The sequence below is a fragment of the Pleuronectes platessa genome, chromosome 4 (genome assembly GCF_947347685.1).
Source record: "Pleuronectes platessa chromosome 4, fPlePla1.1, whole genome shotgun sequence".
NCBI lineage: Eukaryota > Metazoa > Chordata > Actinopteri > Pleuronectiformes > Pleuronectidae > Pleuronectes > Pleuronectes platessa.
Genome location: NC_070629.1, coordinates 30,358,728 through 30,421,227, shown reverse-complemented (window position 1 = coordinate 30,421,227; position 62,500 = coordinate 30,358,728). Strand labels below are relative to the sequence as shown.

General features: G+C 44.9%; 4 protein-coding genes across 4 annotated transcripts; 2 read left to right on the top strand and 2 right to left on the bottom strand.

The window, feature by feature from the left end:
• Nucleotides 1-2,589: 2,589 nt before the first annotated feature.
• Nucleotides 2,590-5,112, top strand: LOC128438048 (actin, non-muscle 6.2). The gene is made up of 8 exons (XM_053420408.1): nucleotides 2,590-2,727; nucleotides 2,809-2,937; nucleotides 3,040-3,150; nucleotides 3,249-3,333; nucleotides 3,532-3,693; nucleotides 3,804-3,995; nucleotides 4,092-4,273; nucleotides 4,591-5,112. The coding sequence occupies exons 1-8, from the start codon at nucleotides 2,605-2,607 to the stop codon at nucleotides 4,732-4,734; spliced, it is 1,128 nt and encodes a 375-aa protein (XP_053276383.1). The 5' UTR covers nucleotides 2,590-2,604; the 3' UTR covers nucleotides 4,735-5,112.
• Nucleotides 5,113-9,350: 4,238 nt separating this feature from the next.
• Nucleotides 9,351-13,028, bottom strand: LOC128438046 (actin, cytoplasmic). The gene is made up of 9 exons (XM_053420407.1): nucleotides 12,878-13,028; nucleotides 11,736-11,860; nucleotides 11,526-11,654; nucleotides 11,313-11,423; nucleotides 11,130-11,214; nucleotides 10,770-10,931; nucleotides 10,468-10,659; nucleotides 10,190-10,371; nucleotides 9,351-9,872 (listed from the first exon to the last, which is right to left on the bottom strand). The coding sequence occupies exons 2-9, from the start codon at nucleotides 11,856-11,858 to the stop codon at nucleotides 9,729-9,731; spliced, it is 1,128 nt and encodes a 375-aa protein (XP_053276382.1). The 5' UTR covers nucleotides 11,859-11,860; nucleotides 12,878-13,028; the 3' UTR covers nucleotides 9,351-9,728.
• Nucleotides 13,029-17,172: 4,144 nt separating this feature from the next.
• LOC128438045 (actin, non-muscle 6.2) lies at nucleotides 17,173-20,980 on the bottom strand. Its single transcript, XM_053420406.1, has 9 exons — nucleotides 20,828-20,980; nucleotides 19,504-19,628; nucleotides 19,294-19,422; nucleotides 19,081-19,191; nucleotides 18,898-18,982; nucleotides 18,538-18,699; nucleotides 18,236-18,427; nucleotides 17,958-18,139; nucleotides 17,173-17,652 (listed from the first exon to the last, which is right to left on the bottom strand). The coding sequence occupies exons 2-9, from the start codon at nucleotides 19,624-19,626 to the stop codon at nucleotides 17,509-17,511; spliced, it is 1,128 nt and encodes a 375-aa protein (XP_053276381.1). The 5' UTR covers nucleotides 19,627-19,628; nucleotides 20,828-20,980; the 3' UTR covers nucleotides 17,173-17,508.
• Nucleotides 20,981-59,032: 38,052 nt separating this feature from the next.
• On the top strand, nucleotides 59,033-60,452 carry ier3 (immediate early response 3). The gene has a single exon (XM_053420032.1). It carries the CDS (start codon nucleotides 59,486-59,488, stop codon nucleotides 60,041-60,043), a length of 558 nt encoding a protein of 185 aa, XP_053276007.1. The 5' UTR covers nucleotides 59,033-59,485; the 3' UTR covers nucleotides 60,044-60,452.
• Nucleotides 60,453-62,500: the final 2,048 nt, after the last annotated feature.

Here is a 62,500-nt window from a genome sequence, read left to right as displayed (position 1 = left end):
CCCAGGGGTTTTCAGCAGGTCCACGCTCACCTCGACCAATGAGGAGAGGGCTGAGTGAACGTTACCTTTTAAGGGAAACAACAGTGACCCTGCGAGCAAATAAAAGGCCTCGGCTTGACTTGGGATGTTTCTCAACCAAACACAGCTGGAGCAGAGGAACATCTGCAAGACTTCACCTGCACCCTGACACTCACCTGCACAGGTAAGAAGCTGCTGCTGCCTGGCTCACCTGCACACTGACACTGAACCAGCACTCAGACACGGAACCAGCACACAGACACCAGCACGAGAGGTCCACAGTGAAGAATAAGGTGCAGTTTCTGTGACCTTCAGCTCAACACGTGTCAGTGAGGAGCATGAACCTCAGGAAAGTGCTCATCACTCTGTGGAGCTCAAGATTCAAAGAGCTCTATCGTCATTAATGGATCAATGTAAAAGTCAATTCAAGGGCGAGAGGAGAGGGACAGATAGGGGGGAGGGGGGAGAGAGGAGAGGGAGACCAAGAACACTTGTGCAGCTTCAGTGCATGATGGGAGTTCTCCAACAGACTTGACCTATAGCTGCCTAACTAAGTGATGGTTCAGGACCTTAAATGTTGAGATGGTGTCGGACTCGAAGGGTTCCACAGGAGAGGAGCCTGGCAGCTGAAGGTTCTACCTCCTGTTCTGCCCTTACAGACTCTAGAACCACCAGAGAACCTGTGTTTTGGGAGAGCAGTGATCTCTTTGGACAGGACAGTGTTATGAGCTCTTTGATATATGAAGGGTTTTATTGTTCAGATCTTTACATGTGAGGAGCAGGATCTGGATTTTCAGAGTTTTACAGGGAGCCAGTGCAGAGAAGCTTAGAGCAGTGAGATGATCTCTTCTAGTTCCCGTCAGCATCTTGGACCAACTGGAGGCTTTTCACAGACTCATGGGTCATCTTGATAATAAAGAACCACAGTAATCCAGTCTCAGGGGAACAAATGCATGGACTAGTTCCTCAGCATCCTTCTCTCACAGGCTTCTCTCGTCAAGAAAGACTCAGATTAATTGAGTTTGATTATTTCTTTGATTTAATTTTAATTTTGAGCTTCCTGTCTCAGCTCCTGAAGGTTTTTGTTCCTCACTGAGCTGAAACTTTGACTCTCACACGAGAGAATTAAAGTCCAGCCGCTCTGTCATCAATAAAGTTTAATGGAGTTTATATATTTTAAATTTAATCTAGATATGAATGTGTCTCCTGTCACTCAACTTAAACAATATATTGTTATGATCTGCGTCTAAAGCTGTGTTACTGACTTATATCAGGAAGATTCGGGCCAGACTTCATTTCTTTACTTTACGACCCCCCCCCCCCCCCCCCCCCCATCCACACAAAGCACAATAATATTGACAAGAAGTGATGAAACTTTGTCTTTTATTTGATATATATATTTGACACAAGAAACCAAAGATAAAATATTAAAATAATAAAATGCTAGAGGATGAGAAAGTAAAACCAGAGGTAAAAAAGTTGGATAAATAAATAAAAGAATATAACTGACAAAAAGTGTAGTGAATAATAATTGCATATATAAATTAAATTAAATTAAAACTCAATCAATAAGGTCAGCCTTGAGTTATATAAACATTACTTGACTTCAAGCTGTTGTTCTGACTGAACTGGTTTTTGAAAATGTCCTGAAGCGACAGGACGTGTCCTCAAGTTTTCAGGTTGGACGACTCGAGCTGCCGCGCCCGGCGCTCCAGCGTGTGTCTCGTGGGCCACAGGACTCGAACTCAACTCAACAACGATGTGAAAACTATGATCGCTTTATTTTTCAGTTTAAAATGAGTCCGAGCTGAGGCACGAACGCTGGACTCGTCATTTTTACTTTGTTTCATATATTTAACACTTCGTTTTTCTCAATCACAATTTTTTCAATGAACAGGTAACTAATTAAAACACTTGAAAGAAACCAGCAGTAAATGCCTACAATAGAAAATATGGATAATAATAATAATGAGATCAGGCTTTCAAGGTGTTCAAGGTGAATGCAGACATCCGGTCGTAAGAAAGAACATTAATGAACATGCGTCTTGAAGAGATTTCAAAGAGGAGAAGGTTCAGACGGGTCTTCTCAGGGACGATGCTCCACAGAGTCGGGACCTTCACCCTCGGTCCTCAGCCCGTCCTGTTCACCACAGGACGGGCTGAGGACCTGAGGTCATGACACGTTTTATCAAACAAGTGAACATGTGGTTTTTGTGATACTTTCACAAGTCGACACCTGTGAGTACAGTTGTGTCTTTTAGAACGGAAATGATGTACCTGTTTTTTTGCATAAAGGGCGGGAAAGTGAGATGCGATCACGAGACACAAGTGGGGCCACATTTTAATGTCGGGTGTGAACGCACTCAGAGCTGTCCACTTGTGATTGGATCACAAACACCACTCGTTAATAACCAAGTGTGAACTGAGCCAAAAGATCAGAAATGAGATTAAAGTTGAAAATCCGGTTCCGACAGTGAAGCTGAAGAAATCAAGTTTCACAGTAGAGGACGTTTTCTCAGGTTGGAGCTTATTTACTCAGGTTGAATAAGCCGAGGGACTCAATGCCTAAATCTGAATGTTTCAGAAATGGAAGACGAGGTAGCTGCCCTCGTTGTTGACAACGGCTCCGGCATGTGCAAGGCCGGCTTCGCCGGGGACGACGCCCCCCGCGCTGTGTTCCCGTCCATCGTGGGCCGCCCCAGACACCAGGTAACGAAGGACACCTGACGCCACCTCGTGTCTTAGACCATCAAACCGTCACTGCAGGTTTAAAGCTTTGTGTGTGTGCAGGGCGTGATGGTGGGAATGGGACAGAAGGACAGCTACGTGGGAGACGAGGCTCAGAGCAAGAGAGGCATCCTGACCCTGAAGTATCCCATCGAGCACGGCATCGTCACCAACTGGGACGACATGGAGAAGGTGACGTTTGTGTTGATGTGAGGTTGATGGAGAAGTGCAGAGGAGAGCTGGTGAGCTGGATGGTTTGTGGTGCGTCCTCTGACCGTCTGTCCTGTCCTGCAGATCTGGCATCACACCTTCTACAACGAGCTCCGTGTTGCTCCTGAGGAGCATCCAGTCCTGCTGACCGAGGCTCCCCTCAACCCCAAGGCCAACAGGGAGAAGATGACTCAGGTGTGTTGTGAGCGAGCGGTCCAGCGAAAAGGAGGAACCTGAGCCACAGAGTTTGAGAGGTCGTTTTGTTCTAACTCTTCAATATGTCTTTGTTGCAGATCATGTTCGAGACCTTCAACTGTCCGGCCATGTATGTGGCCATCCAGGCCGTCCTGTCACTGTACGCCTCCGGTCGTACCACAGGTGAGAACACGACCACCGACTCTCTCAAAGCTCTAAGATCTTAGCACGAGTCACAAAATGACTTCAGATAGATTTAGTCCCTGCTCTGCCTCTAGTGGCCGATAGTGAAAGTGCAGCAGAGCATATTAAATGTAGAACCCTGCAGGTCACTGAGTTCAGGACGTTCTCTTTCTGACTGGCTGTGTTCTGCTCTGCCAGGTATCGTGATGGACTCTGGTGACGGTGTCAGCCACACTGTTCCCATCTACGAGGGCTACGCTCTGCCTCACGCCATCCTCCGTCTGGACCTGGCTGGCCGAGATCTGACTGACTACCTGATGAAGATCCTCACCGAGCGAGGCTACAGCTTCACCACCACCGGTAGGACACTTGTCACTTCTGATGTCTGCAGCTTGTAAATGTCTTGAAACCTTTTTCTGTGTCCAGAACATTTGTCTTTCTAACTCAAATGTTTCCTGATTGAACTCCAGCCGAGCGTGAGATTGTGCGTGACATCAAGGAGAAGCTCAGCTACGTGGCTCTGGACTTTGAGCAGGAGATGCAGACAGCGGCCAGCTCCTCCACCCTGGAGAAGAGCTACGAGCTTCCTGACGGACAGGTCATCACCATCGGGAACGAGAGGTTCCGCTGCCCGGAGGCGCTCTTCCAGCCGTCGTTCCTCGGTTTGTGAAAACACTTTTCTGACCTCATCATATCCTCCTGGTGTTAGTGGTGCGTGCTACAAGTTCAACTGAGTCCTAACCCGTGTCTGTGTTCAGGAATGGAGTCGTCCGGCATCCACGAGACGACTTACAACAGCATCATGAAGTGCGACGTGGACATCCGTAAGGACCTGTACGCCAACACTGTGCTGTCCGGCGGCACCACCATGTTCCCCGGCATCGCTGACCGCATGCAGAAGGAGATCACTGCCCTGGCCCCTCCCACCATGAAAATCAAGGTACGCAGTTTGGCCGTTCACGCAGAAACTTTTGTTTCAACCAATCACAGGAAACATGAATTCTAACTCGAGTAAACATTAAAAAAGCTTTTATCCCACATGATCGGTATCTTCAACTTTTCATCACTTGCCTCACACATGAAAACTTTAACGGATGTTTTAACGGGTCGTCAACATTTAAAAACATTTGTTTAGCTCATATTCACAAATCACAATTTCCTCACAGATATTAACGATCTGTAGAAGATGCGACCTCTTGTCCTTAACTCTCTGCTGGAGGGACGACCCACTGACCTTTGTTCCCTCCTCACCTTCAGATCATCGCTCCTCCAGAGAGGAAGTACTCGGTCTGGATCGGTGGCTCCATCCTGGCCTCCCTCTCCACGTTCCAGCAGATGTGGATCAGCAAGCAGGAGTACGACGAGTCCGGCCCCAGCATCGTCCACCGCAAGTGCTTCTAGAAGAAGAAAGAGAAGACGGAGGAGAGCATGAAGCTGCACGTCGTCGTTCATCCACCAGGAAACATCTCTGGAGAATCTTTGAATGAACTAAAGATGTGAGACGCCACATGCAAGAGAACTCCAGTGACTGTTTTAATGATTGAGTTCAGCAGATCCTCACAGGAACTCTCGTCTGTGCCGCTCCAACTCGGCTCTGAGCTTTCACTCTGTCTGCTGATAAACTCCTGATGTTCTCAAACACACCGTCTGTCCACCTCTTACACTGTAACCATCCAAACTGCACATCAATACTCTGCTGGTCTCTTGTCTCTGTCGGAGTCGAGCTGTCCTCGTGCTCTCAGCAGAGTTCACGCTCAACAATAAAATGCCAAGATTTGACCTCAGCTTCTCCAATGTCGTCATTTGCTGCTTTTACATTTGAAGTTTGAATCCCACGTGAAATAAATCTTCTCACTGTTCAAACACTTTCAGACGAGAAGGTCTCCGACAGTTTCCTTCATGGAACACGTTTAAATCCAGACTTTTGTTTGGATCTGCAGTGAAACACCAGATGTGTGATTTAAATCTTTATAAAGATCCTTGTATGGATGATAAAATCATTGGTGCAGATAAACCAGGTCGGATGAACTGTTTTCTAACTTCACTCTGCATCATAACGTCAAGTACACAAAACACTGCTAAACGTCTGCCCCCCTAATGTGTTTTATCATTAAAATCAAGATCCATGAATTATTGGAAAAAAAATTCTTTCACATTTGTACCAAAATTCAATGAGTTCTCCTTTCTCCCCAAGTTTCATGGTGTCTTACCTGAAGCATCTGTCTGATGCTGCTGATTAAAACAAACATGTATGAAAACAACGGGAATCAATCACATTTATTTTGAATTGTCTCATAAATGTTAACAAGGAGCAACTTCCTCTGTTCTTAACTCAACTAGAGTCAAACTACAGAGACACTTAGTGATCAGTGAATGAAGCTCAGTCACATGTGAGGATCCTCTTCCAGGACACAAGGACAATGGGCTGGACTCAGAACCATCTCCGACTCCAAAGCAAAGCGCAGCAGCTCTGATGTAGGGTCTGCATCTGTCTTTCTAGTCTTGTTGACTCAAAGCTCTTTACCGTTTTACATTCAACCATTCACACACACATTCACACACACATTCACACATACATTCATACAGAGCATCTATTAGCAGCACTTTGTTGTTCTATGGGGAGCATTCAGGGTTCAGCATCTTGCCCAAGGACACTTGGGCATGCAGATGGGGAAGACTGGGGATCGAACTGCCGACCCTCATGTTGGAGGACGACCGCTCTACACCTCAGCCACCTCCATATCCAGGGCAGACGTGTGGAGATATCTCAACCGGATCAACTAATGCAAGGCACCTGGTCCTGATGGGATCCCTGGCCGAGCTCTCCAGGTATGTGCAGATCAGCAGATGTGTTCACAGACTTCTTCAACCTGTCACTGCTCCAGTCTGATGTCCCCACATGTCTCAAGAAGACCATCATTGTCCCTGTTCCATAGAAAACTAAAACCCTCTGCCTGAACGACTACCGCCCAGTAGCACTCACTTCCATCATCATGAAGTGCTTTGAGCGGCTGGTCCAACCAGTCATCACCTCCTCCCTCCCTTCCTCACCTCCTCCCTCCCTTCATCACCTCCTCCCTCCCTGACTCTCTGGACCCTCTTCAGTTTGCCTACAGGTCAAATAGGTCGACTGCAGATGCCATCTCCCTCCCCCCCCACACTGTCCTCTCCCACCTGGACCAGAGGGACACATATGTGAGGATGCTGTTCATCGACTACAGTTCAGCTTCAGCACCATCGTGCCCCTGAAGCTCGTCACCAGGCTCAGAGACCTTGGGCTCAACATCGCCCTCCGTGAGTGGATCATGAACCTCCTGACGGGCAGACCACAGGCGGTGCGGATCGGCAGCACCACATCCTCCACCCTGACTCTCAACACCGGTGCCCCCCAGGGCTGAGTGCTCAGTCCTCTCCTGTCCTCCCTGTTCACACATGACTGCGTGGCCACAGCTCCAACACCATCGTTAAGTTTGCTGATGACACCACTGTCATGGGCCTGATCACCGGCCACGAGGAGGTCTACAGAGAGGAGGTCAGACCCTGACATCTTGGTGCCAGGACAACAACCTCCATCTCAACGTCAGCAGAACGAAGGAGCTGATCGTGGACTACAGGAAGAGACGAGGAGAAGAACACGCCCCCCTCTCCATCAACGGGACCACGGCAGCTGCCCCGCCCTGAACCGTAAGGCTCTACAGAGGGTGGTGCAGTCTGCCCAGCACATCACCAGTACCAAGCTACCAGCCATGGAGGACCTCTACACCCAGCGCGGGAAGAAGAAAAGCAACCGGATCATCAAAGACCCTCATCACCCAAACCATGAACGGTTCTGCCTGCTGCCCTCTGGCCGATGGTACCGCAGCACCGGGCCAACAGCACCAGCTCAGAGACAGTTTCATCCCCCAGGCCATAAGACCGTTATACTCATTTTTCTTCAGGTTTATATATATATATATTTTTGACTTTTTTAATTTTAATTTTATGTATTTATTATTTTGATATTCTATTTGATATTGACTATATTCTATATATTATTTTTTGCTTGTAATATTCTGAGCATGGCTAGAAGAGAGCCTGTGACCCAAGCATTTCATTGCCAGCGACTGCTAAATATGATTATTCTGCATATGACAATAAACTCTGGATCTGAGCACATCAACAAGATTCACTACATTGAGGAGAAGAAGTGTTTATACATAAAGTCTGATGGAGATGAAGGAGCAGATGAACTGAGGAGTTCCTGATGGTAGAAGAGTGATGAGACATGGTCAATGATCAGCTGACACCATCATGATCCACAATTAAAGGATCTTAAAGGGGACATATTATGAAAATTCCACTTTTGTAGTGCTTCTACAAGTAAATTTGGGTATCTGGCATGTCTAGCGTCCCAAAACCTCTGGAAAAAAACAACTCCTGCGATTTGTTGTGGTTCCTCTATGTCAGAAACGATACACTAGAGTGCGTCCAATGGGATTACGACCGGAAAATATGTCATAGTCTCGCTACATGGCCTTGGACCACCCCCCAGCATCATCTCACCGGCTCCGTCTACCCGGCTAGCGTTGCGCTCCACCCTCTCTCCGGGGAGACGGCGCCGACGGGGCCGGGCCGGTGGAGCGGACTCTCCGGAGCTTCGGAGGTTACCTGAGCCTCTGGAGCCCCGCCCTCCACCAGAGTAGCGGGAGGCTCTGTAGGAGGAGCCCCGCCAACAGCAGCCTCGGGCTGGGCTGCTCACGGAAGCTCCCCGCCAGTGGCAGCGGGGGTCGCTGCTGCCACCACGGCCGGAGCTGCCGCTTCCGCAGCCGGGGCCGCCACTGCCGCTAGCGGGTTAACGCTGCAAGCTAGCATAAACTCGCTGCTGCTACCCGTCACACATCTAAGTGGCCGCATAAACATGCCGATCGTTGAGGAAGACCCCGGGACACCTCGAGCTCCCACTGCTCCCACTGCTCCCACTCAAAACAGGTCAATCTGAGGAGGGCTGTTTTAGACAGGATAAAAGCTGTTTTAAAAGATCCTTGTGGTATTTTGACCAAAATATGTTACAGATATTTCATTAAGACCCCAAGGAGCCATATCAACTGTGGTGAAATGGGCATACGATAAGTCCTTAATAATAATAAAAGTTAAATTGAATGGGAGAAAGGCTGAACAAAGTTGACTGACGGTTCAGGGATGTGTCGTTTATTTCATGTTTGTATTTGGAACAAATCTCAAAATGTCCATCTCCTCGGCTTCACTCTCGACCAGCCGGGGGGGGGGGGGGGGCAGTGTGTTTTCAGTCTGTGGATCAGCTGAAACATGTCTTCTTCTAGGTCCTCACACTTCATACTTTACAGAGTGTTCATACAGGTTCTCTTGTGGTTCTAGAGTGTCAGAATAGAACAGGAGGTAGAACCTTCAGCTCCCACTCTGGCTTCTAGAGTCAGACACCATCTCTACATTTAAGGTTAAACTTAAAACTCCCATCATGCACTGAGCACTTTTATTATCATTATATGAATTGTTGCTGCTCATTAATAACTGTCTTTCCGCCAGTTAAAGACTCTGTTGTCAGAGCTGCTCATTGTGGGAACTGTTGGTTTCTTTATAATTTTCAAAATCACAACCTTTATATGTGAAGAACCTTGAGATACTGTATATTAGGATTTGTTCTATACAGAAGATTGAATTGATGCTCAAAAGCTATTTCAGAATTATTCCTTAATTAGTGGGTTCTACAATATTCTGGCACTTATTGTTTGTGTGAAGAGCTTCTTATGACCAGTGTATGATGCCAAGTGAAAAAAGAACAGTTCATCCGATCAATACAAGGATCTTTATAAAGATTTAAATCACACATCTGGTGTTTCACTGCAGATCCAAACAAAAGTCTGGATTTAAACGTGTTCCATGAAGGAAACTGTCGGAGACCTTCTCGTCTGAAAGTGTTTGAACAGTGAGAAGATTTATTTCACGTGGGATTCAAACTTCAAATGTAAAAGCAGCAAATGACGACATTGGAGAAGCTGAGGTCAAATCTTGGCATTTTATTGTTGAGCGTGAACTCTGCTGAGAGCACGAGGACAGCTCGACTCCGACAGAGACAAGAGACCAGCAGAGTATTGATGTGCAGTTTGGATGGTTACAGTGTAAGAGGTGGACAGACGGTGTGTTTGAGAACATCAGGAGTTTATCAGCAGACAGAGTGAAAGCTCAGAGCCGAGTTGGAGCGGCACAGACGAGAGTTCCTGTGAGGATCTGCTGAACTCAATCATTAAAACAGTCACTGGAGTTCTCTTGCATGTGGCGTCTCACATCTTTAGTTCATTCAAAGATTCTCCAGAGATGTTTCCTGGTGGATGAACGACGACGTGCAGCTTCATGCTCTCCTCCGTCTTCTCTTTCTTCTTCTAGAAGCACTTGCGGTGGACGATGCTGGGGCCGGACTCGTCGTACTCCTGCTTGCTGATCCACATCTGCTGGAACGTGGAGAGGGAGGCCAGGATGGAGCCACCGATCCAGACCGAGTACTTCCTCTCTGGAGGAGCGATGATCTGAAGGTGAGGAGGGAACAAAGGTCAGTGGGTCGTCCCTCCAGCAGAGAGTTAAGGACAAGAGGTCGCATCTTCTACAGATCGTTAATATCTGTGAGGAAATTGTGATTTGTGAATATGAGCTAAACAAATGTTTTTAAATGTTGACGACCCGTTAAAACATCCGTTAAAGTTTTCATGTGTGAGGCAAGTGATGAAAAGTTGAAGATACCGATCATGTGGGATAAAAGCTTTTTTAATGTTTACTCGAGTTAGAATTCATGTTTCCTGTGATTGGTTGAAACAAAAGTTTCTGCGTGAACGGCCAAACTGCGTACCTTGATTTTCATGGTGGGAGGGGCCAGGGCAGTGATCTCCTTCTGCATGCGGTCAGCGATGCCGGGGAACATGGTGGTGCCGCCGGACAGCACAGTGTTGGCGTACAGGTCCTTACGGATGTCCACGTCGCACTTCATGATGCTGTTGTAAGTCGTCTCGTGGATGCCGGACGACTCCATTCCTGAACACAGACACGGGTTAGGACTCAGTTGAACTTGTAGCACGCACCACTAACACCAGGAGGATATGATGAGGTCAGAAAAGTGTTTTCACAAACCGAGGAACGACGGCTGGAAGAGCGCCTCCGGGCAGCGGAACCTCTCGTTCCCGATGGTGATGACCTGTCCGTCAGGAAGCTCGTAGCTCTTCTCCAGGGTGGAGGAGCTGGCCGCTGTCTGCATCTCCTGCTCAAAGTCCAGAGCCACGTAGCTGAGCTTCTCCTTGATGTCACGCACAATCTCACGCTCGGCTGGAGTTCAATCAGGAAACATTTGAGTTAGAAAGACAAATGTTCTGGACACAGAAAAAGGTTTCAAGACATTTACAAGCTGCAGACATCAGAAGTGACAAGTGTCCTACCGGTGGTGGTGAAGCTGTAGCCTCGCTCGGTGAGGATCTTCATCAGGTAGTCAGTCAGATCTCGGCCAGCCAGGTCCAGACGGAGGATGGCGTGAGGCAGAGCGTAGCCCTCGTAGATGGGAACAGTGTGGCTGACACCGTCACCAGAGTCCATCACGATACCTGGCAGAGCAGAACACAGCCAGTCAGAAAGAGAACGTCCTGAACTCAGTGACCTGCAGGGTTCTACATTTAATATGCTCTGCTGCACTTTCACTATCGGCCACTAGAGGCAGAGCAGGGACTAAATCTATCTGAAGTCATTTTGTGACTCGTGCTAAGATCTTAGAGCTTTGAGAGAGTCGGTGGTCGTGTTCTCACCTGTGGTACGACCAGAGGCGTACAGTGACAGGACGGCCTGGATGGCCACATACATGGCCGGACAGTTGAAGGTCTCGAACATGATCTGCAACAAAGACATATTGAAGAGTTAGAACAAAACGACCTCTCAAACTCTGTGGCTCAGGTTCCTCCTTTTCGCTGGACCGCTCGCTCACAACACACCTGAGTCATCTTCTCCCTGTTGGCCTTGGGGTTGAGGGGAGCCTCGGTCAGCAGGACTGGATGCTCCTCAGGAGCAACACGGAGCTCGTTGTAGAAGGTGTGATGCCAGATCTGCAGGACAGGACAGACGGTCAGAGGACGCACCACAAACCATCCAGCTCACCAGCTCTCCTCTGCACTTCTCCATCAACCTCACATCAACACAAACGTCACCTTCTCCATGTCGTCCCAGTTGGTGACGATGCCGTGCTCGATGGGATACTTCAGGGTCAGGATGCCTCTCTTGCTCTGAGCCTCGTCTCCCACGTAGCTGTCCTTCTGTCCCATTCCCACCATCACGCCCTGCACACACACAAAGCTTTAAACCTGCAGTGACGGTTTGATGGTCTAAGACACGAGGTGGCGTCAGGTGTCCTTCGTTACCTGGTGTCTGGGGCGGCCCACGATGGACGGGAACACAGCGCGGGGGGCGTCGTCCCCGGCGAAGCCGGCCTTGCACATGCCGGAGCCGTTGTCAACAACGAGGGCAGCTACGTCGTCTTCCATTTCTGAAAAGTCCAGAATAAAATGTTTACTTATTTCTCCAATAACTAATATATACTGAAGACTTTGTTCCTCTTCAACTCTTCAGTTTTCAACTGGTCAGGAAGTGTTGAAAGGTTTGAAAGCTGTCGTATAAATAACATTTAATATCAAATATTATCTGATCGTGTACTGCTGGTTTTGATAATGAATAGTTTCTGAAATGTTAAATAAAACTCTTTTAAAGTGAAGAAGAAAGTGGTGCTAGTTCCACAGGTCTTCACTCCTGCAGCTCAGACACAGGGAGCGTCGGGCGTGGCCGCTCGTCTGTTGCTTCACTTTCAAAAACCAGTTCCGTCAGAACAGAACTCGACGTGATGAAACATGTTCGTTGACCTGGAATTTCATCAGAGCCGTTTTCAAATTGGAATTTGTGTCTTTTTCTTGCTCATTGTGAAGAACTTAAAAAAAACACTTAAGTTGATATATAATGTCAGGCTGTTCTATTAAGTTGAGTGACAAGAGACACATTGATAAACTCTAAATTAAAATATATGAACTAAATAGGTTTTAAAAACTGGATTTTCCATTACAGAGCTTCTGCTTTTTAAGTTTCAGCTCAATGAGGAAGTAAGAACTTCAGGAAACAGGAAGCTCGACCCGTTTGCAACATTAACTCTTCACATGAACAAACCTCTGACGCACTGGCTTTAACAGGGCGTAATGCCTGTCCTTTTCACATTAAGAGCTCCGCAGCTGACAAATAGGGTTAGACAAACCAGGAAGTAACTGTGGAAGCATAAACACTCGAATAAGACGGTTTAAAAACACTAGACCAATAAGCTGTGGAACCTGCACCCAGATCTTTACAATGAGGGAGCAGCGGTTTCCTGATGCGACACATGTGGTGAGACGAGGCGTCACAGAAAGCTTCCGTGTAAAACTCACACGTCTATCACAACGTTCCACAGCTTGTCTACCTACATACACGTCACCGGAGTGATTCCTCAGTGCAGATGAGCAAGGCAGCAGCAGCTTCTTACCTGTGCAGGTGAGTGTTTGTGTGGAGGTGAAGTCTCGCGCTGTTCCTCTGCTCCAGCTGTGCTCGTCAATGCGCAGTCACGAGAGGAACCAACACGTTTTAACTGCTCGCGGGTTCACGGCTGTTGACCATATAAGGTAACGATCACTCAACCCTCTCCTCATTGGTCCAGGTGAGCCTGCAGCCTCGTGTGGAGCCGCCAGTCTGCGTCCTGATTGGCTGCTGAAGACATCCGTCTAAAAACTTTCTCTTCACAAATTACAGATTTCAGCTGAGGAGGAGCAGGCCTGTGATTGGTTCGTCACACCGGAAGCTTGAGTAAAGATACACATGTTTCCTTTAAAGTACAAAAACAGCTCGAGACAACGAGGAAGTGTGTGTGTGTGAGTGAGAGAGAGAGAGAGAGAGAGAGAGAGAGAGAGAGGAAGTTACTGAGGAACTGAATTCACTGCACAGTAGATTTGGTTTTTAACTGATGTGTCCACACAGTTACACGTCCCATGGTGTGTTTGTTCAAGTATAAGTATAAAGATATAGAATTAGAAAACAATTCAATATTAAAATACTATAAGCACCAGAAGTACAGATACTTGTGTTAAAAACGACTCCAGAAATAGTAAAAGTATTGATTCAATATCTACTGCAGTAAAAGTCTCCTGGTCACATGTTCTCCTCTGTGCTGAGTCTCTCGTCTGCTCAGATTGATTCGTCTCTTTTTAATCTGTTGTGTTGGATTTGCACTGATACACAACAAGAACTCTGCTTTTCTCTGTGGTCTGTTTAGGTTGAAGTCTGTGTCGATGGTGGGAAGGTGACGCTTGATGACGCAAAATGAAAAAAAATATAATTCTCCTCAAACGCATTAAAGTAAAGAGCCTGTTTAAAAAATGTCAGGAGGAGGATGCTCAGATATTTTTGTGAAAATACTTGATGCAGATACCTGAAAAATCTACTTAAGTACTTTAATTCAGTATTTTTACCTTGCCACTTCCCACCTGTTTTTAAACGGTTCAGAGAACTCTTCACACTCTAAACACTATGAAACTGTCTATATGAGCTTCACAAACAAAATGTGGTTTGATTGATTGACACTCCAACATGGTGGGTGGCAGCAAGGCAGATTAATGCTAAAATAAATCAGATTAATGAAGAAGTCAATAATGCAAATAGTTTTTTTTGCTTGTTCAAGATAAAGCTGACAAACCAGGAGGTGACGTCAGGACACTGCTGCAGGATGAAGCTCTACCACACATCGCAAAATACAATCTGGTTTGTACAAACCAGTGGTGCTGAAGCTTTACTGAGGTTAAAGTTCAAATCAAGTCAATTTTATTTGCATGAAACCAAATCATAAAATATACATTATCTCAAGGCTCTTTATATATTAAAGGGCCCATAATGGGTGGATGTGGCTGAGAGGTAGAGCGGTCGTCCATCTTGTAGATATGTTAACAAAAAAAGAAACTGGTAAACATAATAAATTAGGTCTCTGGTATAACTCCAACAACTCAGAGCGAGTGACTCTGTAGAAGTGAAACATCGAGTTCCTCTGGTCTCAGCTGCTTCAGGATCAGCTGAGACCAGTGAAACACAGAGTTTCTCTGGTCTAAGCTGCTTCAGGATCAGAGCAGAAGCTGCAGCTGGTTTGTACCGAGCTGGAGTTTCTGTGTCCTCCTCCACTCGACTCTCACTGGAACCAATACTCACTCATCACCTGAATCCTCCCAATAAAACAGGAACTGTGAACGAGAACCAGTTCATCTTCATCTGCATGAACTGAGCTGGGAACTGGTTCTTTGTAAGTGTGAGCTGGCTCCACACTTCTGCAGATGGGCTCAGACTCAGGTTCACATTCACATTTAAATGGGTAAAGGTTTGGTTGTTTGTTCGATTTTAAAAAAGAAAAGAAAAGGTTTTATTCAATCCTCCTATATTCGCTAAAAAAAAGAAAAAGAGCAAAGGTTAAGAATCACCCAATGCTCTTAATCATCCCGTGTTTGCTCAGAGGCAAAGTAAAGTGACAGACACATTTAATTATGGTGTGGTATGTTTTAGTTTGATTTTATTTTATCTTTAAATCTTAGTAACTGTCATTTGGACTTTAAAACAAAAGTTAAATGTACATATCCACATTCTGTCATTTATCTTTCTTTTCCCACAATAATAAACAGAGAAAATGGGGATTTTTCAAGCATTTTCTGATTAAAAATTGTAATCGTTCGACAGCCCTAATGTGAAGACTTTCAGTCGGGTTTAGAACCAATCACAGCACGGAGACAGCCTTGATTAAAGTCACTAACGACCTTCTGATAGCTTCAGATGTTTGTGTCTGTCCTCGTCCTGTTAGATCTCAGTGCAGCATTCAACACAATTGACCATCACATTTTATCAAAGAGACTAAAACAGTTAATTAACATTAAAGGAACCGCCCTTAACTGGTTTAAATCGTACTTTTCAAATTGATTCCAATTCGTGCAAATTAATGATGAGTCATCTGTGCGCACCAAAGTTAACCATGGTGTTCCACAGGGCTCTGTGCTCGGCCCAATTTTATTCTCATTATATATGCTTCCACTAGGAAACATTATCAGGACACACTCGGTAAATTTGCACTGCTATGCGGATGACACCCAGTTATACTTATCAATAAACCTGAACAATTTAATCAATTAACTAAACTTCATGTCTCAAGGACATAAAAACCTGGATGACCCGCAATTTTCTCTTCTCAGATGAAACCGAGGTTATAACACTTGGCCCTTAACACCTTGGAGATACGTTATCTAATGATGAAGCTGCTCTAGACGACATTGCCCTTGCTTCCAATGAAACTTCAGGAACTTGGGAGGGATCTTCGATCCTGATTTGTTCGTTAATTCTCACTTAAAACTAATTTCTAGGACGGCCGTTTTCCACTTGTTTAATATGTCAAAAATCAGCTTGTCCTAAATGCTGTAGCACGTGTCCTGAAGACAACCAGGGACAGAGACCACATGTCTCCTGTGTTAGCTTCACTACACTGACTTCCTGTTACATCTAGAATAGAATTTAAAATCCTCCTCCTCACCTACATTAATAATATGACAGCATCAAACCTTAAAGAGCTCATCGTACCTTATCACCACTAGAGCCCTAAGCTCCCAGAATCCAGGCTGTTGTCCCTAAAGTCTCTAGAGGAGGAGGAGGAGCCAGAGCTTCAGCATCCAGCTCCTCTCTGTGGAATCATCTCAGCTTCAGTTGTGGAGGCAGACTCCCTCTGTACGTTGAGGATTCAAACCTTCCTTTACAATAAAGCTTCTAGTCAGAGCCGGTCCAGGTTCATCTTAGACCTGATCTCAGTACTGCTGATATAGGTCTAGAAGGCACACAGAGCTTCTCTTTCCAGCTTTTCCATCCTTATCTCAAAGATATTAATATCTAATCAGTACATGTTTCTGACTGGACTTCTTCCCCCGAGTCCCTTTGCCTCATCGTCCACAGATCCACATCCTGGATTATGATGGTGGATCCTGATCGTGGACTATGATCACAACAAGACTACTTGATATATAATATTTCTCCTCAGGTACTCTACCATTACTGACAATAATCCGTCAGGTCATTGACCTTCAGTTCTGCTTCAAAGTGTTTATTCTAATCAAAGCTGTAAAGACTGATCTTTCTGATGTCCTCTGTTGGACTAGAGTCCGTCCTGGGAGACGGGTCCTCACATGTGTCTGAGGTTTCTACCTTCTTCACCTCCGGCTAACTCTGCACCCTTTCTCAATCTGCTAGTTACCAAGTATTTGCTTCTTTATCGACCAGGTAAGGTCCAGAAGATAAACACTGTAGCAAGACTTCGGTTCTCTGGATCTTAAGTTACAGACGACGCTACCTGCTCCCATAGCCACTAAGCATCACTTGCTTTAACTCTAAAATTATATCCAGTCAACATTAAAACTTGACCAAGCTAACACAACATCCTGACCTAAAGGAGGACGTCCGGCAGCTTCGGATGAGCTGAGGAATACAGACCATCTGGAGCAGCTTCATCAAGGAGAGACCAGACTACCTGAGGCAGACATCCTGAGACGGTTACAGTTCTCTGGGACCCTTCACTTGTCCCCAGCTTTCATCCAGGCCCCTTGGGCTGAAGCAACAGCCTCCACACTGTGGAAGGATGCTGAGGACCTCTTCCTCACCCGGAGCTGGAGAGAATCCTCCCTCATCACATCACTCACCTAACAGGTTCACCTTGTGTTGTATTTCTTGTTGTGTGGGTGTTTGCATGTTAGATTTCAGACAGCACACTCAGTCTTTCATTTTTTTTCCTTCTTTTTAATGGTTTTGCCTTTGTTCGTTGTAATACATTTTAAGTTGAATAATCAAAAAGTTCTACCACCACACAGATCAGGTCATTTGTTTCTCAAAGCACCAGAATGTGTCCGGCCTGCTCGAGCTCATGAGACACTACAGACACGAGCAGCAGCAGAAGAACAGTTACATTATCTCAATCATTAAAACAGTCACTGGAGTTCTCTTGCATGTGGCGTCTCACATCTTTAGTTCATTCAAAGATTCTCCAGAGATGTTTCCTGGTGGATGAACGACGACGTGCAGCTTCATGCTCTCCTCCGTCTTCTCTTTCTTCTTCTAGAAGCACTTGCGGTGGACGATGCTGGGGCCGGACTCGTCGTACTCCTGCTTGCTGATCCACATCTGCTGGAACGTGGAGAGGGAGGCCAGGATGGAGCCACCGATCCAGACCGAGTACTTCCTCTCTGGAGGAGCGATGATCTGAAGGTGAGGAGGGAACAAAGGTCAGTGGGTCGTCCCTCCAGCAGAGAGTTAAGGACAAGAGGTCGCATCTTCTACAGATCGTTAATATCTGTGAGGAAATTGTGATTTGTGAATATGAGCTAAACAAATGTTTGTAAATGTTGACGACCCGTTAAAGTTTTCATGTGTGAGGCAAGTGATGAAAAGTTGAAGATACCGATCATGTGGGATAAAAGCTTTTTTAATGTTTACTCGAGTTAGAATTCATGTTTCCTCTGATTGGTTGAAACAAAAGTTTCTGCGTGAACGGCCAAACTGCGTACCTTGATTTTCATGGTGGGAGGGGCCAGGGCAGTGATCTCCTTCTGCATGCGGTCAGCGATGCCGGGGAACATGGTGGTGCCGCCGGACAGCACAGTGTTGGCGTACAGGTCCTTACGGATGTCCACGTCGCACTTCATGATGCTGTTGTAAGTCGTCTCGTGGATGCCGGACGACTCCATTCCTGAACACAGACACGGGTTAGGACTCAGTTGAACTTGTAGCACGCACCACTAACACCAGGAGGATATGATGAGGTCAGAAAAGTGTTTTCACAAACCGAGGAACGACGGCTGGAAGAGCGCCTCCGGGCAGCGGAACCTCTCGTTCCCGATGGTGATGACCTGTCCGTCAGGAAGCTCGTAGCTCTTCTCCAGGGTGGAGGAGCTGGCCGCTGTCTGCATCTCCTGCTCAAAGTCCAGAGCCACGTAGCTGAGCTTCTCCTTGATGTCACGCACAATCTCACGCTCGGCTGGAGTTCAATCAGGAAACATTTGAGTTAGAAAGACAAATGTTCTGGACACAGAAAAAGGTTTCAAGACATTTACAAGCTGCAGACATCAGAAGTGACAAGTGTCCTACCGGTGGTGGTGAAGCTGTAGCCTCGCTCGGTGAGGATCTTCATCAGGTAGTCAGTCAGATCTCGGCCAGCCAGGTCCAGACGGAGGATGGCGTGAGGCAGAGCGTAGCCCTCGTAGATGGGAACAGTGTGGCTGACACCGTCACCAGAGTCCATCACGATACCTGGCAGAGCAGAACACAGCCAGTCAGAAAGAGAACGTCCTGAACTCAGTGACCTGCAGGGTTCTACATTTAATATGCTCTGCTGCACTTTCACTATCGGCCACTAGAGGCAGAGCAGGGACTAAATCTATCTGAAGTCATTTTGTGACTCGTGCTAAGATCTTAGAGCTTTGAGAGAGTCGGTGGTCGTGTTCTCACCTGTGGTACGACCGGAGGCGTACAGTGACAGGACGGCCTGGATGGCCACATACATGGCCGGACAGTTGAAGGTCTCGAACATGATCTGCAACAAAGACATATTGAAGAGTTAGAACAAAACGACCTCTCAAACTCTGTGGCTCAGGTTCCTCCTTTTCGCTGGACCGCTCGCTCACAACACACCTGAGTCATCTTCTCCCTGTTGGCCTTGGGGTTGAGGGGAGCCTCGGTCAGCAGGACTGGATGCTCCTCAGGAGCAACACGGAGCTCGTTGTAGAAGGTGTGATGCCAGATCTGCAGGACAGGACAGACGGTCAGAGGACGCACCACAAACCATCCAGCTCACCAGCTCTCCTCTGCACTTCTCCATCAACCTCACATCAACACAAACGTCACCTTCTCCATGTCGTCCCAGTTGGTGACGATGCCGTGCTCGATGGGATACTTCAGGGTCAGGATGCCTCTCTTGCTCTGAGCCTCGTCTCCCACGTAGCTGTCCTTCTGTCCCATTCCCACCATCACGCCCTGCACACACACAAAGCTTTAAACCTGCAGTGACGGTTTGATGGTCTAAGACACGAGGTGGCGTCAGGTGTCCTTCGTTACCTGGTGTCTGGGGCGGCCCACGATGGACGGGAACACAGCGCGGGGGGCGTCGTCCCCGGCGAAGCCGGCCTTGCACATGCCGGAGCCGTTGTCAACAACGAGGGCAGCGATTTCCTCTTCCATTTCTGAAAAGTCAATAAAAGCGGTTGGTCATTTCTCCAATAAACACAAATTATCAACCCGAGTATAATAACCTTCAACCTGTCTTCCACTGTAAAACTGCATTTCCTTCAGGTTCATGCTCACTGTGGTTATTACTGCTGCTTTGTCATTAGAAATTGATTTTACTTATGATTTAAGATTCGTTCTGGACTTGAAGCTCACACTCGTGTCCTCAGGTTTTCTGTTCAGGCCTTGACTGAGAGGATTCTTCCCTTTCAAAATTTGTCTCCAATTCCTCATTTTCAACTCGTCAAGAAGTGTTTCATTGTTTGCAAGCGGTAAATATGAAACTATATAAATAAAGTTATTTAAAATTGATGCTGAATTATTTTAAGCAGATGTTTTCTTATGAAAACTTGAAATGTAAGACACAAGGTTGGACTAAATAAGAAGATGAGCCTGAGTGAAGAGCAGCTGGTGCCTCAGCTCGGACTCTTTGAGAGAGAAGAAGAAAGTGGTGCTCGTTCCACAGGTCTTCACTCCTGCAGCTCAGACACAGGGAGCGTCGGGCGTGGCCACTCGTCTGTTGCTTCACTTTCAAAAACCAGTTCCGTCAGAACAGAACTCGACGTGATGAAACATGTTCATTGACCTGGAATTTCATCAGAGCCGTTTTCAAATTGGAATTTGTGTCTTTTTCTTGCTCATTGTGAAGAACTTAAAAAAACACTTAAGTTGATATATAATGTCAGGCTGTTCTATTAAGTTGAGTGACAGGAGACACATTGATAAACTCTAAATTAAAATATATGAACTAAATAGGTTTTAAAAAATGGATTTTCCATTACAGAGCTTCTGCTTTTTGAGTCTCTCATGTGAGAAACACGGTTTCAGCTCAATGAGGAAGTAAGAACTTCAGGAAACAGGAAGCTCGAGCAGTTGCCACATTAACTCTTCACATGAACAAACCTCTGACGCACTGAGAATGAACACGTCTCCCTCTCCTTTCACATTCACAGTTCACCAGCTGGAGACTCACTTTATTACTGAATAGGTTTAGATAAACAAGGAAATAACTGTGGAAGGATACACGTTCCAATAAGACACTAGAAAAAAAGTGTGTTAAATGAGAGTAGATCTTTAAAATGTGGCTGCTGGTTTAGTATCAGTGTGCTGGTTTAATGTCTGTGTGCAGATGAGCAAGGCAGCAGCAGCTTCTTACCTGTGCAGGTGAGTGTTTGTGTGCAGGTGAAGTCTCGCGCTGTTCCTCTGCTCCAGCTGTGCTCGTCAATGCGCAGTCACGAGAGGAACCAACACGTTTTAACTGCTCGCGGGTTCACGGCTGTTGACCATATAAGGTAACGTTCACTCAACCCTCTCCTCATTGGTCCAGGTGAGCCTGCAGCCTCGTGTGGAGCCGCCAGTCTGCGTCCTGATTGGCTGCTGAAGACATCCGTCGAAAAGAGCTCTTCACAAATTACGGATTTCAGCTGAGGAGGAGCAGGCCTGTGATTGGTCCGTCAAACCGGAAGCTTGAGTAAAGATACATAAGTTTCCTTTAAAGTAAAAAAAACAGCTCGAGACAACTAGGAAGTGTTTGTGTGTGTGTGTGTGTGTGTGTGTGTGTGTGTGTGTGTGTGTGTGTGTGTGTGTGTGTGTGTGTGTGTGTGAGTGTGTGTGAGTGTGTGTGTGTGTGTGCGTGAGTGTGAGTGTGTGTGTGTGAGAGAGAGGGAGAGAGAGAGAGGAAGTTACTGAGGAACTGAATTCACTGCACAGTAGATTTGGTTTTTAACTGATGTGTCCACACAGTTACACGTCCCATGGTGTGTTTGTTCAAGTATAAGTATGAAGATATAGAATTAGAAAACAATTCAATATTAAAATACTATAAGCACCAGAAGTACAGATACTTGTGTTAAAAACAACTCAATTACATTACATCACATTACATTACATTTGGCAACTTACAATTAGTACACACAACATTTATGAGGGGCCATTTAGGGGTTCAGTATCTTGCCAAGGACACTTCGGCATGCAGACGGGGAAGAGACTCCAGAAATAGTAAAAGTATTGATTCAATATCTACTGCAGTAAAACTCTCCTTGTCACTTCCTCCATCTTGTTTCTCCAGATCACATGTTCTCCTCTTCTCTGTGTGAGTCTCTCGTCTTGTCAGATGGACCATTTGTGTGTTTATTATTTTACTTTATGTTCAGTTCTTGTGTGTGTGTGTGTGTGTGTGTGTGTGTGTGTGTGTGTGTGTGTGTGTGTGTTGTATTTTAGAACAATCACTCAGTCTTTCTCATTTAGTTGAATGATTTGGAATTTGCCTTTGTAGCCTCTAATACATTTGAAGTTGAATAATCAAGGTTCTACCAGCACACAGTTCAGGTCAGTTGTTTCTCAAAGCACCGTGTCCGGCCTGCTCGAGCTCACGAGACACTACAGACGTGATCGAACACGAGCAGCAGCAGAAGAAGTGATACGCGTCCAAACACGCTCACCCACTCCTCACTCATCCTAATATGGTTATAGCTGCATTCAAGAAGTCAACCTGGCCTCTGACAACATGTGAAACTCCGGGCCTCGAACGGGGGGAAGCTCACAAACCGATGGTGGCGTCACGGTGGGTTGATGCTTGGAGGAAAGTTGACTCCCCCAATTCATCAAATCCAGTCATAGCAGCTTTGACTTCTTTCTCAAATGCAAAATATGTGTTGACCCTAATTCTCTTGGTCATTGTCTTTTATATTCCATCAAACTGCCTGATGAAAACCCTTATGTCAGTAACAAGTTCATATATCTTGGTGATTTGATCACAGGTCAAAGACAGATGATATTTCCGGGTGATGCAGTGTGATGTGTGTGCAGTGAACACACCTCTATACTGCCCACTTCTGGTCAAACTATAAAATAGCAAGCTGAAGGAATCTTGAGGCTTCCTGGATGATCTCGTGTGAGTGACATGAGGGGTCGACGCTTAAAGACTGAAAAATGTAAAAATCATCTTAGTTTGACACTACATTACCTTCTGCAGACATTAATAAATAGATATATGTTTATTAAAGCATATATCTATTTGTGCCTGTTGTCTGCAAAAGCTGTGAGTGAATCCAGACAAGGGCAGTGGATGAAATGGGAAAGCATAGAGAAAAGACAGATCTGCTGGAAGGACCTGTGGGAATGAAGCGAGCAGGATTAGCTTCCTGTTCTTCACCCAAACACCTCCAGCATGTGGCTGAAGATCCATCCGGCCCACTGCGCTCCAGCTACCCTCGTCCTCACTGGTTGTAAAACCTCCCCTAAGGCAGGTGGAGACACAACCAGGTACTCACATGCCTTCAGCAACAATAGAAACCAAGGGAGCTCATACCAGTGCCTTGACATCCAAAACATCAAACGTGGTCCAAAGGACAACTTCTGTCCATGAGGAGGAACAGGGACAGAGAGGAACTCCTCCACTGACCAGGAGTGGTCAGATGGAGCTGTGCAGCGACTGGGAGATGTTGGTGGAAGTGGGCCAGTGGCTCCCAGTCTTCCTCGCGTCTTCCTGGTGGGATTGACCCGAGGGGACAACCTTGATGAATCAGAGGAAAAGGCACACATGGCAAATGAGGCCGAGCACCGTGGCTGGAAAGCGATGGTTTGTGCTGTGGAGGTCGGCTGCAGGAGTTCCATTCTAACATCCACAGGTTTGATGCTCAAAGAAAAGAACAGAAAAGAAATTGTTTCCTCTTTGATCTTGATCCCAACTCTGAATAATAAATATAATTTAATTTCAGTGATACATATTAAGAATCTTTTTCTTTTCTTTCTGGAGTTTCTGTCCCTCTGGATGTAAACCGCAGATCGGTGATCACAGAACATTTCACCTGCAACATGACACTTCACCACTAGATGTCGATAAATTCTACACACTGAACTTTTGACAGATGACACAAAAATCATCTGCTCCATGAAACCTGACTCTGTGTTCACATCTGGAGGCCTCACCCCGAACCTGAGGGGAAAGAAGATCTGTTTGATTTATTAATAATAATATAATGAATGATAATTGGAGCCAAACAGTGGTTTCTGTGACACTGGAACATGATCATCAGTCAATGCAAGTATGAAGCAAACATATGGATCATTTTAGTGGAGCTTGAGGAACTGGGGGTACTGGCAGATATGGTAGAACTGGAGGAACTACCGCTAGAAAGAAACAGGAAACATTGATAATTATTGTTATTATATTAAATGTAATTATTATGTAAAAAGCCTGATCATTCAAACATCCCATGATTGTCGGAGTCATTATTGTTGATTGAGGGTTAAGAACAGAGGATGTTGCTCCTTGTTAAGATCTATGGGACAAACTGTGATTTGTGAATATGGATCATACACAGAAAACTTGATTGATCGATAGATTATCAGGAGAAAGGTTTCCCCCGTCCACCCACACTGGCTCCTCCCATTGGCTTGTGCTGTTTTGAAGTCTTGAGTTTTGTCATTTTGATCACCACTGGGACCATAATTGTGATTTGTCACCATCTCACTGAAACAACTCTATTTTCTATTTCGTTGTGGTTACTTATTGAATACAAAATACACAGATGAAGGTCTGTGCAACATGTTGAGAAGTGGAAATTTGGACCTTAACCAGTCACAGTCTACTCACAGATATTAACATGTCGTCACGCTACCAACAGTCAGGTTCAAGAACCTAAAAGAGAAAAGGTCAAACACAGTCAGACCAAGAGACACTGGACACTGTGTCCATGTGTTTCCAGCTGCCTCCCTTAAACCACTGCTGCACTCTCAAGCTCCTCCTACTGTCTCACTGCGGTACTGCGGCTGTGCTCAGCCAGAATAAATAAAGTGTCTAATAAAAAAAACTGCTGTTTTCCTAGTGGGAAACTGACCTGTTCATCACATGTTCCTCACATGTTCCTGACGTGTTCCTGATGTGTTCCTCACATGTTCTGCAGAGTTTGTTTATGAGAACAAATGTCTGAGTCAGTGTCTGTGGACATGTTCTGGATCTTCTCCTGCAGCCTCCTGGTAGAATGTGTGTAACATGTCAGAGTGAGTCCATGTGAGGAACCAGCAGGACAATGTGTGGAAGCTTCCCAGTGAGCGAGTGGACGTGTTGATGAGGTTTCTAACACGTGACGGACGTGAAGCTGGAAGAACTCAAACATCTCAGGATGAAGAAGAGGAGATGGACACGTGGAAGACGAAGACGTCCACTTGGAAACACGAGGAGATTCCAGATCGGTTGGTGATAGAGCAAAGACACACAGAGAGAGAGAGAGAGAGAGAGAGAGAGAGAGAGAGAGAGAGAGAGAGAGAGAGAGAGAGAGAGAAAGGGAGAGAGAGAGGAAGAGAGAGGGAGTGTTTGCTTTGTCATGGTTCCAGTTCCGTTCTGTTCCGTTTGTCTGTGTCACTATAAAAGAACTAAACATTTCTAAAGCAGCAGGTTGTGCAACATGATGATTTTATCCTAAACCAACAGAGCCTGAATGAAAAGTGGATCAATCATTAAACAATTTAATAAAAATTAGAGTTTAAATAAATACATTTCTATTACATCTTTAATCAGTATCTTAAACTACTAATATTTGATATGTTAGCCTTTAACCAACAGAGCTTATTTGGAGAACTGGTGTAGCTGGTTGAGTTTGAATGCCCCCCCCCATCCCAGTGGTGTGGGTGAACTGTCCCTTTAATCAGCTTCACCTGGTTCAGGTGTGTTCTCTCACGGCCCAGCAGCTGATTTGACTGAAGCCGTTTCCTGGTTCTACTCAGTGATTCAAACCCTGAGCTGCAGAGAGAGAAGCAGAACCTCAGAGGGCAGAGGTCAGAGGGTCCTGGACTGAACCCACTGAACCAGAACCTGCTGCAGACTGGGCCCATCGACCAGGACTCGTTCTGAACGGTAAGAACAGGGAGCAACAAACTCCTTTTCTTTACGTTCTAAGTAGAACACGGAGATCACAGCTGCTTCTGAGTGTCTGGAATCAAACCGATGGTTTTTATCACCGACACAACTCGACCCTGAGGAGCCGTGTTTTCATTGAGGAGGTTTCCACAGCAGCTTGTTTCTGAACACGCAGCCACGGGAGGAAACCAGTGAGAACCACTGGTAGAGTAGAGATTAGGTTTGAGCCGAATTAAGAGACGCTTATTCAAACTGCTTTTCAAACCAGGTTTAATCTTTCTATTTATTCAAGGACAGTATAAAGTGTAAATATCCAGTTTGGTGAGAGCTTTCTTTACATGTACAACCCCCCCCCTCCCCCACACACAAGCACACACTGATGCATTATTTTCAGGGATGTGTTATTTTATTTCCCGAGGTGAATAGAGAGTAAGTTTAAAGTCGATGAGGATGAAGGAGGCTTGAGTTAGTTTCAGATAAATTAACTTATTAGTTTTGGTTAGTGTCTGATTGACAGGAGTGATGATAAAAACACATGGGTGGAGTTCAGCTGATAAATTTGACAATAAGAGTGAAACACGATGCTGAGGCTTCACTGCTTCACTTCCTGGGAGGTTATCTGGTGCTTCTCTTCTTCTCTTCGATCTCCTGTCATAGATCTGATCTTCTTCTTTTCTCCTCTGTGTCATGATGGACTTCTTTAAATCAGTCAAACTGTTACCACTGATATGAATGAAAGGAGTTGTCCCCACACAAAAGTGACGTCTCTGAGCTTGAGCCTCCAGTTATTATTATTACAGCTCGGTATCGGCACCAGGATGAGCGGCCATCTTGATTTGCATTTTATTTCCATTTGGTGAATAAAACCTCAATGCAAATTGGCCCCAGCTCCAGTTGAGTAGCTTCACTGTTACACACACCACACACACACACACACACACACACACGTATAACTGAAGGTATTCATACTGCTGGAAGTGTGATCCTCAGAACTTTCCCAAGATCTCAATCACTGCTCTGAACCCTTTGATACACAAGCTATTCAAACTTCTCATGCACAACATGGCTCAAATACCCCCCCCCCCCCCCCAACTCCAGAGTAACACTCTAGATAGAGAAAATCAAATGCATATCAGTCAGTCTATTAAGTATAAACTGTTATATTTGGAGTTTTATCTTGTTGATTGTTACGGTTAGCTAGCCAGAAAGAGAAGCTAACTAGCTAACAGCTAATCCATTTCATCTCTCATATGAAGTTATACAAGAGATGCAGTTGCCTCTACTCGCCAGTAGGTGGCACAAGATGCCAAAGTACAAATACTTTAACAGCTTTCTCACTAGTAATGGATTGTAAAATAAGACCTGCATCAGATGTGTGGAGTGAATGGCAGGTGTCCTCTACTGATTACATAGTGTGTGTTGATGATGTCTTTTTCTCCTGTCCAGTTTCACGAGGTCTTCTGAGGCATCTTCATCACTTCATCTTCATCACTGATGCTTCCTGTTTGCTGCTGAACATTCAGCATCACTTCCCCTTCCTCTAAACTCCGCCCCCACTCCCCACCTGACATGAATCCGTTCACAGAGTCAAACCTGAAGTCTCTTCTTTGTGATGTCACTGCTTCACACTCAGACCACGCCCCCTGCAGAGATTCCCACAGTCCATCCGTCTCCAGTCCACCGGCCCCTCAGGTCGTCCCGACCAATCACAGCTCTCCTCCCTGTGAAGCCTCATCAGACCAACATGGAGGTCAGGACGTGGTCCGATCTCCAGACTCAGGCCTCGAGGTGACACCGGAGACGCCCCCTCCATTCTCTGCTCCCTCACCTAACCCTTACCACACCCCCGTCCCCGGCCTCCACTCCTGCCAGGTCTCCATCATCATCCCGTCCCCGGACCCCCCCCCTCCTGTCCCGCCTCAGAGCCCCGAGGACTCCCCCGACCTGGAGTGCGCCATCTGCCTCTGTGACTTCAACAACGTGTTCCGCTGTCCCAAGATGCTTCACTGCAGGCACACCTTCTGCCTGGAGTGCCTGGCACGCATCAACATCAATTCATCTGAGCCCGGCACCATCCAGTGCCCCCTGTGCCGCAGACTCACGCCCCTGCCCGACCTCGGCCTGCCCAGACTGCCCACGGACTCAGTCGTCCTGTCGTACCTGCCGAGCGCCATGCAGAGGGTCTACAGCATCCGCTTCCTCCGCAATAAAGGGAAGCTGAAGGTCAAAAGGTCAGGCTGTTAGAATCGTCAGGATTCTAAACAAAAGAAAAAGACCTTTAGTTTCTACGTCTGACACAAATTAGAAATGTAAATCTTTCAATGCTGTCTTTGTCCCTAAGGTCGTCAGAAAGACACCAGCGGTGGGGTCAAAGGTCGTCAAGGGATGCAAACCACTCTCTGAATGTGGGCCGTCCCAGCCCGTCACTCCAGGGCCAGAGCGGGGGGGGTGCGGTGGGCGGAGGTTGGTTCAGGCTGAGGGGCCAGCCGGCGTGTCACGTCTTCCTCCTGATGTGCGTGTTGATGATGACGGCGCTGCTGACCGGCATCTTCATCTTCCTCCTCATCCTCTGGAGGTCGAACGTGTGAGTGACATCACTTCCTTTTTATATTTTGAAGTTCCACGTCTGAATCCGGTTACTGAGCAACAGGCGAGGATGAGACGCAGCGACCTTTAACCTTTAACCTTTAACCTTTAACTTTATACTGGAGATAAAAGTTTCACAGAAACGCGTCTTCGAGATGAAATGACACGTTGCAGCCGAGGAGGAAGTTCACTCGACAGGTGAAGCTCAGAAACCGTCTGTTCACGCTCACTGTTTCTCAGCCTCTCAGGTTCAGGCGACAGGATGAGGTCATGACGAGCTGATGATGACGATGATGATTTCATGTCTAAAAATCAGAAATATTGAACTTTTGAGTCAGGGCCTGAAACATGAGGCCGGTCAGCAGGTGGCGCCCTCCTCCTCTTCTTCATATTATGAATCCAGGTTCTCAGTCTGAGTTTTCTGCTTCTAAACAAAGGAAGTGATGAATTTTAAAAACTTACTTTGGCTGTTTATTCTCACAGAGACTTTTTCTTTCATTCGAATGAATCCTCATGAAACCTCTCGTAGAGAATTTTGTTTTTAACAGATGGTTGAATGAATAAAATAAAATCCTGACTATTGACATGGACACGCCTCGGGGGGGGGGGGTGGTTGTTGTCTGGTTGAAAATTGAGCTTAAACAAATAGTTTTACATGAAAAACGTTTCATCTCATCCACAGCTGAAAACAACGGAACCGTCAACAAGCAACTTTCCCTGAAGCTCTTTACAAATTAAAATCTCATGTCATCGCTGAAAACATATTTTAAAAGATTATTGTCAAAAACAAAATTTCCATGTGATGGTTTAAGAGAAAAATATATTTATTTCAAACCTATTGTCCTGTTTTTTATGTTCACTGTGTTTTAGGCTTTGACCTTTAAACAACCTGTTTTACTGTGTAATGTAAAATAAATGATTTTTATATTTTTACAACTGTTTTAGCAAAACCTGCAATGTCAGCATGTTTGCTCTGTTACACCTAAATAAACTATTTTTGAAATAAACAAATGAAAGTGAGTTAACCATGTTTCTAACTACTACGGCAAAGTGACATTTTGTTCTTTATATTTAAAATTGAGACAAACTGGAGTCTTTAAACCTGAAGTTAATTCACATATAAGCAACATCAGCCGTCCTCAGTTCATTGTCTTTTAAAATGTATAGTTTCTGAGGCTGAACGAGAACCTGAGTCGTCCTCCATTAAACACAGAGTACCAGTGAGAGTCCAGCAGGTGGCGCTGCAGCACCAAACATTTAGGGAATCGAAAATGTCTCAACAGAGAGAGACGTGTGTCTGTGTCTGTCTCTCTGTGTGTCTGTCTGTCTGTGTCTGTCTGTTTGTCTGTCTCTCTCTCTGTGTCTGTCTGTCTGTTTGTCTGTCTCTCTTTGACTGTCTCTGTCTGTCTGTCTGTGTCTGCCTGTCTCTGTTTGTCTATTTATGTCTGTCTGTCTCTCTCTCTCTGTCTCTATTTGTGTGTGTGTGAATGTGTGTTAATAGGTTGTGTGTTTGAATGTGTGTTAATAGGTTGTGTGTTAATAGGTTGTGTGTTTGAACGTGTGTTAATAGGTTGTGTGTTTGAATGTGTGTTAATAGGTTGTGTGTTAATAGGTTGTGTGTTTGAACGTGTGTTAATAGGTTGTGTGTTTGAATGTGTGTTAATAGGTTGTGTGTGTGTGTGTTAATAGGTTGTGTTTGAATGTGTGTTAATAGGTTGTGTGTGTGTGTGAACGTGTGTTAATAGGTTGTGTGTTTGTTGACGCTCCTTGACAACGCTGTTAAACACGCCTGTTTCCATGGAGACAAGCCACCACTGGAGTCCCACCCAGTTTGAAGACGTCCCTCACGTGTCTGTCCTCTCTCTGTCTTCTCTCTGTCCTCTCTCTGTCCTCTCTCTCTGTCTTCTCTCTGTCCTCTCTCTGTCCTCTCTCTGTCCTCTCTCTGTCCTCTCTCTCTGTCCTTTCTGTCTTCAAGAGGAGCCGACAAACACAAGACAACCTCGTCTTCTGTCTTCTCCCTGGTGAGTGTCTTTGGGCCTCGAAGTCGTCTCCACGTCCTGGTCGTCAGATCACCAGGAGACACTGGATCCTCCACACGCGTGTTCCCGGGGACTCCTGTCCATCGGCTCCTCCTCCTTCTCGTCTTCTGTCCTCAGTCTGATCTGTTACTTATAGTTTCTTTTTTTTTTTTTACATGTATTTTTATTGGTTGTTAGACAAGATGTACACTGTCACACATGTTGCAATATTTCAATTAAATTTCTTTTTGTGTCAATGTACAATGAAACAGTAGCATTTTAACAATTTACATTTTTATATTTTTATAAACCCCATCCCACCCTAACATTCCCTGTGCCACAAAAAAAATAAAAAAATTAATAAATAAATAAAATAAAAAAGAAATAAAAAAAGGGGGGGGGGGAGTTCTCCTAAGATGAAAGTGTTTGCGCTTTACGTTAACGCCATATACTAATGAGAGGGGAGAGTGACAAGTTTGTCAAAATAAACCAGTAAAGGGTCCCAGACTTTGTTGAATTTTCCGGTTGATCCTCTAAGAAAGTATTTAACTTTTTCAATTTTTAAAAACATCATATCAGAAAGCCACACAGATGCCTTCGGTGGTAATTGGGATTTCCATTCCAAGAGAATTCTCCTTCGAGCAATTAGAGTGGCAAAGGCAATAACATTTTTCTTGTTAGTGGCTGTCGCAGTGTCGTTACCCCTTACCCCAAATATAGCCATTAAAGGGCTAGGTTGTAGATGTAGGCCAAAAGCAACATTCAAAACCCAAATATTGATTTCCAAAACTCTTCCAACTTGGAGCACGTCCAGAACATATGAGCTAGGTCTGCGTTAGTGGCTTTACAGCGATCACACGTATCATCTAGTTCAGGGTATATTTTTGCAAGCCTGGCCTTACTATAGTGAGTACGGTGGAGAACTTTAAATTGAATCAGATTGAGGCGTACACAAGAAGAGGTTCCATTTACACAGCTAAGAGCTCTAACCCATGTCTCGTCTGAAATGGCTGTTCCTAATTCTTCCTCCCATTTTGTCTTGATGTCTTCGGTTGATACACTACTAAACGACATAATTGAATTATATAAATTAGAGATTTGGCCCTTCAAAGTTAAGGGAATCTTTAGTATGACATCTAAGTTTGAACTTTCCGGTAATTGAGGGAACGATGGGTTGTACGTTTGAATAAAGTGGCGTATCTGAAGATATCGGAAAAAAATGGATTTAGAAATAGAGTGTTTTTTGGCCAAATCCGTGAAAGTAGAAAAAATATTATCTATGAAAAAGTCCTTGCATGTAGTAAGACCCATAGTGTTCCATTTTATGAATGTGACATCAAGTTCAGCAGCTGGAAAAAGGTGGTTATTACATATGGGACTTAGCATAGAAAGGCCAGACAATTTAAATGTTTGCCTGAATTGTATCCAAATTCTTAGGGATGAGCGCACTACTGGGCTTGAGGAAAACTGTGATGGGGAGAGAGGAAGTTTTGTTGTTAACAGTGCAGGAAGTGATGACAGATTACAGAGCTTTGCCTCCTCACTGCACCAACCCGTGTCTGGGGCCTGAAACCAGTACATTATTTTTTGCAGATTCGCTGCCCAATAATAAACCCTGAAATTTGGGAGAGCAAGCCCACCCCCTTTTCTCGGTCTTTCAAGCAATGTTTTACGAAGTCTTGAAGATGTACCTCCCCATATGAAACTTGAGAGTAGGGCATCAAGTGAACGGAAGAAGGATTTTGGCAGGAAAACTGGGATGCTCTGGAACAAGTATAAAAATCTAGGCAACACATTCATCTTGACGCAGTTGATTTTCCCAGCCAAAGAAAGGCAAATAGCACTCCATCTCTGGAGGTCAGATTTTAGTTTCTCCATTATAGGTGTGAAGTTGGCCTTAAACAATTCAGAAAAAGAAGGGGTGATATTTATTCCCAAATACTTAAAACCTGAATGTGATATACAAAATGGCAAGTCTGTGTCTGGAATCTGCTTTGCCTTATCATTGATAGGGAAACACACACTTTTTGAATAGTTAATTCTATAACCTGAAAAACCACCAAAGTCAACCAGAATCTTCAAAAGTTCGGATTTACAGGATAGCGGGTCCGTTAAAAATATTAAGAGATCATCAGCATACAAGGAAGCTTTATATTCCATCTCCATCCTTCTAATGCCATGTATGGATGGTGTAGTTCTAAGTTTAATTGACAGGGGCTCTATCGCTAAAATGAACAGTAATGGGCTAAGTGGGCAGCCTTGACGCGTGCCCCTAGATAAAGGAAAATACTGTGAACATAATTTATTAGTGACTACTGCAGCTTTAGGAGATGAATATAATAGACGAACCCAGGACATAAATTTCGGCCCAAACCCAAATTTACCCAGTACAGCAAAAAGATATTCCCATTCTACTCTGTCGAATGCCTTCTCCGCGTCTAGGGAGACCACCACCTCTGGTCCTCCCCCAGACGCTGGAGAATGCATCACATTCAGGAGTCTACGAATGTTAATGAATGAGTGACGGCCTCTCACAAAACCGGTTTGATCATTTGAAATTATGTCTGATATTATGGTGTTTATTCGAGAGGCCAGAATTTTAGACAGTATCTTAACGTCCACGTTCAGTAAAGAAATAGGCCTATAAGAGCTGCAATCCACCGGGTCTTTACCAGGCTTCAGCAAGACTGTGATGAGAGCCTCTGTGAGGCTCTTTGGGAGAGCTGTCTGTTCAAACGAGTGCTTAAACATATTGAGAAGCAAAGGGATCAGTTTGAAGGAGAATTTTTTATAGAATTCGACTGGGAAGCCGTCCGGCCCAGGGGCCTTCCCGCTCTGCATGTCCTTAATTGAGTTATCTACTTCCTGTCGGTTTAGAGGTCTTTCCAGGTTGTCCCTTTGTTCCTGTGCAATTGTTGGAGTATTCAGGGTTTCTAAAAAATTAACCATAGAAGAAGTGTCCTGAGGAAATTCTGAGGTATATAACTCAGAATAAAATGTTTTAAAGGTATTATTATTTTCTTGGGGATCAATTGTCAATTCTTGAGGTGTTTTCCTAATTGTTGATATGAGTTGGGCAGACGACTTAGCCTTTAACTGGTGAGCAAGTAGGCGTCCTGCCTTCTCCCCATGTTCATAAAAGAATGCTCGTGATCTTAACAAGTTATGTTCAGTCTTTCCAGTAGATAATAAATCATATTTTGCTTTCAGATTTAATTTTTCTTTGTATAGTTCAGGCGTTGGAGTTGTTGAGTACTGATGATCAATTTTAAGAATAGAATCAATGAGCTCCTCCTGTCTTTGTTTTCCTTTTTTATTACGTGAAGCCGAAAATGATATTATTTGTCCCCTCAGTACGACTTTTAATGTTTCCCATAGTATGGATGGTGATACGGAGTCATTCTGATTGGTTAAAATGAAATCATCTATTGCTTTAGACATGAACTGACAAAAATCTGCATCTGAAAGTAATGCCGTGTTAAGTCTCCAAGCTGGCCTTGGTGGGCAATTAAGTGTAAAGCCAATATCAAGGATGACGGGTGCATGATCAGATTCTACAATAGCAGAGTAGTCTACAGATTCCACTGAGGGAAGAAGACGCCTATCAATGAAAAAATAGTCTATTCTTGAATAAGACTGATGAACATGTGAAAAACAAGAGAATTCTTTTTTGTTTGGATTCAAAAATCTCCATGGGTCAATACAGCCAAGGTGCGTCATAAGACTTAAGAGAGCTCTGGACATTTTGGATGAAGGTGCAGATTTGGGACTTGACCGGTCCATGGCTGTGTCCATCACGCAGTTCATATCACCGCCAAATATTAGATGATGAGTATTTAAATCTGGTAATAAGGTGATTATCTTCCTGAAAAAATCTGCATCATCCCAGTTGGGGGCGTAAATACTAACCAAAACCACCGGGGTGTGATAGAGACGACCTGATACTATAACATAACGTCCCTGGGGATCTGAAATTATTTTTGAAGCAGTGAAGAGTACTTTTTTATGGATTATAATTGCAGCACCTCTAACTCTGTTACTAAAGGTTGAATGGTACACCTGACCTATCCAGGCCTTTCTAAGCAAAACTTGATCCTGTACTCGTAGGTGCGTTTCCTGCAGAAATGCAATTTCAGTGTGCAACCGTTTTAAATGTGAAAAAATTCGCGCCCTTTTCAATGGGCCATTCATGCCTCTGACATTCCAGCTAACAAAACGTACTGCAGACCCTCCAGCTAAAGTTGTGTTTGCTCTATTCATAGCTTAATAAACAAGCGGATTGGGTAATGATACGGCTGAAATGGATGGTGCTGTATGGCCAGATTGGGAGAATATAAAATGGAGAACAACGGGAGAAAAAAATAAGAAAATAAAATAAGAAAATAAATAAATGAAAAAATAAAAAAATACCCACCCTGGAACATGTGTAAACTCTAGGTTCGTTCTCTGAACAGTAACGAACCGCAGCTATGTTACTGTGACTATGCTTCCAATAGCCCATGCGTTTTCCCCCTTACACAATGCTCCCCACTCTCACTTTAACAAGTATACACATTCAGCGCATTGACTCTGAACAGAGATTAATAACATTGTAGTTCCCAGTCAACATAAACAACCGCCATTATTGTAACTAGTAGGCAGGCTAACTTAGCATTATTCGAACTACTGCATAGACAGGATAGATGGCTAAATGATAAATAAATGCATCTGAACCATAGGATCTGAACAAATAGTCTAGGAAAGTAGTTTTGCTTGGGCTACGCCCCTCTCAGGCTGTAACGCTAGCCAGTTGACAACAAACATTCTGCTATCGATTATGAAAGTGATACAGACTGACACTAGCTTCACTTAAACTGTAACAGCTCAAATTAACCAACCTTCAAACATATTGATCACTTCAGCTCGATGGAATTCTGTCGGTCTCAGATTAGCCCATTTGAGTCAGAATCAGTCAATTGGTCCGGCAACCCGACGGTCATAGAACACCTTGGCAGCTTCTGGTGAGTGGAAAAAGAGAGTCTCATCCTCAAACTGAACTCGGAGGCGTGCGGGATGCAGCAGGCTGAATCGTATCTTCTTCTCATAGAGGAGCTGCTTGACGTTTTTAAATGCAGCGCGTTTCTTCGCCAGGCCCGCAGACATGTCCGGGTAGATCCTCAGTTTGGAGCCGTTAAACTCCACGTCGTGCGTCCGGGCCCACCGCAATGCCTTTTCTTTCACCTGGAAACGATGGAAACACACCACAAAGGGACGGGGCGGCTGTCCTTCTCGAGGTCTTTGGCCGGGAGAACGATGAGCCCGCTCCAACTCCGGTGGGTTTTCAAAAACCTCTTCGCCCATTGCTTTCATTAGCAGGTCGGATACAAACTTGACGGTGTACTGGCCCTTCTCGCTGTCCTCCGGGACGTTCAGGATTCTCAGGTTTGCTCTGCGAGAGCGGTTCTCCAGGTCATCCACGCGTTCGAGCAGTGTGGCATTTTGCTCCTCTAGCAGTTTTATTTTCCCGTCCGCTGTGAAAATCGCACTGAAGTTATCCCCAGCCAGAACTTCGGTTGCGCTTAGCCGTGCTTGAAAGCCAGTAACAGTCTCTGTCAGTGCATTCACGGAGGACTGAAGCGGGGCAATTGACTCTTGAATCAAAGCAGAGATGTCCTCCTTGAGAGAAGACCGTTGTTTCGACAACTCGGCTACAAGCTGGCTCACGGAAACAGCCTCGGCGTTTGCAGTCGTTCCACCACCGTGTGGGCTAGCACTAGCCATAGCAGCTACCTTGCTAGCAACACTAGTTCGGGTTGTTGGCGCAGCACACAGCGGCGGCGCACTGGTCGGCTTATTCTTACTCATCTCGCCAAAGTTGGTGGCCTTTTGTCTGTCTTAGACTGATTTAAGCAGTTGGATGCCCTGAGCGGCGTTTTTAAAGGTTAATATTGATAAGTTAGGTGGGGAGCTCTGCCTTCGCGCGTCCTACCCCTGCATGGCCAAACCGCCTACTTATAGTTTCATGTCAGTTTCAGACTTTAGTCTGACATGCGTCCTGTCCTCACCTACGTGGGCGGAGTCTACCTGTACTTGACTCTGATTGGTTTGTAGACGTCGTGAAGACTGCAGCAACCTCCACAGTACTACAGAACTACAGTACTCCACAGTACTCCATAGTACCACAGTACTCCACATTACGTCACATCATTTTACAGTACTGCAGTACCACAGTACTCCACAGTATACTTCAGTACCACAGTATTACGGTATTCCATAGTTCTCTACAGTACTCCATAGTATACTACAGTACCAAAGTATTACAGCACTACAGCAGCACTACAGTACTACACAGTACACTACAAGAATACACTAGTTAAAATGCACCAAATGAACGTCTTCATGGTTCAAACATCATATCTTCTTCTTCTCTTGTTTAATTCTGTCTCTACTTCCTGTGATTGGTCCAAAAGTCCAACAAAGTGTTTCACTGCAAAGCAACAGAACCTGGTTCAGTTTGATCCAGAACCAGAACTCCTCCTCTGCTCTGAGGAACCGTTCACACCTGATGTTCAGGTTCACACTGAATCCAACCAGGTGTGAACGAGTCCTGACACGTGTCCTACATCTTTATATTATTTTAACATTACTATTCAACTAAATGTTTGTGAGAGAATGGAGCTGAGCTCAGTGGCGCCTCCTGCTGGACGAGAGAGAGAGAGAGAGAGAGAGAGAGAGAGAGAGAGAGAGTCATTTAGAAAAACCTGACGATTGTTTAAAATCTCTTCATAACACGTTATCCCAACTTATATAACTGCATTGACTCTTTTCTTTAGATGACATTACTCCTGGATATATTATAATCATATAGTATAATATATATTTTGACATAATACTTTATTATTTATTATAGAACATGTGTATTGAACAGTTTATTTAGTGAAACGACCTGAGAATTGTTCTGTTATTGGACTGAGGAGGTTTCTCAAGGTCATTGACCTCATTCACAACAAACTCATTCATCTGTGAGCACACACACAGACACACACACACAGACACACACAGACATACACACACAGACACACACAGACATACACAGGTTTTGTTTGCGTGACAGAGGCTTGTTGTTGAAGCAGGAGAGAACTTCTTCATTGTCTGCTCTCTTTCACAGGATTCCACAGAAGACCCTAGTCTGCTCTTACATTCAAACACAAACACACTCTTTGAGTGTTAAACTCAAACAACAGAAACAAACACAATACACGTGAAAACAGGAGATCTTCAAATTCTCTTGTTGAGAATCATTTCCTCTGAATCTGAAGCTACACAGTGCAAACAGATGATGGACCTGAGAGCTCGTGGTCCATCTCCAGATGTTCAGCTTGGTCTTCATCAGCCGCTCGGCCTCCTGAAGAACAAACCGTGGCCACTTAGCAAACTGACAGATGTTTTCTGCATCTGGATATTCACTGATCATGTAAAGAAGGGTTAGAAATGGAGGCTGTGACTTTTATCCATAAGAGTTTTCAAATTAAAACGGGCTCAGAAGAGTTTCTCAACTTTGAGTGGCTCAACTTTTCTATGTTAATAGGAGACATGAAAATCCTTCAGTCCTGTCCCCACAGCTGAGGACACAGGACACAGGACTTAATCAATGAAGGAGTTGTAGAATTCAAATGAATCTGGAGTCAGAAGGAGTTGAACGTGAGTTCACTGATTCCTCATCCACCTGTGTGAGGATACCTTCAGATACAGTTAGTCATTTCTTCTTTTCTTCTCACACTTGCTGTGTGGCGTCCTGCACGCTACCTCCACCTCCCACAGATATTCAGCCCGAGGCCGCGCTACTGTACCTCAGCTGTCTCTGTGGGGCTGTCTGTTTTTCTTGGCTGTATTTATGTCCTCTGCATAAACCCAGCAGAGTGTAGCCCGGGAGAACGATGCTTGAAAATACCAAATAATGTTCCCTTTGCACGAAAAGTGAGAGGATTAGACGCAGGATGGAGAGACAAAGACGTTTAAAGAGAAGGTGTGGAGGTGGAGGAGCGCAGATCACTGCTTCTTCTTCCAAAAATATATTTTCATTGACTTGAATCCAGAACCTTCATCCTGAGATGATCAAACCACTTCTCTTCTCGTTGTCACGCAATCATTGTTTTTCATCCAAACCATGAAGTCGTTTATACCTGAAACAAACTGTAACTTAAGAAAAACTGCAAACAGACAAAATGTAAGATGTTCTGAAAACTGCATGAGCTGCACTTTTGTGTTGCTACTTGCAGCACGTTTGTGTATTTGACTGTTGCATGTGTTTGCAGTGAGTGTGTTGTCAACGCACACAACACACACCGACAGCAGTTTGAGTGAAAGCAACGAAAACACTTAAGAGGAATTTAACCTTTATTAAAACAAAGGTCGTGGACGTCTGTCACAGACGTTTTGTCTGTGAGTTTGCAGATTCACATAAAACTTGTTGGGAGGGTTAGTGTTAGACCAGCAGGCGGATACTTTCTTTAACATTGTGAGTCGGGTGCAGATTCAAATCCAAATCAGGATCTAGTGAGTTGATGTTGTTTAATAACTGTCTGTGGAGGAACGAGCTCGACTCGGTCACGATGTTCATCTACTAAAGTTATGTTTATATATGTTCTACAGTCAGAAATACTATTGTTATGTTTCTTTGATTCTTCTGTGTGTTTTTCTGCTTTGACACAGAAAGAGTTTTCCACCACGTCCTCGTGTTCACGGCTGATGAATTATAGCAGGGGTTTTCAACTGGTTTTGTCCCAGGGACCAGCATTATGACTAGAAGGTAATCCGCGGCCCACTGATGTGCCCACGCGCGCGTTCCTACGGGTGTGTGTGTGTGTGCGTGCAAGTGGATAGAAGGAATGTTTAACATTTGGTTTTCCATGTTGGTTTTATTTAAAAACCTCAAACAAATCCACAAAAATGTGTAAAAAACAACAAAAACGGTTGATTTTCAGAGCTTAAGAATTGAAAACAAAATTAGAATGCAGTTTGTAGTTGTACTGCATCTCAGAACCATATGTACATCAATATATAACGTTCATGACTTAAATGTACAGACATGTAGCTGACATGTTGAGAGAACGTTAAAGTAACATGATCAATAACATAAACATAAACTGGGGCTACAACTGAATAGGGAAGATGACAAAGTAATGCAGAATATGTCACAAATGATAATCATACAATCTCACACAAACAATTGAGGCCTACTGAAGTTTAACCTCATGATCACCAGCAGCAAATCCCACCTACTGCGTGAGTAGTACTTCTGGGTGTGTGTGTCTAGAGCTCTCCTAAGAAATTGTTTCTCAACTAGCGAACGTGGTAAAGTGACTGTTATTGCAATTAATTGTTTTGGCTATTATGACATTTCATTTTTCTTATTACAAAGTATTTGTTTTTCGCTCTTTTGTTTTATTTAATATTTTCATTATTAATTCTGCCCTTTTGGGCCTTCTTTTGGGAAAATAAAAATTCCCATCAAACAAACTACATCTCAAAGACCTCCTGAGAGTTTTTCTACCTGCTCAACCTTCTACATCTACCTGTAACACATGCACAGGGGAAACTACTGGCAGTTTCTAGAACCAAGCCGGTTTCAAGGTTCCCTCATCACCTTTATATTATTTTAGACATATTTTTCTTATTTTAAATATTTTTCACGATTTTCAAGAGTAATCTGGAAATGTGTTGAAATATCAAAGCAAATTCCGCGGACCCCCTGCAACGCTGTCGCGGACCACCAGGGGGCCGCGGACCCCTGGTTGAAAACCCCTGAATTGTAGTAATGATTACAGGAGGAGGCCGTTGGCTCATTTTAACACCTCGGACAAAATAATGTTTAAATTTCATAAAATTAGAAAATATAAAACTGACATGTAGAAAAATATGAATATGTGAGAGCAAATTAAAAGTTCAATGTGTAAGATTTAGGTAAAAGCCTAAATATAAATAATCCTAGTGATATTTTCACTAGTGTGTTTCAACTGAATTACTTAATTCTAGAATGCAGCCTTTAGTTGAAATACTTTATATATAAATACTTTATATTTACATCGGTAGTTGGTCCTCTCTCCGGGGGCAGCCATGTTTTTACGGTAGCCCAGACTGGACAAACTAAACCTTTTGGGTTTTTATGACGACTGAAGCTCCCACAGGTTTTATTAAAAATTTGAAAATATCATTCTCGGTCAAACTTGAGTCAGAACAAGACACTCTGCTGCGCTCGTGGTCCAAAACACCTGGAACAATAGAAAACCGGCTTCTTAATGCAGATAAGAAAAAATAATCTAAATAAACCTCATTATTTAATTCAGCTTTGATAAAAGACTGAAAACAGACTTATTTGTTCTTATGTTTAAAGTGTTTAGTTCCTTTCTTATTTAAATATGTTCAGCTTGAACCGTACAGAGTTGATAAGTGACACAGAGATAAAGACTTAAACTAAAAATCCCTTCATTTGTTTTACCAATTGTTATTTCTTAAGTTGGTAGAAAAAAAAATGTCAGTGTAGCTTCATTATAAAATCCTTTTGGCAACTTTCAGGCTAAGGACAGGAATGTAATGTAATTGTTGTACTTTTGTTCTTTTTGCACTTTTATCACTTTAAATCACTACGTTTACACTTTAGAGAACCTTATGCTGCTGTACTAATAAATCTGTGTGTTTACTTAGTATCAGGAAATGTCTTGTGTTATCTGTTGTGCTTTTGCACTTTCTATGTTTCACCGTGGGAGAGTGGGAAACGTCGTATCGATTCCTTGTATGTCTGGCACATGTTAAGAAATTGACAATAAAGCTTCTTTATCTTTATCTTTAGTAAGGACATTTTAAATCTGTAGTTCTGAGCCTGTGAATTAAAGATGGAGACGCTCTGTCAGGTGAGGGGCCTCCTCTTTCTAAACCACTGTGGCCCCGTGGACATCTGAACTCGACACCACGTATGAGGAGAATGTGTGAAGACGTAACACACACGTCACACACACCAGAAGCCAAACAACGATAAAAGGTAATCAGTGGTGACCCGGCAATCAATCAATCACTGCTGTCACTCAGCTTATATCAACTGACATTAATTCAAACTACTTTAAACATCTGACGTGTTCTCCTCTTATAGCTACATACCATTTTGACACTTGTTTTTTTGGCGTCAGGAGAGATGAGTTATCTCCTGAAGCTCCTGAGCGCTGCAGCTCAGGAGCTTCAGGAGCTTCAGGAGCTTCAGGAGCTTCAGGAGCTTCAGGAGCTTCAGGAGCTTCAGGAGCTTCAGGAGCTTCATGTTGGAAGACAGCGTCTGCAGGGACTCGAGGAGCAGAACCCGACCTGTGTTTATTTAAAATGACCGAACACGTTGAATCAGCTCCTCCGGATCCCAGCCCCCCCACTGTTCTGGTTCCTCATGAGTCTCTGTCCACCTGCCCTCTGTTGGGTCCTGTGGAGAATCTGGAGAAACTCTCGATGTAAAAACAAACACTGAGTTGTTTCCTGAAACAGCTGCTCACGGAATTTAATTTAAAACCGAACTGGAGGAAACTGAGCATTTGCTGGGGACAGTTTTAGTGGTGGGTTAATTTGGTGCAGTGGTGAGTGTTTGTGACAATAGTAAATAAAGATGGACGACCTCACAGCTCAGAATGATGAAGCCGAACCAGCATAGATCACAAACCTCCTCCATGTCAGCAGATGGGAACAAACTAAAGAATCAAAGTAGACGTTAAATAAATGTTTGTAAAGATGTTTCTGTCGTTTCAGTTCTTCTCTCTCTGATGTTTGTCGAGTCATGTGACTGATGAGAACCAATCAGGAAGAGAACGTCTGCATCATCGTTTACTAAAGTCTCAGTTTCTGTTCAGACTCAAACACAAACCAGAGTTTCAAACTGACACGAGATCAGTTTATAGAAGTCTCTGATCCAGAGGCTGGAGACTCCATCAGGAGTAACAGTAGCACCAGGAGAAGGTTTACATCAAGTGTGGGCGGAGCTACAACAACTACAACAACTACAACGTGTTTATGGTGATGAAGGAACATCTCACACAGTGACACACACACACACACACACACGCACACGCACACGCACACGCACACTCACACACACACATCAGCCCAACATGCTCATCTCATCGTTTCCACCTCCGGTTGTAATGACGACTTCTGGCTCCAGATGAGACGACACACTGTGGGTGTGTGTTTGTGTGTTTGTTCCTGTTTAACATCACAACAAACGTCTGGTCACGAAGCGACGAGTCAGATTCTGTGAAATGTTTCACCATCAAAAAACAACCATCACTGTGAAATTAAGATATTTAACTTTCTGATTGAACCAGTTGGTTTATAAGTATAAATATGGCGTCTTCAGGTTATATGACTGATCATCTTTATATACAGTCACTGATCCTCTTTATATACAGTCACTGATCATCTTTATATACAGTCACTGATCATCTTTATAAAGTCGAGGGTCTAATAACAGAAACTGAAATATTTTTGTATCTAAATATGGAAATAAAATAATAATGATAATAATTATTGTTTTTTTATAAAATGTTCTGTCTCCAAACATTAACAACATTTTGATCTAAACTTCTCTTTTACGTTGGAGAGTCCAGGATCTTTAGAAACTTAAAGAAACAAGGTTCAGCTTCATTTGAGTCAAACTCTGTTAAACAAATCTCCATTCAACAGTTGGTCCGTTTTTAAAAAGCTCATTGATTTCATCCATAAATCTGAATTTCCCTCGGGATTAATAAAGTATCCATCTATCTATCTATCAAGTTTTCATTAAAACAAATGTGATTCAAGGTTTTTTTTGCAGCTTCGAACCAATGAAACCCTCAAGTAATGAAAAAGTCAGATTTTATTTTTAAACCTGGGATGATTCTATTATTAACCGACATGATAAACTCTATTGCACTGTTGGAGGAAATTGGATGTTTAACGTTTAATGGCTGAACTGATTCTAATGTTCCTATCAATTGAAATTCTTGAATAAGAAGTCAGGTTGAATCAAAGTGGAATTTTCCTGCAGAGTAATGATGGGTCTGAATTCATCAGCAGGGTGTTAGCTGATGTGATCACCGCTCCGGGAAACACTTATCGGCATTATGAAGCTATAATAACCATGAGGTTCAAGCTGCAACGCGCCTCGGCCTCTTGTCTCCTGCAGCCGAGCGGCCGAGCCTTTTCCTCTCGGCAGGTATGAAGCAACACATCGGTATCTGGGCCGTGCCGCTGCAGGCAGCAGCTCCTCCTCAGCCTCACAAATCAGAGGAGAAGCTGACAGATGTTTTGGAAACAGGAGGGTGAGATGTTCCCAGAGGCTGCGCTGCCGTGGGAAAAGCTCCCCAACATTCGTGTTTCACTGAAGCTGTCCTGAAGGTTCAGGGGTCCCACTCTTCATCTTCATCATCACTTTCTCTCCAGGTTTCCACAGACGTGTTGGTCACATCTGATCTGAATCACGGATTCTCTGTTTCCTTTTGCAGCAGATCACACAGAATTGAAATTGAATCATTTCCCTTCTCCACCTGAGGGAAGCAGGTGCTGGGTTATCAGAGCTCGTTGGTTTGTGTCATGGCGCTGGACGCTGGGAGGAACCCTGACTTCCTCCTGTAGGCTCCTGCTGCTGAATGAGAGGCTTGTTCTTTTGTTTGGGTTGTGTTTGTTCAGCCAATTATAGAATATGTGTCATCAGTGTCTTTGTCAGGACAGAGAAACATACCGATGTCAGACAAAGACTGACCTCTATGTCCCTGAGAACACAGGATCATCTGTTGTAGGTTCTATGTTCGAATCTCTCCACAATCAAAGGACCCATCAGACCTCGGGAATATGGGGCCTTCAGAACATGGGCCCTAGAAACATGGTACTAGGGAACATACGAGGATGGAACCAACTGGGGAACATAGAAGACCTTGGGAACTTAGGATCTTCAGGAGTATTTGACCTTGCACAGCACTGAGGGAACAGAGGGCCTCGGGATCAGGACCCTGGAAACATTAGATCCTGATTTTACATTTATAGCTCGAGTCACATTTATATTTAACGGCAGCTGAATCAAATCTTATTGAATCAGCTCTGACTTGTAGTTTATCACATGATTTATGTTCTTTGTCTAAAATTTAAATCTTAAATGCTGAAATTGACCTTTGTTTTCTTCCTAATGACTCGTCTAGTATCTGTTTAGCATCTTGTTCCCTGACAGTGGCTTTGATCAGACTGAAAACATGAAGCTTTAATAAAGAAGGAGTGAAGTATTTGTTCCCTTCGGCCTGAACCTCCGACGAACCTGCGGCTTCTGGATCTGGAGAAAGTTCAAACGGTGGAGACGCATTTAATTAACGAGGGAGGGAGTTGGACCCGTTTCCAGCCGGCTCCATTTGTTGTTAATTTTAGCTCATGTGTTTGGAGATGATCCCGATGGCGTGAAGCATATTTGTTTTTAACGTTGTGTTGAAACTTTGAGAAATCAAACAACACAGTGCATCACAAACAATTAAATTTCATTCAAATTGATTCGTTTATTTAAAGAGACACAGGAATACAAACAAACACACAAAATATTAAATAATCACCAGTAAGAAAAAAGGAAAAACTGTTGATCACGAACAAAACAATTCAAACAGATGATTCATTAACAAACAGACGGTTCATTCGTTTTTATGATTCTTTGAATCTTTTCATTTCAGCAGGGAAACGTTTTATTTCCAGAGCTTGAGAGACAAAGTTCCTCGTTTATCAATTATAATAAGTTCTGTTCTTTTCTCACACTTTCATTTTGGGCCCTCAGAGCAAATAAACATATTTACAATCTGCATCGCTGCCAAAGACTGAGAAACGATAACATCAGTCAATTCAGTTCAATACACACAGACATCTGCTCAGAGAGAAAGATCCTCTGGGGAGAAGAAGTCATTTTGAAAACCCACGTTTACCTGAGACATAAGAGAAATATGATTCATTATTTACATTATTTATTTAGCTAACCCCACGGTCAGGAAACCTTCAGACAAAAAATGGTTGAGAACTAATTTGCTTCAGATTTGTCAGGGATCATTTATTAATCAGTGAAACAAAGTCAAGTGTTGTGTGGTGTGTTGTGTGGTGTGTTGTGTGTAAAGCAGCAGAGGTGTGAAGGTGAGAGGAAGCTGTTGTCTTGTTGTGTTGTGATGGAAACGTCTCGACATTGTGTGTGTCTGTGTGTGTGTGTGTGTGTTTGTGTGTTAATATAGAGTGTACTGTAATACAGTGTATCATGTCTGGACTTTGCATGGCAGCACTTTGTGTGAGTTGAATTACTGTACATCACCACGTAATGATGATATACAGTATGCTGCTCGCTGTGTGTGTGTGTGTGTGTGTGTGTGTGTGTGTGTGTGTGTGTGTGTGTGTGTGTGTGTGTGTGTGTGGGTGTGTGTGTGTGTGGGTGTGTGTGTGTGTGTGTGTGTGTGTGTTGCGTGCAGGCAGGCGATCAAAGCGACTCAGGAACATTCCAGGAGTTTCAGTGAGAGTGTCTGTGGTCGAAGCCCGAGGAGACTCGAGGGAAAACAACACGCGAGGCGACGAGCTGCAGCCTAACGACCTGCCTCCCTGAAATAAACTCATATCTCCCGGATTTGTTTTCCTAATTGTGTTGTGGTGACAAAAGCAACCGTAGCCGGCTGTGTTTGTCCTCAGGCAACGTTTCCTTGGCTGAACGAAGAAACATTTGTTCCTGGTCGTGCACCTACAGGTTGTGGTGGAGGTGGATCAGCCGTGAGAATCTGAACTGGAAATAAAGATGGATGACACGTCTCCCCTTCCCTCTGCTGTTTGTAAATGAAGACGAAACATCTCAGAGACAAACGCTGCCATCTTGTGCTTTCGGCGTCATCTGGCCGATACATGCTCTCGACCAATCAGGAGTCAGTGTCAGCTGTCAATCACGACGTCTCTGCCTGTTTTTAACTCATCAAATAACTGATTAATCCAAACTGATCAGAAACACTTGAACAAACATCAGAGAGAGAAGAACTTTAAGAGAGATAAGAAGAATCTTTACAAACATTTACTTAACGTCTACTTTGATTTGTTAGTCTGGTCCCATGTCCCATCTGTTTACATGGAGGAGGTTTATAAACTAGCTCCAGCCAGGGGGTAAAAACATCTTATGTTATTAGCACAGAAATGTTTGCGCTAATCAGAGAACAGCTTCATTCAGCCTCGGAGCCATGAGCCCAAAGACTGAAGCTGTGAACTACGTGGAAATTATAACTGCGTTGGACATTTATTTTGAAAGATGATCTTCTGTTACATTCCACTTGGCACAGTGAAGACGCCGTAAGCCTCTAATGGGATGATTGACGGTGAATGTGAAACCTGTCAAGTGTCTCTGTGTCTCTAATCCCTTCATATTAACATTAATGGTTTATGGAAAGTTCTGTGAGATTTACTGTCAAAGAATCTGCTCGAATAAATACGAGAAAAAACTAAATATCTGTCACAGTGAGCTGGACTGAAAACATCATTTAACTGATCAGTGACTGTATATAAAGATGATCAGTGACTGTATATGAAGATGATCAGTGACTGTATATAAAGATGATTAGTGACTGTATATAAAGATGATCAGTGACTTTATATAAAGATGATCAGTGACTGTATATACAGATGATCAGTGACTGTATATGAAGATGATCAGTGACTGTATATGAAGATGATCAGTGACTGTATATAAAGATGATCAGTGACTGTATATGAAGATGATCAGTGACTGTATATAAAGATGATCAGTGACTGTATATAAAGAGGATCAGTGACTGTATATAAAGAGGATCAGTGACTGTATATAAAGATGATCAGTGACTGTATATAAAGATGATCAGTGACTGTATATAAAGATGATCAGTGACTGTATATGAAGATGATCAGTGACTGTATATAAAGAGGATCAGTGACTGTATATACAGATGATCAGTGACTGTATATAAAGATGATCAGTGACTGTATATACAGATGATCAGTGACTGTATATAAAGAGGATCAGTGACTGTATATACAGATGATCAGTGACTGTATATAAAGATGATCAGTGACTGTATATAAAGATGATCAGTGACTGTATACAGTCTCAGACCCGCTTTTTTTCATATCATCAAATTCTAACGGACCTAACATTGTAGTGCTGACCTGGAGGAGGCAGGTTGTATGACGTGCACCCCAGCCGGCCACCAGGGGGCTTCTCTCTCTCAGGAGCTGTCATGTCGTCCATCTTTTCATACAGTCGCCTGGCGAGGCCTTACTCCAACAAGAGCACGATGTGTAACAGCATGTACACACTTTCCTTTCTTAGCTTTTGGCATTTTGAGACGTTTTGGTATTTGGGATCTGATTTCACATCAAAGATGAAAGCCTCAGTGTGTGTTGGATTCCCCTCAGGGCTCTTCTCCACGTGAACGCTGCATCTTTCATAAATCTTCTTTCAAGAAGTCTCTGTGGCCTCAGGGCCTGTTGGCTTATTAAGAGGAGATGTTCAACATGTAACCTGCAGCTTGTGGGTTTCTGGGATCGACTCGTCCACATTTTCTGTGTAAACTGATGATGCAGAACGATGGACTGGACCAGGATCCTCGAGCTCCCAGTGCGTCCAGCCGCCGCCCCCCCGCAGCCCGGAGGCCCCGTGCAGACAGAGGAGAAGGAGCTGGAGGACTGTTCTTAGTGGGGGGGAGAAGTTAGCGTGCATCTAAAAATAATTTTAACTCACACCAACAATAATTCCAGAGGTGGGCGGGATCTACCTGCCACAGGCAAGCTGACAACACCTCTTCTGAACATATTTAAACAGTGTGTGTGCAGAATGGAGAGAGGTGATGGAGAGTCTTTAGAGAGAGAAACAGAAAACTGAAGATTCTCACAGCTGGTGAGACGAGAAGCAGCAGATCAGACTCACCGGTCGAAGCAGAAGAAGAAAAGCAAACAGCTGAGTGGGCGAGAAGATCCTGAAGCATCAATCATGTCCTCATCCTCCTCCTGCAGACCGGCCCCTGGGGCCCTGGGGCCTTTGGAGGCAACAAGCAACCTCTCCGCCTCCCTGGCATCCTCCTCCTCCCTGCGTCCCTCTCCTCCGCGGCCACGCCGGTCGCGCCGGGTCCAGTACCCGGCCTCCCGGAGCAGGAGGCCCCAGCTGAGGGAGGCCCCGGACCAGGCCCGCCGCTGGCTCCTGCTCCTCTCTGCTCTGGTCTTCCTGCAGATCTACACCGAGGAGACGTACACCTGCACAGGTACGTCTGATCACACATGAGCCATGACAGGCTGACACATGACAGCACCGGACCGTGAGCTGAAGAGAGAGAGAGCCTGGTCTCCTTCCACAGGAACCTGATCTCCAGCCTGTAGACAAACCGACATGTTGCACCTTCACGTTTGGGTTAAATACTTAGGACCTGCTCCCCCGTCCATTTTCATCTCGTCTGCACGTCAGCACTTAGTTTCCATTACTTGATAAAAATGTAATAAGATTCATCATCGTTCTCAAGGTGAAACTCACCTGAGGTCTTGTGTCCTTGCAGAGCTCCAGAACCAGTGCCCGGACCTGACGATGTGTCATCCCCATGAAGGTGATGGGAGCACAGGGGCAGATTGGGGGCGGACGGGGGAGGAGCCCTGGAGGGTCCAGACCGTGGGCGGAGCATCAGACGCTCAGGTGGAGTGTGTGGTGGCGTGATGGAGGCGGGGCCACGCAGCACGAATAGACAGATGGTAAAGACGACTCCAGTGGAGGATCTAAAAACTCTCAGTGTTGACGAGGCTGGAACTGAACTCCTGTCGGTTCCATCTGTGGTTTCACAAACAGTTTAGTTTGGAGTTGACCTCTGACCTGTGATCTCTGTGCGGGGGGGGGGGGGGGGGGGGGGTTCTTGTAATGTCGCTGATCCAGAACACGAGGCCCCCCTGGTGCTCGGGGGTGTTTCTCCCACAGAGAAGCTGAAGCCCTCAAAGTGACGCGGCTGTGTTCGCTGATACGCTGACGACTCCGTGCTCTACCCTCAGAAAGGACTGAATCAATCTTGAGCACGAAAATAAACTTTTAATGAGCTTTTCTGCAAAAACACAAATGTATTTTTATTTTTATAATTGTGCAAATCACTGAACAGTAAATGTGGGATCTGTTTAATATCTGGATTCACATTTTGTAAAGTCAAATAAATCAGTCACTAAAGTGTGTTTTTGTGTGTTTCTGTGTGTGTGCATCTTAAATACTGTACTTAAGTGTACTACTTGTACTTTCTGCCACATTATACAACTACTCCACCACACGTCGGAGTCAAATATTACACTTTATTACTGCACCACCTTTATTTTACAACTAGACCTTCAACTTATAATCATCTGGAGCTGCCAAGACGTCAAAGAGCTTCTTACACAACAATCCACCCACAGATTTCTGATCATGTACTTTTACCTCCGTAGGGTTTCAGTATGTATGTGAACATCTCTTTCCGCCACTGGTGTGCAGTATAAGATCTGTGTTATCAAACCATGAGTTCATGGTGCAGCCCACTCTGCTCTGGAACCCGACAACGCCGCCTCTGTCCACGATCCACCAGCGCTCCCGTTGGAGGAGGAGAAGTGGGAGGTGACTTTGAGCCGGGTGGTGTTTGGACTGAGGGAATGACGAGGTGATCCCGACTTCAGCACGTGCTGGTGGAGAAAACAAACACACACTGAGGCAGGCGGAGATAAAACAACGTATAAATGTGTCGGTATGTGAAGAGGTGACAAACAAACGGCTGATTAAAAGATTTAAGATTCCTTTTAATTGTGTCAGATGCTAAGGAAACAAAACAATAACTTTAAAAAGAAACTCAATAATATAAGAAAAATATTATGTTTGGACTAATTATTGAAAGGATTCATATTTAAGCTTAAAATACTTAAACACCTTATATACCTCAAAAATATATTATATCATAGTTTATTTTGAAAAAAAATTGAAACGTCACTGAAAGCACAAAACTTAAACTCAAATTCAAATCTTGAGAATCTGTAAAACCTCCAGAGTTCCTTGTGCCTCAGTTTGTTCCAGATGTTGTTTGTTCCAGATGTTGTTTGTTCCAGATGTTGTGCCCGTCAACACACCTCAACGACAGGTGGAGGAGATTCTGTCCCAGTGACTGAGAAGTGACTCAAGAGCTTGAGGAAGAAGAAGAAGACGTAACGTCTGCACAGAGCAGGCGAACAGGTTGTGTGTGTGGGTGTGTGAGTGTGTGTGTGTGTGTGTGTGTGTGTGTGTGTGTGTGAGTGTGTGTGTGTGTGTGTGTGTTTAGCATGAAGTAGCAGGATCGTCCTGCTTCATGGACGTGAACAACTTGTGTGCTGGAGTTTGGTTTTGGTGCAGACGGTTGTTCCTGATCTTCAGCCGAGCTTCCACCTGTCACCTCGTCAGTGTTGTGATGTCCTGTGAGAGTTTGAGGTTGAAACACACAAGATATGAACAATCTCAACGTTTACATTTTCTTTAGGTTTGAACTTGTACAGTTTGAAGTTGAGGAACCTGTGTGTTCACAGACTCAGAGAAGTTCAGCTCAGGTTTCTTTCACCTGCGTGCGTCACTCTTCTTTTCACACAGCTGACATTTGAACCCTTGTTCTTTATGAGCGGTGTAACCGTGTCAGCTCGATGCTGCTCTACCTGCTGAAGACTGTAGAGCTGCACCTGCAGGGAGGAAGACGCTGCTGCTCATCTTCATCAGAGCCGCAGACAGGCCAACAGGTGAGTGACGTCTGCAGGGGAATCAGACCCCCGGGGGGGTGAGTGACGTCTGCAGGGGAATCAGACCCCCGGGGGGGTGAGTGACGTCTGCAGGGGAATCAGACCCCCGGGGGTTTCGGCTCATCCACCTGAGCCAAGTACAACACCGCTGACTCCGCCCTGGTTCATGTTGCCCTGGTGGAGCAGCCGCTGGCTCGATCTGGCTCCAGCAGGAATCTGTCTGAAGGTGTGTTGCTCATTCATGAAGGAAACAGGGGAATCCTGTTGAAAAGTGATTCACAAGGAATGAAACAAGTTTTCTGCTCGAGTGGGAAAAGCTCTGTTGTTGATTTTCACTGTGACAAATCTTTTTATTTCCTCTTATGGCCGTCACCGTGTCAGTATTAAATCAGCTGGAGCTAAACAAGTTCCTTCCTGGTTCCTCGTGTCATGTTTCCATCAGTGAATCCTCGGGTCAGACCTAAAGGTCCAGGAGGTTTCTCTCAGGAACTCAAACCTCTGTGTTCTCACCTACAGAAGATCTTAGATTATCTGGAGTTGAGTGAAGGTCTGAAAGCTTCTAACCAGCAGCTGATCACATGAATTCAAACCGGCCCCCCCCCACAACTAAAGAAGACTCCAGGGTATAGTCACAAGTCACTGGAGGGAGGACGTATCCCATCAGGCCTGGGAACCCACCACCAGGAGGTGCTGGAACAACCTGCTGCCACAGAAGCTAAATGTAAGATGGATATCATTTCTACCTTCAGCAGATTTTAAAGTTGGAAATGAAAACCTCTGTTTGTTCATTCTCCCTTTTTGCCGCTTCAGGTTCTTTTATTTCATTTATCAAACAGCACAGTAATAATATGAGTTATAAATCTTATAAATAAAACTGAGCGTTGTGTCAGAACAAAAACACTGACCTGACGTCACGATGAAATGAAACATGAGAACGTGGAGTTTTCATTAATATGTCATTTGATTTCATTTGTCTCAGGAACATGTGACAAACTCACACTGTGTCTGATATGACAGCTCTGAATACAAGTTTGGCTTCAAGAGCAGAATTTAAAATCTCCCTCTCCTCTCTGTGACCGGCTGATTTCCTGACTCATGTGTTTACAAAGGAACTCGTTGAATCAACGTTTCACTTTCAGGAACCGTTCCGTCAGAGCAGATGATCAATGGTTGAACTTCCTCAAACTCAGAGACCTCTGGGATTTTCCAGCCGGAGTCCGACGGTTCCAGGAAGAAGGGAAATGAAGAGCAGGCCCAGGATCAGCAGCGTGACAGGATGTCTGCCTGTGTTTCCCTACGAGAGATGAGCTGTGGACGTTGGCGGGATCGGGGGGGGGGGCACGAGGGGCCTTGGCTGCTAGGAAATCCTCTGTTTGCTTTGCTGGCGGGCGGAGGTGTGAAACCCAGCACGTCGCTGCCTGGCTCAGCAGCTCTCTGTGAAACACAGCTGCACACATCTGGGATTGGTCGGGAGCAGGCCAGAGGAGCAGAGCTGATCTCAGAGCTGCCAACACCTCACTGAGCACAGGGAGGTTTAAACATCTGATTCCTCTGAGGCAGCTTCACGTGTTTGTTCTGATCCGTTACTTTTAGTCACAGATTCTAATTAAAGGGACCAAAGAATTTCAACCGACACACGTACGTCCTGTCGACCTCACCTAAGTGGGCGGAGTCTACCTATACTTGACTCTGATTGGTTTGTAGACGTATGGAACTCATAGGATCGATCGTTCTTTATTATTTTATTCTGTCTCAAGAGTCTGAACTATCCAACAACGTGTTTCCACTGCAGACCAGCAGAACCATGGCTCACTGGGATCCAGATCCAGAACCCGGCTTCTGCTCCGAGGAACCGTTCACACCTGATGTCTCTGAGGTCTGAGATGAGTCCTGACACATTTCTACAGAGAGACAAAGTGTCCCTGAGGACAGAAGATCAAACACTGCTTTTTGTTTCTGTAACTCTCAGTTTAACCTCAAATTAATTTAAAAGTCCAGTTCAGAATGTGAATAAAACCAGATACAAACTTTGTACACAAGTCAGAAGTTTAATTAATTTATTAAGTTTCATCGTGTGGTTTTACAATCTGCACCAAAAAAAATCTAAACCAAAACTTTATTGAAACTTTTTAAAACTGTATTAGCAGTTGCAATTACACCATCAACAATCAAATAGCTGATGTGGTTCCCCCCCCCCCCCCCCCCCCCGCCTGCTGAACGCTCCACTGTCCTGCACGTAGGCTGGTTCCCAGGGCAACAAGCCAGCGACAGGCCGGCACGGCCAATCAGAGCAGTGACCTACACCACAAGGTCGCCATGAACAGTGGACGTGTGTGTGTGTCTGTCTCTGTGTGTGTGTGTGTGTGTGTCTCTCTCTCTCTGTGTGTATGTGTGTGTGTGTGTGTGTGTGTGTGTCTGTCTGTCTCTGTGTGTGTGTGTGTGTGTGTGTGTGTGTGTGTGTGTGTCTGTCTGTCTCTGTGTGTGTGTGTGTGTGTGTGTGTGTGTGTGTGTCTGTCTGTCTCTGTGTGTGTGTGTGTGTGTGTGTGTGTGTGTGTGTGTGTGTGTGTGTGTGTGTGTGTGTGTGTGTGTGTGTGTGTCTGTGTGTGTGTGTGTGTGTGTGTGATTGGCCGGATCAGGCAGAGTTACCGTAACCCAGAGAAAGTGAAAACACGATATGTTTAATTAGCACATGACTCAAACAGCTGAAAGAAAATAAGAGTTCTGTTTTCTCGGTCGTCTCATCTTTGACAGTAAAAGTGGAAAAAGACGACGGAGCGTAAACGAGTGGAAGTTGTGAGGATCATCTGACCGACCTCTGTGGTCACATGATCCTCACGTCTCGCCCGGAAGTCAAACACGTGCCGGAGAAGATTAGTGACGGTGAAACAACAGACGTGGGACTCAGCTACTGTCAGAGTGGAAACCTTCCGTCTGGATGTGACTCCACATCCACAGCTCCACACTCCATTCTTAACACAGATCAAGATCTCACTTCAAATTTCAGCCATGGGGAGTTAATCAGAAACTACATGTGTCTAGGTGATGGAACTTCATCTGGACACACCATGGACTTCAATCAACAAACCACAATCCATGGTGCGGCCACAGAGGCCCTGGATCTGTGGGTGATAAAGCAAAGGGATTCCGGGGAAGGGGGATAGGGATGGAGGAGAGGAAGGAGAAGCTGGAAAGAGAAGCTCCGTGTGTCATGTGTCATAAAATAGAACAAGTAACGTTCTGCCGCACTAATTAGCTCTAACTATAAGCTTTATCAAAAAGGAAGGTTTTGAGCCGACTCTTAAACGAACAGATGGTGTCTGCCTCCCGAACTGAAAGTGAGAGATGATTCCACAGCCGAGGGGCTTGATGGCTGAAAGCTCTGGCTCCTCCTCTACTTTTAGAGACTTTAGGGACGACAAGTAGGCTTGAGTTCTGGGAGCGGAGTGCTCTAGTGGGTTTATGAGGTACTAACAGCTCTTTAAGGTAAAAAGGTGCCATATTATTCAGGGCCTTGAAGGTTACATCATTTGAAATGGACATAACTCTTCTTACGTACTGTTAGGGGTTAGGGTTAGGGGCTAGGGGCTAGGGGTTAGGGATTAGGGGTTGGGGGTTAGGGATTAGGGATTAGGGATTAGGGGTTAGGGTTAGGGGCTAGGGGTTAGGGGTTAGAGGTTAGGGGTTAGTTTAGGGGCTAGGTGTTATGGTTAGGGCTTGAGGTTAGGGGCTAGGGGTTAGGGATTAGGGGTTGGGGGTTAGGGATTAGGGATTAGGGGTTAGGGTTAGGGGCTAGGGGTTAGGGGTTAGAGGTTAGGGGTTAGTTTAGGGGCTAGGTGTTATGGTTAGGGCTTAGGGTTAGGGGCTAGGGGTTAGGGATTAGGGGTTGGGGGTTAGGGATTAGGGATTAGGGGTTAGGGTTAAGGGCTAGGGGTTAGGTGTTAGGGGTTAGGGGTTAGGGGTTAGGGGCTAGGTGTTATGGTTAGGGGTTAAGGTTAGGGGCTAGGGGCTAGGGGTTAGGGATTAGGGGTTGGGGTTAGGGATTAGGGATTAGGGATTAGGGGTTAGGGTCAGGGTTAGGGGGTAGGGGTTAGGAATTAGGGTCAGGGGCTAGGGGTTAGGGATTAGGGGTTAGGGTCAGGGTTAGGGGGTAGGGGTTAGGAATTAGGGTCAGGGGCTAGGGGTTAGGTTTAGGGGTTAGGATTCTCTTTAAACCGTCGACCCTGAGGTGACAGTGAAATCCGCCACAGGGTTAGGGTTAGGGGCTAGGGGTTAGGGATTAGGGGTTGGGGTTAGGGATTAGGGATTAGGGATTAGGGATTAGGGGTTAGGGGTTAGGGACTAGGGATTAGGGGTTAGGGTCAGGGTTAGGGGGTAGGGGTTAGGAATTAGGGTCAGGGGCTAGGGGTTAGGGATTAGGGGTTAGGGTCAGGGTTAGGGGCTAGGGGTTAGGTTTAGGGGTTAGGGATTAGGGGTTGGGGTTAGGGATTAGGGATTAGGGATTAGGGGTTAGGGTTAGGGGCTAGGGGTTAGTGGTTAGGGGTTAGGGGTTAGGTTTAGGGGTTAGGATTCTCTTTAAGCCGTCGACCCTCAGGTGACAGTGAAACCCGCCACAGGGTTAGGGTTTTTTCAGCCACGGATTTCTAAGGAAGTGTTTTTCTCTCTCTGTCATTAAAGTTGTGTAAGAATCCTTCAGGGGAACTTTTCCATCCATTAACTATTGAAGCAACTGAAACTGCAAAATATTCAGCATGAATAATTTCCCCTTCAGGATCTTTGCAGATCTGATGACACAACGATCAGATCTGCTGAGCTGTTATCGGAAGCTCTTTGATCTTCTGCTTCCTGAGAAACATTCCGAAGGGCCCGGTTCCACCGCCCTGTGTGGTCAGATGATTCAGCTGCTCCGCGGGAACCTGTGTGAGCACGTCGAGGAACCTTCACTTCAACAAGAGGAACTCCAACTGGAGAGAAAAGAGCTTTATGAAAACGTTTGATGAGTCAGAGATGGAATGTTTCTGCACAGGTTGAAGTGAACGTTTGAAATGCTGCAAAAAAGAAAACTGACGCGTTCCCACTAACTGGTTTGAGGAGAATAAACCAGTGTCGGTTGAAGCTGTGTCACATTTGCCTGTAATAGAGTAGAATTATAAAAGGTTGGTCAGAGGATTTCTGAGATTCTGAAACATCCACTCGCTGGAGCCTTCGTTTCTTGAGGCTGGAAGGAAACGTTTGATCGAGACTTTGAAATGAGACGGTCGCGCTGCCTCCAAAGGATCAGGGCCCTGAGTCAAGAGAACAGCAAAAACCTGTGGTTGATGAGAGAGCCAGAACTCACTGGGGGGACATGTCCCATCTGGCCCGGGAACCGCCTTGGGATCGACCAGGACGAGCTGGGACACATGGCGAAGGACAGGGACGTCTGGGACACCCTGGACCAACGGCCTCCGCTCAGCTCGGAGAAGCGAAGGCCAATGGATTGAAGCATTAATTGTTTACTAGGCTCAGTATGAGTCCTCGTGTTTCCTCTTCGTGTCCCTGCAGGGGGCGATCGACTGGAACGAGTCGATTCCCCAAAACGAGTCGGAGTTTAACGAAACTGGATTAGATGAATGTACTTTCCCAGGAATGTGCCCGTCCAGGTTCCCGCTCCGATGAGGCCTGATGATGGCGGTTCAGATGCTTCACATTCCTCCTGCTGAAGGTCACAGTGGAACAAAGCATCCGAAGCACGGTGAAGGTATTTCAAACTTTCAAGGAGGCGAAGACGAGTTTAACTTCAGACGACAAAGACTGAAACCACGAGATGAGACGGAGACACTTTCCTTCTTCACTCGTTAAAACATAAATGTTGTTCACGGAGCTGATTGAGCAACAACTGTCAAATTTAAAACTTATAAACCTTTTCACAGTAATAATACAGATATGATAACATTGTGTAAATAATCAAACACCTCTAAAATAATTTCTACTCGTACTGAATACTATATTTTTGCTGTATATTTATTTTGAAATGTCACATTTGAAAAATACTTCTATAGGTATATATTTACCTATTATTCATGTTATTCAAATGTTCTTATATTCTTAACCTTTTTAGTTTTGCTTCTAGGGATTTTCCCTGCAAACAATTTTTTATTCTTACATTTTTTAATTTTTAACTTGTTAAGAATCTTGTAACTGTGTTTTGAAAGCTGCCACATAAATAAAGTTTATTTTAATATCCTGAAGTCTTTTGGCCACAATCATGTGACATAAACAAAACATCCCCACGGTCTCATGGAAATTCAAAACTTCTCGGCACGAAGCTAAAAATAGCAAACGTTTTGCATTTGTTTCTATTTTGAGTCAAACCAGCTCCGGTTTCATTCAACACAACACAAAACCTGTTTTTCTCTCAGGTTACACAAACTGTGCAGACAACACAAAGAAGCTTTGTTTCACAGGAAACAGGAAAAAAACTTAAAGGTCACGAGAGGAACTGAAGCTGCAGAGAGAAGCAGCTGAATCACATCATCAGGAGGAGCAGGAGGAGCAGGAGCAGGAGCAGGAGCAGGAGCAGGAGCAGGAGCAGGAGCAGGAGCAGGAGCAGGAGCAGGAGCAGGAGCAGGAGCAGGAGCAGGAGCAGGAGCAGGAGGAGTTCCCCGGCAGCTCTGGAATATCATCGTGTCAACGTGATATTTCCTGGATATTTCCTCTGGATATTTCCTCCTGATATTTCCTCTTCATATTTCCTCCTGATATTTCCTCCTGATATTTCCTCTGGATATTTCCTCCTGATATTTCCTCTGGATATTTCCTCCTGATATTTCCTCTGGATATTTCCTCCTGATATTTCCTCTGGATATTTCCTCCTGATATTTCCTCTGGATATTTCCGGTGGACAGGACGATGGCTTCATATTTCATCCTGAAGTGACACAGACTGTAAATTAAGGACGACACGTCTCCGTCCCCCCATCATTCAGAACTTCCGCCCAAACATCTCAAATGCAAATGCTGCCATTTGCTCTTTTGAGTCAAACATGCACCCAACCAATCAGGAGTCAGCCTCAGCTGTCAATCATCACGTCTTGTTTCTATATCATCAATAACTGATTCAAACCAAACTGATCAGAAACACTTGAACAACCATCAGAGAGAGAAGAACGACCTGAAACGACAGGAACATCTTTACAAACATTTATTTAACGTCTACTTTGAGTTTTTAGTTTGGTCCATGTCCCATCCGCTAACATGGAGGAGGTTTATGACTTATACTGCAGCCAGACACCAGGGGGCGCTAGAGGTGCTTTGGCTTTTGGAAGCTGACATATCATGTTTGTCTATAAGAAACATTTTAAAATGTGTTTAGGGGAGTTCCTCAACTACACACACACACACACACACACACACACACACACACACACACTCACACACAGTTGAAGTTTCCTTCTCTGTCACAACATGGACGTTGGTGATTTCTGTTTCTTGGACAAACCCTAAAAGTTTCCGCTCAACATCCTTTTTTATGCAACAGGATTTATTTTTAGAATTTTCTCCCTCATCACGTTGTGAGATCAGGATTTTAATATTTTCTAATATACCTGTGACGTGTGTAAGTTTGAACTGAACCAGCAATTTACTGATTGTGCCTGTTTTCATGAAAAGTATTTATCAACTGATTAGAATTCAGTGGTCAGAGGTCAGAGGTCAAAGTGACCTGGAGTGTGTGTGTGTGTGAGTGTGTGAGTGTGTGTGTGTGTGTGTGTGTGTGTGCTTCAGGAAGGAAGTCTCCTGAAATGCCCACATTACACAGGTCAGTGTGATGTGTGACACATCCAACATCCGCCAGAGAACCAAACTGTAAAAATATGAATTTGTGAGCTCTGTGTGTTTTCACTGATCACATGACGTTTCTGTGAATGACGGGAGATTAGTGTGAAGCTGACTTCATCTTAATCAGTGACTTCATCCTCATCTTCATCATCTGCAGAGGAATATGAGATCATATATTAAAGTTTTCCTTTGTGAAATCCCCTCTGGTTCCACACACTGTCTGTGTGTCGCTCCTCTGAAGAACCAAGGACCTTCCCTGGTTCCATCAGGAACCTTTCAACACCTTCTTTAAAAAAAAAAATCAAATCTTTCGGCTGAAATTAAATGCTGAAGTTTTTATCTTCAGAACAAAATCAGAAGTGATGAGATGAAAATCAATCGAACCAACCGTCTTGTTGTGGAGCGTTTTATTTTGAAGGGTAAATTTGAATTCAGATCATAATGAAGATGGTTTAAACTTCTTGAATCAACACGTTAAAGTTTATCTTCTGATAACAACCGGATACAGATGTGTTGTATTCTCTATTGTCCTGGTTCCTCTGGGTTCTGAGGATTCAGCTCTTCTCTGATCATCTGAACCACAAACCTGGAAACAGAGAATCTTCAGCTTCTGTTCGCACTTGAGCAATGAGGGCGTGGCCTGCGAGGCTGGGCGTCGAACTCACAACCTGAAGTAAAGATATAAAGCCTGAGCTCCCGGGGCATTGACGCACATCTGACTTTACGCAAAGCTCCGACAGGAGAACCGAGACGCAGCGGAACAGAACCTCGCAGAGAACATGTACTCACGGACCGACAGCTTCACCCTGACCGTCCCGCAGGAGCGGTTCGCTTTCCCCCGGACGGCGACGCGCAGCACGGAGCCGGAGGTCTTCACCTTCGAGCGGATCCCGGCTCAGGCCACCGCCGTGCGCTCCTACGTGCCCATCCGGCCCAAGAAGCGCTGCACCCGGGTTATGTACCCGGCTAAAGTCCGCATGCATCTCCCCCCGCCGGAGAAGAGCCAGGCCAAGCGCTGGCTGGTGATCCTGTGCCTGGTGGTGCTGTGGCAGATCTACACCGAGGAGCCGTGCGCCGACGCCCCGCTGAGCAGCGGCGAGGCGCCGATCAGCGAGTACCAGGGTTTCTCCTTCCAGTCCCCGGAGGAGCTCGCACAGATCCGCACCGGCTCCGAGCTGGAGTCCGCCCGCCAGGACCCGCACCACATCATGCCCGACACCAGCTGCCCCAGGCCCGGACAGGACCCGGAGAGCAGCCGGCCCGTGGAGCAGAGCACCGCCGGGAACAGCTACGTGGTGGCCCTGCTGGTCTACCACAGCCTGGGCAGCGACAGCTAAGACCCCGGGTCCTGGTTCCACCTGAACCCCCCAGAGACTGAACCTGTAGGATCAAACTGAACCGAGCTGGATCTGAACCTGAGCCGCTCCGGGAGAACAGCGGTGCGCCCTGAGAGGCGCAGCCGGGAAGGGAGCTCCATGCGCCCGCTTCAGCCTGACAGAGGTCCCCTGAAAGCAGGAGGACACTCGACGTGGAGCAGGACACTGACGGGCACTGACGGGCACTGACGGACACTTGATAAAACTGAAACTTGAATTGAAGAAAACTTGAACTTGTCTGTGGTTGAATCACAGAGTCTCTGCACTGACAGCTGAAACTCACTGAAAATGTCTTATTTGTTATTTATTGTCTTATTTGCTATTTATTGAATAATATTAATAATAATTTTAATAAAAATGTCGAAAAGAAGTTCCTGTTTCTGTCCTCTTTGAACTCTTCACTGTATTTTACATGAATTTGAAAACACCTGTTGATTAGATGCTGAATATCTTTGTGAACTCTTATAATCAAGAAACTATTTGTTCACTTTTAAACCAGAATTAACCAAAGAAATCTCGTTTTCTACTTTAAAACGTAAGTGATTTAATCTTAAGTAGCTTTTCTGATATTTACATCATAAGCATCAATATAAATAAGGTTAATGGATATTGTATTGACTGAGAAGTAACTGACGTCACTTTCCCTCAGCAGCTCGGAAGCTGCACATTAAATAACGTTAACACACAGATTCTGCATATTTAAGATTTCAGACATTCCTGCAGAACTTTCACTTTGCTCATCTGTCCATGTGTGAGCAGTAAAATCTGCTGAGTCGTGGTGAAGCTGCTGCAGGTTCACATGATGTCACATCTTCATCCAGTGATGAGCCACACGAGTCTGTGGAGCTGCTTCTCATGATGAAAGCTCTGGATCGGAAGTCGTGGACCTGACTCAGATCTGGCTGCTGTGTGACCTCCATGTCTCCAGGTGGCAGCGTTTGGATGATGTCACTGTGACGAGGCCCCCCCCAGCCTGTTGATGTTGCTGTTGCCATGAAGACATCGTCTCTCGTGTACATGTGGAACAGCACTGGTATGTCACGTATGGGTGGAACCTGTGTAAACAGTTATTACCTGACACACTCGTTCAACATGTGAGTGTCTGTTCCACTGAGGTCAGACAAGCTTCTGTCATTTAGTTTACTCGTTAGATGAGGTCATCGTGGTTTATGTTTCTGTGCAGGAGATTAAATTATGAAACAGTTGATCCTCTCTGAAGATATAACAACTCTGAACCTCTGACTCCTGCAGTTACACACAAACACACAAAGAAATGAACAGTGTCACACGCCACTTTTTAAAACCTGGACCTGAACTTGAGTCAGACTCTTCAGGGTTTCACTCCTCGGAGATTATTTAACTTCAGAAGTGATTGAATGTTTGAATGTGAGGAAAAATCAAAGCACTTTAAAAAACACCTTCATCTGTTTATCTTTTTCTTTTCCTCATCATTCGTCCACTTCTTCATTTCTTCTTCTTCTTCAGTCAGGAGCGTTTCAGGGAACCTTGAGGGCCCGAGGCTAAAGGGACCCGGATGTAATTAGTGGTGTGGGGCCTCACTGGGGGGGGGGGGTTCTGACTGTCGTACCTGTGGACTAGTAATGTAATCGATCCTGCAGCTCACGTCCACGCTCAGAAGGAGCTGACGTCACAGTGAACGCCATCACACCAACCAGCAGAGGCTCCGCCCACGTCTGTGTGTGTATGTATGGAAACAGGAACATCCACAGAATGAATGAAATGCAAATCCACCTGAAGAATGTGGTGATTCATCGAGCTCAGCGGCCAATCAGCTGCAGGTAACAGGCTTTAGAGTGTGTGTGTGTGTGTGTGTGTGTGTGTGTGTGTGTGTGTGTGTGTTTGTGTGTGTGTGTGTGTGTGTGTGTGTGTTTGAGGAGCTGAAGGTCAGAGGTCAGAAAACAAACCGTAGAACTTGAACAGAAGTAGCTCAAACTAAAGATATCTTCATTCCAGACCAGACGTTGTAATTCCATCGTTTACTGAGTTTATTAATATTTGTGTTTTCTCTTTGGTCGTGGTCTGTGATTGTCGGGGAAATAAAAACTTGTGTTAGCGTCTGAACGTTGTGTTGTCTCCACTGAGGTCCTGTCTTCGTTCCTGTCGGGGACACGTTCATGTGAAGGTCAAACAGATTATTCACTCATTCATATTCATCCCAACAGACTGAAGACGCTCGGTTTTAGCTGCTGTCTCTTTAAGACCCCCCCCCCCCCCCCCCCCCCTCCCGAAAGAGCTCTGATTGGTCAGCGGGTCCAGTTGTGATTGGTCAACCCTTTCCTGTGCGTGTATTGTCCACCTCGTCTCAGTTGATCATGTGAGGGGGCGTGGCTCTGGACCTGCATTATGCAAATGTAGGACACTGTGATGACATCACAATGGTATCCGCCGAACTGCTGA

Bases quoted from the DNA above. Each gene is read 5' to 3' on its own strand.
- LOC128438048 (XM_053420408.1), top strand. From the start codon at position 2,605: ATGGAAGACGAGGTAGCTGCCCTCGTTGTTGACAACGGCTCCGGCATG. The intron at 3,151-3,248 runs GTGTGTTGTGAG...TCTTTGTTGCAG, and splicing joins ACAGGGAGAAGATGACTCAG to ATCATGTTCGAGACCTTCAA. The intron at 3,694-3,803 runs GTAGGACACTTG...ATTGAACTCCAG, and splicing joins CTACAGCTTCACCACCACCG to CCGAGCGTGAGATTGTGCGT.
- LOC128438046 (XM_053420407.1), bottom strand. From the start codon at position 11,858: ATGGAAGACGACGTAGCTGCCCTCGTTGTTGACAACGGCTCCGGCATG. The intron at 11,424-11,525 runs GTGACGTTTGTG...CCTGTCCTGCAG, and splicing joins ACTGGGACGACATGGAGAAG to ATCTGGCATCACACCTTCTA. The intron at 11,215-11,312 runs GTGTGTTGTGAG...TCTTTGTTGCAG, and splicing joins ACAGGGAGAAGATGACTCAG to ATCATGTTCGAGACCTTCAA.
- LOC128438045 (XM_053420406.1), bottom strand. From the start codon at position 19,626: ATGGAAGAGGAAATCGCTGCCCTCGTTGTTGACAACGGCTCCGGCATG. The intron at 18,983-19,080 runs GTGTGTTGTGAG...TCTTTGTTGCAG, and splicing joins ACAGGGAGAAGATGACTCAG to ATCATGTTCGAGACCTTCAA. The intron at 18,700-18,897 runs GTGAGAACACGA...CTGCTCTGCCAG, and splicing joins CGCCTCCGGTCGTACCACAG to GTATCGTGATGGACTCTGGT.
- ier3 (XM_053420032.1), top strand. From the start codon at position 59,486: ATGTACTCACGGACCGACAGCTTCACCCTGACCGTCCCGCAGGAGCGG.